General features: G+C 39.5%; 1 protein-coding gene across 1 annotated transcript; it reads left to right on the forward strand.

The window, feature by feature from the left end:
• Positions 1-35,874: 35,874 nt before the first annotated feature.
• Positions 35,875-43,318, forward strand: LOC132823356 (stanniocalcin-2-like). The gene is made up of 4 exons (XM_060837086.1): positions 35,875-36,425; positions 37,602-37,744; positions 37,994-38,205; positions 42,394-43,318. The coding sequence occupies exons 1-4, from the start codon at positions 36,266-36,268 to the stop codon at positions 42,797-42,799; spliced, it is 921 nt and encodes a 306-aa protein (XP_060693069.1). The 5' UTR covers positions 35,875-36,265; the 3' UTR covers positions 42,800-43,318.
• Positions 43,319-72,089: the final 28,771 nt, after the last annotated feature.

Below are 72,089 nucleotides of genomic sequence, written 5' to 3' on the forward strand. Positions count from 1 at the left end.
CATTGTTGTCCTTGTGGAGTAGAAGGATTCCAAAACTTTGATCCAGTGACAATAGAGTAATGGTTTGGTTTCCAAAACTGGATGGCCTGTGACTTGCATTGATATTTGCAGGCCATGGTGTTCACATGCACCTGATGACCCTATTGTTCGAGGTAGTAGAGACTACAGGCTTGAAATTTACTGTTTGAGACTTACAAAGCATTATACATTGATGGAGGGATTGAGTGCTTAAGTTGATGGATTGAGTGCTAGTCAAACAGGGTGCATTATCCTAGTTCATATTGAACTTCTTGCATATTGATGGGGCTGCACTCATCCAAGCTAGGGGAGAGTACTCCATTGCAATCTTGACTTGTGATTTTTAGAAAAAGCATAAACTTTGGGGATTCAGGAAGTGAGTTATTCAGCCAGAATTCTCAGGCTCTGACCTATTCTTAAGTTTATGTGGCTAGTCTAGTTGCATTTCTGATCAATGGTAATCCCCAGAATGTTGATGTTGGGGGTTTCAATAATGATAATGTCATTGAATATCAGGAAGAGATGGTGAGATTCTCTCTTGTGGAAGATGGGTATTACCTGGAACTTGTTTGCAACAAATATTACATCCTACTAATCAGCCAAAGCCTGAATGTTGTTCAGTTCTTGCTGCATGTCATCAAGGACTGCTTCATTATCTAGGTAGTTCTAAATGGGACTGGACACTACAATCATTAGCAAACATTCAACTCCTGACCTAATGATGAAGGGCAGATCAATGATAAAACAATTGAAAATGATTGAGGCTATAACACTATGCTGAGAGACTCGTGATTATACCCTGAGGTTGAGATGGTTGGTCTCCTATAATTACAGCCACTTTTCTTTGTACCCTATTTGAATGCAGCCAGTGGAAAGTATTCTCTAATTCCTTAATGAAGGATAAACTCTGATTTTTACTCACATTCACAGGAAAATACTTAGTTTTCCCTTGGCATTTCCTCTCAGCTGGATTGAGAACTGGATGACACTAATCTCTGTGCTGGTAATTTTTCAATGTAAAACACCATTGTTCCACCCAACAGGTAAATTAGTACAAACAAAGTAAATGTATGCATTCAGACTCAGGTCGAGCTTAACAGACAGATGCAGCAGGCCATGGGTTTGTATTCTGAAACCATACGGCTTGTGCTTGCCTTTAACTTGTCTAGCATTCACTAAAATGCATGTTCCAGAACATTTCATGCTGGAATGGAGAACTTTGAGCTGATTATAGAGTACTTGCCTATGTCTCCTGTTTTAATCAGTGTTCTACTCGCTTTTACTGCATTAAAAAACAGGCTGTAAAGCTCAATATAGCCACAGTAACTGAATAGCTACATTTCCGTGCCTTTCTGTAATGAATACAACTTCAGATCTGTGTGGGATCTATGAATAAAGAACCACTTCAATTCAATTCAAGTAAGGCTTTAGCAGGAGTACCATTAATTCTGCGTTGCAAATTGTACTGTATTATAAATCACTTCCTTATATTTAAGACTATGAATCTTGTATGAAGATGTGACTTATAGATAAGATTTACAATAGTTATGTAATTAAGTTAAAAAAACTCATAATTCCACATTGGTAAGGTCTTAGCCATAGCAAATACTTCAAATGCAGCATGGAAAGTATAAATAAAACTCAATGAAGCAAAACAAAATTGGCAGATCAAAGTCTGTTTGTTTTTCTCCTCAGATGAAAAGGACCATTGAGATCTAAAATACGATATTTGTCAAAATTGTAATTTAGATAACCAAAAGAAGTCAATTTTCTAAATGCAGAAAACTAACTTATTGATCCCGGAATGTGACCCCTCACATCCACAATGGAGGGTGGCTGGGAGTGATATAAAAAGACTTCAGTAAGGAGAACACATCTTCAATAAGACACATATTTGCACACCAGCATTTGACAGTGGCACAAATGGTGATATGAGAGTTTCACAATGGAGAGGTGGAACTTTCTATCAAAATATCCCCATAGCTCCCAGGATACCCCATTTATTTTTTATAGAGACAGGGAAATTTGACTAAGAAAAGGAGGCCAGAGCTGCCAGCCCTGCATAGGAAATGGGTTTTCCAGCATTCGTTGTAAGCCAAAAAAAGGAGGAACATTTCACCCTCCCCTTAATGATACATTAGCCTTCATTCTTCTGATCATGTTATCACTCTTTCCATTGATCTCCCTGGCCACTGCAGTGCCAATCTCCCTTTAAAGTTCTCATGGCCTCACACACTTGCCTGAGTGGCTAATCCCCTCCCCCATCATGGTAACTTCCTTGCCTTTTCAGCTATAATAACTAAATCAATGGTCAATCTTAATCCCTCCTGTTACCTGGGTTTATATCCAAGGATGTGTGTGGTGTCATCTAATTGACATTTCCTGTCAACTATCAGCTAAGTAGTTGATTTACCAGTTACCAGGGCAAAGGAATTATAACAAAGTTTAATTAGTTATAATAGGCATTCGTATTTCCAGCCCTAGCAAATTCTTTGATCTTCCAAAATCTTCCTCCCCATCTCAACATATATATATGGTGTGAATGAAGAAGTGAGATACATTGGGTTTCACTTTTCAAATTGTTTCTTATAAAATAGTATTATATATTATTTTTATACTTGTTACCTATAGGCTGATATTTTAATAATGAATAAATAAAATGTTAGATAATAACTCAAAGGTTCCAGTATATGTTTTTGAAGAAAATGTGAATCATGTTTTTGGGATCACATATAACATAAAGATCATTTAATGTTACAAATGCTATGGCATGCTCCAGCCTGAGGGATGAATCCCACACAAGAGGCAACATTTCAAAACCTATAACGATACCTGGGGAAAGCACACTAAAATCACATATTGAAGTAAAAGACTTATACGGGCACTAGCAAGTTACAACCTGTTAGAAGCTTAATAGAACCACATATTATCCAAATGTTCACTATTCTGCTAAGAGAGCATTATAAAGGTGTCATTTTGAAACATATTTCTAATGTGTTCAATTAAAAATATATATTTTTAAGAATGCAATGATTTCAACCAGCATCAGAAGAAAGCTGAGATCACCAAACAGTTTAAATGCTAAATAATTGCATTTACTACTTATACATTTGGGTTGTGAGCAAATGTTTGACAGTTATGTAATCACAACAAAGACAAGTCACATGTTTCTCCCAATGTAATGTTGAAATATACTGTGTTATGCATCTACTTCTTTTGTAAAATTGTTCTTTGTACATTGTGTCAAAAGACCTGGAGTGTTGCTGTTTTCAGGATGTTTTCTTCAATTTTATTGATAACCTGTTTCTAAATTGATTATATTTTTACTTGCTTATTCTGTTATAAATGATTACAAATACAATGCAAATACTGAATATAACAGAACGCATTCAAGAGAAAATGATTCATTTCCTAAATGGAAGCAATAGAAACAACTTACATTTACATAACCCTTTTAACTTACCAATTTGTTTCATGACATGGCACAGTCAAGGGCCAATGTATGAAACAGGAATATCAAACATCTAGCTTACACCTTAAACTGTTTCCAGCTAATTGATGAGTATATGTGGAGATGACAATGTTATAATTATCAAACTAAGGGTTAAAACTCCTAAGTTAAATTTGTTATCAGAAAGGATGCCAATCTGAAAAAGAAGAATTTTTACAACACTGATCCAAGTGATAATGGAGCACTGAATATAGATACTAAGTATTGACCCATATTTTATGGTCACTGGTGTGGTAATGGTATGATCTGCTAAGTTCAAAGAAACCTACACACAAAAACCTAGTCATCACTGTGGCAAGAATTTCACATTTCTAGATGTTCATTTAGTTCCAGTGTCAGGTGGAGGGGATCTTTGATGTCCACCAATAGTTAATTAATCAAACAGACTAAACATCTGAAAATTCTCATAGATAGCAAACCAGAAAGTAAAAGATCTTGATCATCCTTCCGTTTTTAATCACTTTACAGATAGCAAAGGTTGGAACCAGCATTCTCCCTAAATTTCTTGCCAGCTGCACAGGGTTGGTGCACGGCAGCAACTGGTGAATGGCACAATCATCGTGCTGATGCTGGTCACTATGCGCAGAACATGGGATCAGGTATGCATAATCACAGCCACACAACTTTGAAGGAACATTGCTTGGGACATATATTTGAGTAAGATGCAAGTTGAAATTTCATGAGCAAATATGAAAAAGCTTATTGTTTTGAAAATCTGTGAGTTTTTTAACCATAACGGAGGAACTTGACACTCCACAAATATAGATTTAGTTTTCAAGGCTGGAGAAGGTGTTTAGAAGTAATCTCCTTCATGTATGCTTTTAAACACGTCTGCAAAACCAAAAAGAATGTATTAGGATTGGTGAGCAAAACATATAGTCAAAGATGGCTGTTTTAAGAAAAGTATTATGAATAGAAAGATAGATAGAGAATCAAAGGAGAAAATTTCAACAAATGTGAGGCTGACTCAGTTCGGAATGATGAAAGAGATTGTGGAAGAACAAAATATTACCGTATGGTTTTGTAGCTCCTCTATGACTGACGCCATCTACTGAGTTAATTCTGCTAATACTGTTAGCAGGAGGAAATCAGTTGCAGCAACCAGTCTTCAAATATGTGCCAGGTGAGATAACCATACAACATATTTCCTGTAGAGTCTGTTTAATCACTTTTGAGAGATGAGTTAAAGTTTTTGACAATCATATTTCTTTTGTTTGCCCCAATCAGAAACTAAACCAGACAAATTTGGGCCCGGGGTAGGAAAATTGTTGTTGAAGATAGTGTAGGTATTTGAGTAAACCATAGGAAAGCATGGACGCTTTTCGTTCCAGAGATATAGTATGATATAAGACAATGAGAGCATGTCACTAACCTCTCCTGCAATGGATCTGTCTGATCCTTTACATTGTTTTTGAGGCAAATGCTGTTTTTTTTCCTCCCAAATATTGCATATGTTGTCCACTTTAATCTATTTCAGTAAAGTGTATATATTGATGAACAGTGGCAATCCACTTATATTTGCAAATTGTTACCTTTTTTCTGAGATATGCCAAGTTGTCTCTGGAACGAGAGCAAAATAAAGAAAAATGTTACATTTACCTGGCATTTTTAAATTAGTTGGTTGTCACAAAACACCTTCCAGCCAAGAAGAAATATTTGAAATGCAGCTATGAATGTAATAGTATTGCAGTAGTATGTCACAGTAAACCTGGCAGGCCAGCTGCACAAAAGCAAATCCCACAAAAAGCAATGTGACAATGACCAGATAATCTGTTTTCATTGAGTTGATTGAGGGATAAGTATTGACTAGGACATTGGGGATTACTCCCTGCTCTTGTTTGCGTTGGTGCTATGGGATCTTTTCCAGTTACCTGAGCAAACTGAGAGGGCCTTGGTTTAATGTCTCAGCCAAAAGGCAGCAACTCGAACAACTCTGCATTCCCTCAGTACTGCACTGAATTGTGAGCTTTGATTTTTGTTTTCAATCCAGGAAGTGGGAATTGAACCCACAATCTTGTAACTCAAAGAAGAGTGTTTCTAACTGAACCACAACTGACATTCCATATGTTTCAAATTTTACATTTTTCAGCACTTTAAGACCATAAGACCATAAGACATAGGAGTGGAAGTAAGGCCATTCGGCCCATCGAGTCCACTCCGCCATTCAATCATGGCTGATGGGCATTTCAACTCCACTTACCAGCATTCTCCCCGTAGCCCTTAATTCCTCGTGACATCAAGTCACGCTTTAACATGTTATACTACCTCAACTGATTCACACAAATTATTGCATCTCCAATTACACTCACTATACCACGGCAAAGTAACCCACTTGATCAGCAATTGACTCACCACTCACCCATTCACTGCCTCCAAAACGGTGTCTCATAGTTGTACTGTGTACCATCTACAAGATAAACTGCAAGAATAGACAAAGGCTTCAGCAACAACTGACAAACCCATATCTCTACCACCAAAAATCAGGACATTTTGATCTATATCATAAACAAGCAGAATAAACAACAAATAATCCCAATTTCATCATCATTGTTGGTTCAAGGTTCTGGAACTTCTTACTTAATAGCAATACCTTCACTACACAAACTGCAGCCATTCAAGAAGGCACTTGCTTCTCAAGTCAAATAAAGATGACCAATAAATGATGTCTTTCCAACAATACCTACATCCCACAAATGAATAAGTTTTAAAAAGCAAAATATAGTGAAGTTGTTATTTAGACCATTCTAAATCAACAATATTGTGCAAGCAGTAAGCAATGGATGTCTAGTTAATCTACCAATAATATATAATTCCCAATGGCTCATATTCCTGGTGGCATTTGTAGCTGCATATTTTAAATTTGATTTGGTTTTGTCTCAGCAAGGAGACAATGTCACATCAATAATCACAACAAGCCTATAGATCAGAACTGGTTTCATATTTGCATGCTCTTGTGTGCTGTATCTATTACTACAATAACCTGACACACTTTCAGACATATATACAGGCATATATATCCAAACACATTTCCAAGACCTGTAAATTGCAGGTCAGAAGAAGTAATTTTTGAAATCCCACAGAATGTGAAATTTATTAGATTTACTAAAGGTGTCAGTTGCAACAGTTAATTATTCAAAGATTGAATATTGTAATTTTAACTCTATTGGGTATGTAGAATAACAAAAGCTTCACTATGAGAGTTACTTTTACTCCTAATAGCATAATCATTATTTCTTTGTTGATGTCATTGAATATTGTAAATACATTCAAATTCTATATGTGCATAGATGTTTCAGTATGTACAATCAATTGTAAATATATTACAAGAGCAAATCTTGTACATCAGGGACTCTAATTTGTGAAATATATTCAAAACCAGATGCTGGGAATTCAGACTTACAAATTTCCAGATAAGACAGCGCTATTGTTAATAAAGAAACACTAACAGTATAATTTATGTAAAATGAAAATTCTGTACAAAGTAGGCTGTTGTGCTTTATAAGAACCTAAATGACAAAAGCTGGTACAAATGCAAAGACCAGGAAATTTGAGAATACCAGTATAATAGTGATGTGCAGATCTGTTTTTGACCTGAGATAGTGTCAAAAGAAAAGCCCAAAAATTAAAACGACATTATTTAATCTTCCCCTTATACAATAGAACAAAGATTCTGACATTCAACAGATTAAGTTGCATTTAGGTCTCTCTTGTTCCTTCTCACACAGCCTACGTGCAGAGAGGAGGAAGGGCGGGAGAGAATAGCTAACCAGTGTGACAGGTGAATCATGTAATAGCTTTCTAAGAGGTCAAAATTCATAAAATAGTGCAGCTGCAGGTTGTCTGATCACTGCTATTTCAAGCCGAAGCTGACAAGTGAGATGACTGAAAAGCCTGCACCAACATACATTAATATTCTAGACAGAATGACATGTCAATGGGTCACGACCACAACATGATCATGAATACGTTAAACCCTCAAATATTTTCACACCCTTCTGATACAGCTGCACTGAACCATTTTTTTCAACTTAAAATTAGCTGTCCATAGAAAATGACTGCCTATAATGTGAATACTGCCTAATATATTAATAGTCCCAAAGGAAAAGAAATGTGCTGATTCATTTTTGGAACATTAAAGCACAAAAATATAATCACAGGATCCATAGGCCAGCTTGCAATTTTATGCATTCTTCCCAGAGAATTATCTCTTTTCATCGCAACTTCCTTTCTAACAGGAGTCAAGTTTATTATTGGTGAGAGATATTTTGAGCTGATTTTTCTTATTCTATGTAATTAACTTAGGTGTAAAATTACAGTGGGTATACAATGTACTGAAAGATGGTGTCTTACTGAATATGACACATATAAATCTACTGACATTTTCAAATGCAAAGTAAGCATCATTTGGGAGATTTGTCTGAGCTAGTGAAATGAAACTTTTATCATTTCTTCTTCATTTTTAAAGCTTCTTCTATTACTATGTTCTCCAACTTTGCAAGTTCTTTGCCCGAGTGTGGTGCAGAATAAAGCCACTTCATCAATACTTCCTGCTGTCTCAGAAAACGAACCAACATAATCAAAGACCCCTTACACCCCAGCTATACTCTCTTCAATGCTCTTCCATTGGGCAGAAGATTAAAAAAAATTGAATACACATATGAATAGATTCAAGAATAGCTTCTTCCACACTGCTTTCAGACTTTTGAATGGACTTCTCAAATGTTAATTCCAATCTCTCTCTCTGTACCTTCTCTGTGGCTCTAACACTGTGGAATCTACACTCTGTTCTGCTGATGCACTTTGTATTGTCTATCGAAAAAAACAACACTTTTCACTGTATCTTATTACGTGTGATAACAATAAATCAATAGAATACCGTTACAACAGTTCATGGAGGCCTGTTTCCTCACCTTAACCTACACATGTGGAGCAGTTACCCTCAAGTTAAACATAACCAATTTTCTCTTTGTAAGGGAGATACGTGCTTAGGGTCTTTATAGACTATGGCTCCTTTGCCAATTTCAAGCATCAATCTTAAGCTTTGCATTCAATAAAACCTTCCGACTTATTTTTAATAAAAGAAATTCCAACAGTGATAATGTAACGGAATACCTATTGGACTTTAAGAGCATGTGTTATTAAAGTGTTCCAGCATTTCTTAAATGTTTTATGGTTCTTAACTGCGTATATGATGTAATAACTGAATTCTATAGAAAAATCAGTATAATAGAGCGTCAGGCTGAAAAGTACAGCTGTATAAATATTTTGTGTAAATCCAAACCTGCATTATTTCTGAGATCATGTTAATGAATTAATTTAACATTTTTTTTACACACTGTCCTAAGAGTTATCTGTAAACATCAACTAAATTTTAGTACAAACATATCATAAATAGTGAACTTTATAGGTTTCCATCTAAGATATCTACCTAATGTTAATTTTAGGTGCAGAATTAATAGTACAAGAGATTAACTTTAGTTAACAATCATGTGTTTTGCAGGCTACAGAGAGCATCTCCTCATTTGTTTATTGAACAAATTATGAGAGACCAGGCAAAAGTTGCTGTGAGTCCAAAACAACTTCCTTGAATTCAAGTAGCAATTAGCTTTTCTGCATGATCATAAGGTAATTTGTAAATATTTTAAAATCTAGCTGTTCAAAAATAGACTACAGTAATCAGTATTAATTCTTCATTTTGTTAAGAATATATTTGAACCCAGCCATTTTAAAGCACAATTTGCATGTTCTGAGACCAAATCTGAAAGTATCTGGTTATTATAAGGGGAAATTTTTTTTATCTCCTGATGTGAGCAATGATGAGTCAGTTAGTAAAATATAGAGAGAACGGAAAAGTGCTGAGAACAAAAATTCCAATTTTAAGCCTGAAGTTTTAATGGCAAGATAAGAATTTCACTACTAAGTAGCAAGAGGCTAGACGCATGCATTTACATCATTATTTTCTGTCTTTGCATCATTTATATGCAGTTAGCTGCAGGACGTCCCAGATTTAAGAATACTTGACCTACGAATGCTACTACTTACAAACATAATCTCATAGAATGGTGTAATTTTAAAGACCTGACATCCAAACATTTCTTGAAATTACAAACAGCTCCTTTATATTGTTCTGTATTGTGTTCCAACTTGCATGCAAATCAGCTTACAAACAGACTCAAGAATTGAACCTGTTTGCAATTCGGAACAACTTGTATTCTTCTGTGTGGTGCAGAGAAACAAGATGGTTACAATTCCTGACATGAACGTCAGGGCAGGTAGCTAGGTTCTCCTGTTTGCTGCTTGCTTTTTGTGGCCTCCACCTTGGCCATAGGCAGTAATCATTTGTATCCTTTGTCCATGGTGGGTGGCATCAAACACATGTTAACCTCACCATTTCATAGTTCACTGAGAATACTATACACCATTTCAATGTCTGAACATTTGTACCTCACCACCTTTTCAAGTGCAACTCGGGACAAGCAATAAATGATAGCCAGCCAGCAATGCCCACTTCTCATGAGTGAATTAACAAAAAAGAAAATCTCTGCCTTACACTGCCTTTTTGAGCATTGTTAACTCAAACGGAATTTACAGACATACAGTACTTCTGCCTTTTAGGACAATCGCAAAACTAGAAACCCTGTCATGTTTTCATCTATGATCAGCCATGGGAATGGATGTATTGATGTGTGGCACCATGCTACATCAGTGTCACACCTACAGTATGTGCCAGCAGCTTATGTGGATATCACTTTGCTTGTGTTTCAAAGCCTAAGATGAGTAGTCTTCAGTCAAGCTGAATGGGACTAACAGTGGGTACAGCATGACAAGTTAGGGGCATCACTAATATCACACAAGGGATTTGGACTTGTTTGACCATAAGACCATAAGGCCATAAGAGATTGCAATGTCACTATCTGTATCAATGGTAGTGAGGTGGAGGTGGTTGCGAACTTCAAGTTCCGAGGAGTAAATATCACCAAATACCTACCTTGGTCCATCCATGTCAATGCTACAGTCAAGAAAGCACACCAATGCCTCTACTTCCTCAGAAGGCTAAGGAAATTTGGTATATCTACGATGATTCTCACTAATTTTTATAAAGGCATTATGAAAAGCATCCTATCCAGATTCATCACAAAACAAATGCCCTGCCCAAGACTGCAAGAAGTAAATGAGAGCTGTGAACACAGCCCAATCCATCATGAAAACAAGCCTTCCTTCCATTGACTCCATCTACACTTCCCACTGCATCAGGAAAGCAACCAACATCATCAAAGACCCCTCCAGTCCTAATCATACGCTCTTCCTTTGGGCAGAAGATACAAGTATTTGAAACATGTACCAACAGATTTAAGAACAGTTTCTTCCCTGCTGTTATCAGACATATGAGCTGATCTTTCATATATTAGAGTTGACCTTTGTCTGCATCTTCTCTGTAGCTGCAACACTGTATTCTGCATTATATTCTATTACTCTGATATATTCATGTAAGTTATGATTTGTCTGGTTAGTGCATAATATAATACTTTCACTGTATCTCAGTACATGTAACAATAATAAATCAAATCAAATTAAATCAAATCAAATTAAGAGTAGGTGTTATCAACCCTCTAGCCAGCTCCGTCATTTAGTAGGAGTATGGGTGATCTGACACTCCTCACATCCACTTTCCTGCCCTTTCCCTTTAACAATTGATTTCCCCACAGAACAAAAATCTACTTATTGATTGGTTTGATGATTTGCCTGACCAGAGTCAATAGATCCATACCATTACAATCCAGGGAGTGGGCCAAGGTTGGTAGTGTAGGGCCAGACAACCATTTTGAGGAATAGTTCAGAGGAGGTGGTGATGTAGTGGTAATGTCACAGGACCAATGATCCAGGCTACTTTTTATAGAATCCCACCATGGCAGACAGTGAAATTTGGACTCAATAAAAATTGCAATTAAAAAAACTGGTCTAATGGTGACATTGTAATCATTGTCTATTATTGTAACGACCCATAAAGTTCACTGATCCCATTTAGGGAAGGAATTCCACAGTCCTTACCTGGTTACCTGGTTTGACCTACACATGACTTAAAATGCATAACAGTGTGGTTGACACCTCTGTGTCCCAACTTTCTGAGGACACTGTTCAAATGTCATTTGTGTGTGCTGTGACTGCTGAATGATCACTTCATTGGCCAGCTACTTTCTTTCTAATATTGACCACATGTCTCCAGTGGTCCAGGTACAGAAGCTACTGTCATCCCTGTGTCCATTGCATTAAGAACTGCTACATGCATGGATAAGGAACACATGCATTTGGAAGCACAGAACTAACATCAAACTCCAGCAGATGTGGTGCAGTCTCCTAATGTAGCGCATTCATTCAAACGTGCCCTCATGATGCAGTAAAATTGCAGGAGAGTCACAGTTCCATGGAACGTTGTGCACATGAGACAGGGACAATAGTGCGATACTGCCATTAGAGGCAGCAATCAAAACACCATGTAATGATGCCAAGATTTCATTAATGCAACAGGTCCTTCCAGCAGGATCATTGAGGGTCATAGATCCACATCAAGTTCCCATATAGATCCTGGCCTGGGGACCTTTGCTGAACAAAGAGACCTTGGAGTGCAGGTTCATAGTTGCTTGAAAATGGAGATGCAGGTAGATAAGATAGTGAAGAAAGTGTTTGGTATGCTTGACTTTATTGGCCAGAACATTGAGTATAGGAGTTGGGAAATCATGTTGCAACTGTACTGGACATTGTTTAGGCATATTGTGTGTAACTCTGGTTTCCCTGCTCAAGTTGTGAAATTTGAAAGGGTTCAGAACACACTTACAAGGATGTTGCCAGGGTTAGAGGATTTGAACTATAGGGAGAGGCTGAATCGAATGAGGCTGTTTTCCCTGGAGTATCGGAGGCTGAGGGGTGACCTTATAAAGGTTTTATAAAATCATGAGGGGTATGATAGGGTAAATAGACAAGGTCTTTTCCCTGGGGTGGGGAAGTCAAAAACTAGAGGGCATAGATTTAGGGTGAGAAGGGAAAAATTTAAAAGGGATCTAAGGGGCAACTTTTTCTCACAGAGGATGATGCATTACAGAATGAACTGCCAGAGGAAGTGTGGGAGACTGATACAATTACAACATTTAAAAGGCATCTGGTTGAGTATATAAATAGGAAGAGTTTAGAAGGATATGGGCCAAGTGCTGGTGAATAGGACTAGATTAGTTTAGGATATATGGTTGGCATGGACAAGTTAAACCAAAGGTTCTGTTTCCGTGCTGTACCTGTCTATGACTCTATGACAATTTCTTGGACTTCGTTGCAGTATGATTGAGACACATCATGCCAGTTAATCCTTGGATGCTTTGCTTCAAGAACTGGAGGATACAGTAAGACTAAGTGATGAATGATGAGCATCCTTGAGACTAACAGTCTTGTACTGGATAAGAACATGAGATGTTCTCCAGAAGGAACAGTACGTTCAATATGCTACAGCACAGCAATGTCTGCAAACATCACCCAGGCAGTGCTTCTTTGGGAACCTCATTCAATGGAACTGATGAGGTTTAACTGATGTGAAGTCATCTTTCACTGACTATAAATGGTTTGATGTTGCCGAGGACAGCATTCTATTCTAAATCCAAAATGCAAATGCAGCTTCCTGATTTGGTCTTTTCATGCTTTTCCTGTTTAATAAAAATTAAGGTTACAAACTGAGGGAAGCCTTCATAACATCTCTTGCTCCTTTCATCCAATTATAGCAAAGTTCATTCTAATACAGTCACTATGGAAGGGATAACTAATGCTTAGACAGGGTTAGCACATTACATGGCAGTAAGGATGGCTAGCCTCTCTATCTTAATTCTGGTAACTACAGCTACAATGACCATTGCTCATAAGTTGATAATTTAAACTTAACGTATATTTTAAAATGTGATGATGTATTAACAATCAGTATGTATCCGTATCTAGGCATATTTAGCCCTCATAAGATTTTAGAACATAGAGAAATACAGCACAAGAATAGACCCTACAGCCTACCATGTGTGAGCTGACCATGATGTCATTCTAAAATAATCCCACCTGCCTGCAAATAGGTTGTATTCTCTAATTTCTGCCTGTTCACATGCATATTAAATTGTCTCTTAAATGTTGCTATCCCATCTGCTTCTATCACCTCTCTGAAAATGTGTTCCCGGCACCATTCACCCTCTAGATAAAAAAACATTTTCCTCACACATCTCCTTTAAACTTTTCCCATTTCATCTTAAACCTATGTCCTATAGTATTTGGGAAAGAAAAAGCCTCTAACTAGTCACCTCTCCATAGTTCTCATAATTTTGTATACTTATATTGGGTTGCCCCTCAGCCTTTGACACTCTAGCAAAACACAATCCAAGCTTGACCAACCTCTCCTTATAGCGAATACACTTCAATCTAGGCAACATCCTGGCAAACCTTTTTTTCACTCTCTCCAAAGTCTTCACATCCTTCCCAAAATATGGCAACCAGAAATGCACACAATACTCCAAATGTGGACTAACAAAATTCTTTGTGCTTTTCCTGCCCATTATGTCTCAGTACATTTCTGGAGTGCACAGTTGGGGGTGGAGGAAGCTTGCCCTGTGTTGACCTTAGAGTTCTTTGGCCTTTGACCCCAGGGGGGCATTAATGACCAGAGGGCAAAATAACTGACTGTATCCTGGCCAGATGCAGTTTCACTTTTCTTGACTTGAATTCCCACAATGTGCATTTTAGAGGCAGAGTGGAGTTGAAGGGCCCAAACATCTCTGGAAGTCATCAGCAGGTCTGGCATCCTTCGTGGAGAGAAAGCCAAGTTCATGTTTCGAGTCCAGTGATCCTTTTTCATGATAGAATTTTTTTCCATTTCTCAGCCATTAGAATTGTGCAGCTAGAGTCTGTGAAGGGCAATTCCTGGCTAACAGCCTTTGACCTGGTGATCAGCTGGGAAGAAGTATGGCACTAGTGGTACAAATCATGGAAGGTCCTAATAGTGGAATTTCCGTCATTGCTGAATGCAAGATAAAACAGCAGAGAGGCATGGTGCATATGTAATGAGGTGAACAGTGGGGAATTGCATGAGATAACTCACTAGTGCTCCTGGACAGAAGCCGCCCAAGAAATTCCCCAAAAATTGACACTCATCCGATTCTTGGTAAAATTCGTTTTCTACATTATAATCATGACAACACTCCAAAAAAGCACAGAATTGGCAGTAAAGCACTTTGGGATGTCCAGTGGCCATGAAAAGCATTACGTAAATGCAAATCCTTCTTTCTTTTCTCATTGCCTTCAGTATAATCAGGAAGAATGGCAGTCGGGTGCAGAATTTTTAAAACACTGTTCCCACAGAACATTGATTGAATTGTCATTAATTCAAATACAATAACTTTACTTCAGCAAAATCTGTTACCAGTAAACTGCAAGACTAAGAGAAGAAACAGTTATTTTTAATCTTAGTCATTCAACTTCTCTGTGATTTTATTGATCTCCATAGTAACAGCAGCTTCCACTTTAAGAGTTCTGCCTCTGATGGTAAAACTGTGGTTAATTCATGCATAAAAGTAATGTAAATGGATCATGTTCCAAAACTGCTCAATTGTACCAGTCGCAAAACCTACACTTGCAGCAATGTACATTGGATAAAGCATTAGATTTTCTTGTGAGGAAGAATAGCATTCTAATTCCCTGCCTGAAAACTGACAACACTCATCACAAAAACAGTTGGGAAGTCAAAATGTCAACCTGATTTGGATACTTCATTCATTTTTCACTCAGCAGACAACAAAAAAAGCAAAGATGATTATTTAAAGTAAATGCCAAATTATCAATCCCGTTTCTTCTCAGAATTATTAGGATGAACAAGGAGGCGATTTGACACATCATGTCTGTGTGTCTTCATTTTACAGAACTGTGCTCCATTATCCAATAAAATTCCACATGTTGTTTCTGCCTATTGACCCCAGTAACTATCTAGTTCTGAATGCTTTTCAACTACTGTGGAGCCATTTAATGGACTTCTTTGATATTTCTTCTGGAAATTAATCACAATGGATGTGGTATATGGCTGTAGGATGTTTCCTCTTGTAGGAGAGGCTTAAAGTAGGGGACATGGGGACCTATTTAAGAATAAGATGTTTCCCTTTTAAACACAGATGAGGAGAAATCTTGTTTTCTCAGAGGCTGAATAGAGTGTGGAAGTGACATAACTGTTGATGGACACAAAAATCAGGAGTTCAAAGTCTATGCAGGAAACTGGAGCTGAAACCACATTTAGATCAGGCACAACCTTATTGAATAGTAGAGCTGACTCGAAGGTTTGAATAGCCTACTCCTGTCCTTATTCTTATGTTCCGAGGTAATAACAGCCTGACTGCTGCATTAAATTAAACCAAAATACCATTTTGAATAACCAGAAAAAAAAATATTTTAACTTTGATATTAATCAACCACAATCACAATTAACCAAATGAATGTTGGGCCAGTTAAAGATTTTTTTTTAAATCAGAGAATGTGTTGTGCCCATCCATCCAACAGCATTAGATATTCTCTCTCTCTCTCTCTCTCTCTCTTTATAAGATTCCATCCTCCTCCAACCGCACTGAGCCTCAAACTCTCCCAGTTCTGGGAGCCATCTGCAATTGTCACCAATTGCAGTTTAGTTTCATGCCTCTGCTCAGCCATCAATTTGGGCAACAGCTAGGCAGGAAGTGAAAGAAGAAATGAAAATTAAGTCGTCTTAAATATTCTGGTCAGAACTAAGCATCAACAGTTTTCCCTCACTCCATGAGGAGAGATGAGAGTCCTTAGCAAAGAGATACTTTCCTGGTTGTATCTGATGACAATATCAACATGCAATTGTTCTCGTCTTTACAGGCAAACATCTTCAGGACAAATATTAATGAACCCAACATCCCATTCGCGTTTTTTGGCACTATATATCTGAAATAGATTTGAAAAGTGTTTTTTCACATTTCCTCCTGATTAATTATTGTAAACACAATGATACTTGGCATATTATATCTGATTAAATCCAATTCTACTGAACATCTGCTAGGGTCAAAGGCAGGGACAAAGCAAATCTTTATCAAATTTTCCTGGGTACATTTTAATCTGGATTTCCTGGTAGTTTTCCTCAAAACCACAGTTTAATGCAAAAGTTGACAATACATGACAATGGGAAAATTTTAATCTAAAGAAGTGAATGGGTTTGGGAGAGAATAGCTGGTTAAAGGAGCTGAAATTGACAATGCATTGGCTGTGAGAGGTCATCTTCAACCTTTAACTTTGGTGTGTTTGGCAGAATGCAAGAAACCCTGTGGGGGAAACAGGTTGTCAATTTAAATATGACTGAAGGCATTGGCAGCTGTATTAATTTGGTTTTCTGACTTCAATTATGGAAGCATAAGCTTTTCGCAACTTACTAACAAGAGCAAAGAGAGAGACTGGGGGAATTGTGGGTGCTGCAAAAGTGGCATGGAAAAGTTCCTGCAAACACATAGGCCTCACAAATTGCTTCCTTGACTGAATGTAAGGCCTTCCTCACAGGGTGGCATTCTTAATTTTATTGCTTATCCTTTCATTTCTTTAGAGATAATTCCCAGTACCTTCTGTGTTCACTACTTTAGGGTTTGTGCAGCAGAACTGGACTATCCATTCAGTCAAGCATCAGTAAAGTGTGTGATGTTTATGATGCTTTATTATGACCCTCAAATGAGGATCAAGGATAGCAGTAACAGCAACATCACCCATAGTAGGATCAGTCTCAGTTTTCTTCTTATCCACACACTGCCCCACAGCACAGAAAGTTTAAGCACAGAGCTTCAGCTCAAGAGGCAATACACCAGCACAGGATATATAGACAGCAGGCCAAAAATCTCTGGACATGTGGAAGCACCAGTGCCTCAGAACACTCTGGGTATTGCATTTTGTGTTCATTGACACTTTCTAAAAGATGACCCATTGCTAAACAGACCTTTGGGCATATATTGCCAAAGATTATCAAAGTTACCACTGTCCTTAGTTATTTCACTTTTGTTTCTCTAGGAATTTGCAGGAGATATTGCCAAAATCTTGCAATTAACTTCCCAGTAGCAATACTATGTTTGTTACATTCAGGACCAATGTTCACTTTGGAAAGAACAAGGCCAGACAAAATGAGGATGTACTTGGCTTTGTGTTTCTAACCTGCTTTGATCCAGATAGTTATCAATTATTTACAAAGGGCAACTAAAGAAACCCATGTTTCCTTGCAGTCTTTGTCAGTACAAAGGTTTCCACTCCATCAATAACCAACTTGTATTCAACTACAAAATGATCATGCGGGTTTTTACAAAATTCCCAAGATGCTGCAATGATGCTTTTGTGCTACACCATTCAAGCCTTCCTGAATTCTTCATGCCTTAAAGTAGTGTTAGTGGCTGTTCCTTGGAGATTAAAGCTATCAAATAAAGATATGACAGATGAGACATGTTGGGAACCCAGACAACAACATCCAGCACGTACAATCAGAACTGCCTCACCCCAATATTTCATTCTTTGAGTCCATTTATACAGGATGTCTAAACCAATAAGTGAAAAATACAAAGAATACCTCAGTTGAGATTGTTTGTTGCCTATCACAGAATTTTAAATTCCAGCTTTAAAAATCCATTCCCCCATGCTGGCTGAAACTTTATTCACACATCTAAGTACTCTTTTAGTGAACCCAATTAACCAAATCAAAAATAAAATGAGACAGCCTCTCAGCTTAATTAAAAATTTTAAAGAAACATACACATTTAAGTAACCCAATCAACTAAATTAAAACAAAAAGAGATCCCTCCCTTAATGGCACTGACATTTCATCTTATGTTTAATTGGACACATCTAGATTGATCTTTCCGAATCAACATATTGACAGATATTATGACACAAAACTGGAGTGAGTGAACTCAGGCCTTCTGGCTCAGAGGTAGGAACACTACCGTTGCACCAGCCGAGCACACCCAATGAATACCCTGTCAATGCAGTACAATTGAAGTCAAGTGGTGACATTACTGAATTAACTGAGACATTTCTTATTCCGAATGCAGCTAAACTGGGCCTCCAATTTGAAGAGCTTTACTCTACTTCCTAAAGAAGAAACTAACTTACTCCTCCTGCTTCATGTTTGGTGTCAGTCATGCCATTAATTGTGCTTTAACTTTCAATCTGACATGGCAAGATTCCAACTTTGTAATCTTGAGAGGGAGTTGTAGCCTCTGCTTGCATCACAAGATAATCCCACCATCCTTCATGATGCTTTTTGAGTTGCTATCCCTGTGGTCTCTTTGAACTTTCAGTCAACCCCTTTATCTAATTATTGATGTTGTCACTTTAACCTAGAGCTCATGGGTTGGATAGAATATTGAGATAGAATCAACATTACTTTCCAAAATTGCACTACATTTCCTGACAGTCCACATTTTTACTTAATTTTGCCAATCCATATTGATATTTTGCCCCTCATCTTGCATATTCAGACAGATTTTGTACTTATTTGTGGTCTTTCCTGCCCTTCCTATCATCGTGGCTTTCATTCACTCACTATCCTTTCTGGCCTAGAGTCATAGAGATATACAGCACGGAATCAGACCCTTTGGTCCAATCCATTCATGCTGACCAGATATCCTAAACCAGTCTAGTCCCTTTTGCCAACACTTGGCCTATATCCCTCCAAACCCTTCCTAATCAGATACCAATCCAAATGCTTTTAAATGTTGTAATTGTGCCAGCCTTCCCACTTCCTCTGGCAGCTCATTCCATACATCACCCTCTGCGTGAAAAGGTTATCCCTTAAGTTCCTTTTAAATCTTTCCCCTCTCACCCTAAATCAATGTCCTCTACTTCTGGACTCCCCCAACCCAAGGAAAAGAGCTTGTCTATTTACCCTCATGATTTTATAAACTTCTATAAGGTCAGCCCTCAGCCTCCGATGCTCCAGGGAAAACAGCCCAAGCCTATTTAGCCTCTCCCTATTGCTCAACTCCTCCAACCCTGGCAACATCCTTGTAAATCTTTTCTGAACCCTTTCAAGTTTCACAACTTGCTTCCGATAGGAGGGGGGCCAGAATTGCACACAATATTCCATAAGTAATCTAACCAATGTCCTGTACAGCCATACCATGACCTCCCAACTCCTATACTCAATGCTCTGACCAATAAAGGAAAGCATACCAAACACTATCTTCACTATCCTATCTACCTGCAATTCCACTTTCAAGGAACTATGAACCTGCACTCCAAAGTCTCTTTGTTCAGCATCACTCCCCAGGAACTCACCATTAAGTGTATAAGTACTGCTCTTATTTGCCTTTCCAAAATGTAGCACCTCACATTTATCTAAATTAAACTCCATCTGCCATTCCTGGCCCATGGGCCTATCTGATCAAGATCCCATTGTACTTTGAGGTAGCTTTCTTCATTATGCACTACACTGTCACTTTTGGTGTCATCTGCTCCCGCAAACTTACTAACTGCATGTCCTATTTCACATCCAAATCATTCATGTAAATGATGAAAAGCTGTGGACCCAGCACCAATCCTTGTGGCACACCACTGGTCACAGGCCTCCAATCTGAAAAGCAACCCTCCACCACCACCTTCTGTCTTCTACCTTCGAGCCAGTGCTGTGTCCAAATGGCTCATCCTCCCTGTATTCCATGAGATCTAGTCTTGCTGACCAGTCTACCATGAGGAACCTTGTTGAATGCCTTACTGAAGTCCATATAGGCCACGTCCACTGCACTGCCCTCATCAATCCTCTTTGTTACTTCATCAAAAAACTTAACCAAAGTTCATGAGACATGATTCCCACACACAAACCCATGTTGACTATCTCTAATCAGTCCTTGCTGTTCCAAATATATGTAAATCCTGTCCCTCAGGATTACCTCCAACATCTTGCCCAACACTGATGTCAGGCTCACTGGTCTATAGTTCCCTGGCTTTTTCTTACCCATCTTTCTTAAATAGTGGCACCACATCAGCCAACCTCCAGTCTTCCGACACCTCACCTGTGACTATATATGCCAGCCTAGTGCCAACTTTTAGTAGTTGGTCTTTGTGATCAACTTCTTTTTCCTGATCTTCACTATCACATTGCATACTCAGTTAACCCATGATTTATCACAATCCATTATCTATAAAGATTCAGTATAAGTGTTTGCAAAGTTTTCTAGTTCCAACAATCTATTATCAATGCCAGCAAGTCACATGGAATGTTACGATTTTGCTGACTATATTGCAAGATTATCATTTTGCCATAAACATCTATTATTTTTCCTGGGCCTCTGGACTCCTTTTTTTCCTTCCATAGCCCCGTGTTTATATTTTGTTGACAGACTGATACAATATTTTAATGCTCTCCTGATCTTTTTGGAAACTTGTGCTTTAATAAATATTTTTCTCCTTAAATGCATGTCATTCAAATGCTGTGCAAATATTGAACTAATTGTAATCCCTTCCAAAGCTAGGGGTTGATCCCACAATACTGAAGGCATTTTTGGATTCTTGCTATAAACTAGTTGATAACGGTTGTAACCCCAACAATCCAAAGAATGTTTTTTGTATGTACCGCCCATACTAAAGCAGTTGTCAATTTACAATTTCATTGGTCAGCTAAAATGTTTAGAGTATTTTGTAAATCACGAGGTTTTTTTTGTCAAATTTCAATACTATATGAACTTTCTGCTGCTGTATGCATTTATACAATATTCAGATTCATATACTCTTTGAACTCCTCATTAGCAAAGTCTCCTCCACCGTCCATTCGGAATTTAGCTGGTTTTATCAACCATTACTTTTTCTTCCCTTTTCATTGTTTACCGTTGACAGACTAAATCCAGACACAATGTCTGCAAAATTTCGAAGAAAAATATTTTGTTCATCCCATGTATTCTCATCACTCACGATGGCTTCAATTAATTGTCTCACAAATGGAAAAACTACTGTAGGTGATTATGGTGTTCTCCTGTCCTTTTACAAATATCACAATTTTATTGAGGTCCTATACTGGTTTCTAGCATCTTTTAAAAGGATCTTCAACTTATGACATGACGTACATACTGCCTGTATCATTGTACCCTTAAAATAATTTGTTTCCTTTCCCCTAAATCTCAATCCCCAGAGCCATTAAACTAAAATTTTAAAAAACTGCAGATGCTAGGGATCTCAAATAAGAACAGAAATTATTACTGAAGCTCAGCAGATTAGCAGCATCTGTTGGGAGAAAACAGAATTAATGTTTTAAATCATCTGAATTGTAACCTCTAACATTCTGCTTGGAGATGATACACTTTATCAAAGAAAAACAACTGTGTAAATTGCAAAGATTTAAACAATCAATTTGTGATGCATTATTTCAGCATTTGTTAATAGATTGCTTACATAACAGTTCAACTATTTCACTTATGAAAGATTTGCCCCAGTATCTTACATGAAATTATTATTCTCCTTCATGATTTCAATGTGTTGTCAGTGGTACTCTATGATTTCCTATATGTTGGCCCACGTAACAAATCTCACAATCAAAAGGGCCATATAGTGTCAACATATGAAAGTAACATCTATTTAAGTTAATATCACATCATAGGCGGCACAGTGGCACAATAGTTAGCACCGCTGCATCACAGCATCAGGGACCTAAGTTTGACTCCACTCTCAGGTGATATGCCTGTGTGGAGTTTGCACATTCTCCCTGTGTCAGCATGTGTTTCCTCTGGGTGCTCTGGTTTCTTCCCACAGTCTAAAGATGTGAAGGTTAGATGGATTAGGCATGGGAAATGCCAGGTTACAGGGATAGTATAGGGGTGGGCAGGATACTCTTCTGAGGGTTGCTGTGGACTCAATGGGCTGAACGGCCTGCTTACACACTGTAGGGATTCTATTTCAGACTTACGTATGCAGTCTTGGTTATGCACTTACTGATATTGCTATTACATTGTTGTCAAATTGACTGGCTGATAACAGGCTGACTAACAGATGATCTATCTGACTTTGTCTAATTGGCTGACAGAATGCGCAGGGCATGAGACAGAGACTGTTGTGCTACAGCATCACATGTTGTGATGTCATTTAGCTGCCTAAAATACATATGGTCTTTCTGAGATCTATGAGATCTTTTCCATTTGATGAATAGGAAACCTGCTCTGATAAATATGTACAATGATGCAGGTTGGTACGTAATACTTATACAGTGAAGTAATGTATAGTGGATGCACAATATGACTGGATCTAGTCCTTATATAATTATCATAATTTTGGATGAGCAACTTCATTCTGAGGTATACTCTTTGTAATTGTGGATAGATGTACATCATTCAATATAAGTATCTGGTTGATATTTGGCACGATATTTTCAGTAGTAGAGTATGACAGTAGTTGATCATGTACAACTCAGAGGTATCGTCTACTTCACCAAAAGAGTTGACTATAGTTTATGAGAACATCATTTGACCCAGCTGGACACATTGTTGTAGACTTTTTCCACCAACCCATGTATTTCTACTGCTTTGCCCAGTTCAGGTTGGGATAACTGTTTGCATACTCATTGATCATGCTTTTAAACCATTTTCTCCATACTTTCAAAACATGAGAGCTGTTGATAAGGGTAATCCTTGTGAAATAACATATAGATTTAATGTGGCTACCCAAAAATCTTAACAGGCAGCTTTGAATTAGATGATCATGGATTTCACAACATATCTAGACCACTAGTAAGAGAATCATGAAGAGAGGAGGTGGAGTATTGAATATCCCATTTCCTGCACATGTCATGAAAAGATACAACATTTTATTATGAACCATTATTGAACATAATTTGTTGTAGTGCTCTGGGGGGTGAGGTTTTGGGTCCCCAGAGGAGAGCATTGGGTCCTGAAGCAAGGTGTCTGCTGGTTGTAGGTGGTCTGAGGGTGGTATCATGGGTGAGGGGCTGGGGAGATAAATTTGGGGTCAGTTTAATTGGGATTAGTTTAATATTTACTTGGGAATTATATATATTTAATTTTGTTTATTTTCATTGAAACCAGCCAAAGTCTTCAATTTTTTTGGAGACTTTCACAGAGTTCCTAGCATAGGAATTGCCCAAAGGAAAATTCAAATTCCTGTGGACTTCCTTTTGAGTACACTGAAATGGGGACTCCAAAGGGACCCACGCACAACTATTATCTATGCTGGCATAACAACTGTTTGGCCAGCAGAAAATCTGGCTCATACTTTTTCACAACTACCATTGTTGGACTCTTCCTGCATGCTTTTGGGATTTCTGAATGTTAGCCCACATAAAATATGCCAGAGTTGGGTTCATATTCAATCAGATATCTGGAAATTTATTAACAAACAGCAATGACCACTAAATATGACACCTTTGATTTACATATAGTCTTGACTATGTGGTCATTAATATCACTATTACATGGTGTACATGTTGATTGGCAAACAAACAGATGAGCAGCAAGCAGTCTGTTCAACTAACTGCAGACTAGCTGGCTGACTGAACAGACAGAGAGAGAAATGGAGATGGAGACCTGTTACTCTAGAGCATGATGTTGTAATTTCATCTACTTATCTTAATAAACATACAGTGCCTTCCTTTCATCTGTGCAATAACAAAAAAACACTGAACTTAAAATAAATGGAGCTCTTGTATTCTTTAATGTTGGTTTAGTTTTCCTATTCCATTATTTTCTCAAGGGCAACCATGAGTGGTCAATAAATGCTGGCCCAGCCAGCAAAGTCCATATCCCCCGAATGAATTAAAAGAAAACAATTATCACATTGCAATTTATGGTAGATTTTTGCAGAGACTCCAGTGTAACAAGTTACTATGGGCTGAATATTAAGCTTTTTGGCGGAGTCTACATTGCCTCAAGTTTTTTTGAAAGTCCAGTGAGTAGTAGGTTTGAGTAATGTAAAGGTTTAATGGCTGCCACAAAACTAAGGTAAAAGCAAGTTCACATGATGATATCAAGCCAGCAATTACATTGTGTTTAATTACATTTTCTAAACAGAACAGGTTATCAATAGTGCCAAAAGCAACATTTGCTCACCAATAGCATGGTGACTGAAACCAATTTTGGTTCCATCAGAGCCACACAGATCCTAAACTCAATGCCGTATTGGTCCAAACATTGACAAAAGAGTGAACTTCAGAGGTCTGAGTGTGTTCTGGACCTGGCCAGGCTCCCTCAAAATATTTTAAGAAGGTAGCCCAAACCCTAACTTTTTTTTAAAGGCAGATGTAAAGCTTCAACAAGATTGCACATTCTGGTGCAGCTTTCCAGCCTCCACTGTGCGTTCCATTACTACTCCAACAGAATTCATTGGCCTATCCTGCATTTTTACATTCGTCTTCCCAGTGCTTTTCCTAACCCACCGACACTGTGACTTCATGTGGCCTACTTTATTGCAGTGAAAACACCGTAGCTTTTTAACTTTCTTTCCCCTTCATGGGTTTCCTTTTTACCCGTGGTAAGTTATCCTTATGATCTTCACCAAGATCTATCTGCCTTTACCTTACGACGTGAGGAGTTCTTTTTTTCCCAATTTCTATCCCTCATGGATTGAAATTGATGTTGGAAACCAAACTTTGAGAGCCAACTCATAATCATCAGCCATTTCAGCTGCTAATCTTACTGTATTCACTCTCTGCTCTTCCACATGAGATCTCACCACTTCAGGAAGTGAAGTTTTGAACTCCTCTAAAATAATTGTCTCTCTGAGAGCGTCATATGTTTGTTCTATTTTTAATGCCATTATCCACCTATTAAATTACTTTGATTGATCCTTTCAAATTCAATGTATGTTTGACCAGGGATCCTCCTTAGATGCCTGAAATGTTGTCTGTAGGCTCCTGGCACAAGTTCATATGCACTTAAGATGGCTTTCTTCACTTCCTCATATTCCCCCAGATACCTCCTCTGATGCAAATACCTCACTAGCTCCACCTAGTTTGTTTGGATCAACCAAACCCAAATGGTCACTGGCCGCTTCATTTGTTTAGCCCATTTCTCAAGTGAGATGAAAAAGACTTCTACATCTTTCTCGTCAAATTTAGGCAATGCTTGGATACCTTTAAACAGATCCACACCAGGACTTTGGATACAATGGGTATACTCATCCCCACAAGCTTATTTTCTGTCTTCACCTCCATCCTTTTAAGCCAACTTTCCTGTCTAGGTGCCAATTCTGATGTTCTAACTCTCTCTCTTTCTCCCTTTCTTCTTTCTCCTTTTCTTTTTGTTCTGTTGAAGTAATTCTGTCCTTTTCTTTTTGTTCTGCTTGTAATTGTAATTCAAACTTTTTCATTTATTTTTCTCTTCCTTTTTCTTTTGCCTCTAACTCAAGCTGTTTCATTTTCAATTGCATTTTAGCCATTTCCAAAGATTCTGATGTCGTCCTCAGCAAATTTAAATGCTGAGCTATTGCTATAATTATCTCTCTTCTCCTCACAGAAGAAAGTAACTCCAACTCCAGCAACTTTGCCTTGTTCACCTTTTGTAAAGCCCCCAGAATCACTTTTTCCATCCCCAGAAAGCTCTTAGTGACTGAAAGAGCCACTACACCAAGCACTGCTTAAACCAACTGAATTCAACATGCAGAACAAAAGACACAATCACCTATCACACACCAACTTTGAGTCTAACAATCCTAATTTCAAATTGAAACTATAAAATAAATCCCAGATAAGCCTCCAATCTGTTATGGACCAGGCCAGACCCCCTCAAAATATTTTAAGAAGGTAGCTCAGACCCTAACTTTTATTTTTTTAAAGGCAGATGTGAAGTGGATGGTCCAGATGTGATGCAGCTAGTCAAACTACTCGGCTTCAAGCAAAACAGAATTTATTTACACATTAAAGTTAAAACATGAACAAAAAAAAAGAATTTAAAATAACGTAACTATTTGAAAATCCAACCAACTCAAAATTGCAACTTAACGAATCTGTTCCAATTCCTGCAACATCACATAAGTATACCCCTTGGCAAATTCTAAATTCAAACAAGATTCTTACAGGCAGAGAGATTTCAGACAGAAAGTCCAGGCATGATCTCTGTTGAAGCATGGAACCTCTTTTCACTGTGGTTGTTTCTCTGCTACCAGTAGCTTCTGACTCCTTGCTAAAACTAAACCAAATTAGAAAAAAACCTGAACTGGGAGAACTGGCTAATCTCCTTTCATTGCACAACTTGATTAAAAAAGCTAAATTAAAGGCCTCCTCTGATTGTTTACTTAGGCAGTGTCTGTTAGCCATTTCGGCACCACTGGCTTTACAGCCCCTCATGAAAAATCCAAGAACAACATAACCTTGTTAAAGCGGCAGCACCGTTGTAAGTGACTGCTTTTGGCATCAAGACAGCATTTGGCCAAACTTGGCATCAAGAAGCTCTAGCAAAACTGGAATCATTGGGAATAAGGGGAATACTCTTCACTGATTAGTATCATTCCCAGCACAAAGGAAGATGGTTGTAGTTGTTGGATGTCAATCATCTCAAAGGACACCATTGTTTTGGGTTATTTAAGGTAGTGTCCTAGGTCCAGTGATTTCAGCAGCTTCATCAGTAACCTTTGCTTTATTATAAGGTCAGAAATGAGGATGTTCACTATCGATTGCACAATGTTCAGCACCATTCAAAAATCCTCAGATACTGAAGCAATCCTCAGATACCATGGCAGATTCTGGCCAGCATTCAGATTTGGACTGCAAAATGGTAAGTGGCATTCATATCACACAATTACCAGGCTCTAACATGAGAGCATCTAGTCATCTCATCTTGACATCAAATGGCATTATCATCACTAATTTTCCCACAAGTCATTAAAATTAACCAGAAATTGGATCGGGGCATATATACTGTGACTTCAAGATCAGTCCATAGTCTAGGAATTCTGCTGCAAGAAACTGACTTCCTGGCTCCCCAATACCTGAATATTCAATAAGTTATATTTTGAAACTTGTTACAATATTAAGAAAGAGTCCATAACAACCAACTTCATACAGATAATAAAAAGCATTTGCAATCCTTTATGATTACAAGGAACTGAACTCTGCACCTTACTTATAAAATAGTTTTAACCTTCACATTCTCATTTGACAGTAATCCTGACAACATCTTCCTTTTGATTTTGCAATTTTACTGGTTTAGGACATAAATTAGTCAAGCAAAATACCTGATCCTAAATCTAACATTCATTGCGTAAAACTACTACAGATCAATTTCCTCTCAATCTTTTTTTTCAGATTTTGACCAGCAGAAACCAATGGCATTCCCTTTCATCTTCTTGTGTAGTATTAGAGTTTAATATGTAACACAGCTGGGGAAAAAGAATGGTTGGGTGGGTGAAGTGATGAGTTATTTTTGCTTGAGGGTAGAAGACAGAATGCATCTAATAATGACAGCACAGAAAGCTGTTGTACATTGTATTGAACATAATACTACTAATGTTTCATGAAAGCAGTAAATAGGCCATCGTACAATTAATCAGAGAACAGGGTCTTCTTTTCATTTTTAAAATTTTTTTCTCTTTCTATGAATATATATGAAAATAAAAACCCAGGAATACTAGCCTCAAAACAGTCAGAGTTGTGAAATAATAAATGCAACTGAATCTAAATCCAATCAAAATGTTGATAAACTAAAAATCCTACTCATATGAAACTTAATACAATCCTGTTCATTGTGTGCAGAACAACTGAAAATGAACTGCATTAAAGCAGAGTTGTTGGATAACTAATATTATAAGCATGTGTTTTGTGGCGCCAGAAGAAATTCATCAACAATCTTGATTAACAAAATCCATATGCACTTTGTTCATTTTTGTTTAATTATTTTAGTCCAAGAGTTCTGCCCTTGGTTTTCCATTGAATATGCGATTGTGAAATTGGTCTACATAAATAGACAAGAATGTAATTAATTATATTCCAAGTCAATTTCCATTTGGTCATAATTTGAAATAGGCACATATCATATAAAACACATCATTTAGTAACATTGTTATAAATATGGTAATCACAAGAATATTTGTTGCATTACAACTATTATTGATTGTTAAAAAAACAGTCACTATATAGCAATCTGAAATGCAAACATACTTCGCTGAGAAATACAGAATGTCATATTATTCTTAATATAATTTCAAGGAACAATTAACATGGTCACATGTCATGCAAACAAATTCATTCTTTTTTGTGACATCAGACAAAGCATACAGACAGTACAATATGTTTTCTAAGCCTGGAACCAACAATCTGTGGTGAGATTATTCACATGTCCAATTGTGCCAACTAGACTAAGCATCTAATAAACACTGGGCTTCTCTGAAATTTGGAATCACATTCTGAACCCACAAGTATATACTAGCTGCTTTACATATTATTCATAGTTCATAGTTTGTAAGACGACATAACTAATTCCACAGTGGTGGATATATAATCATAGAATAGAATCCTTTCAATGTGGAAACAGGCCAATCAGTCCACACCAACCCTCCAAACAGCATTTCCCACCCCACCCCCCAACGCCTTTCTCATCCTTGAATTTCCTATGGCTAACCCACCCTTCCCTGGATACTCTGGGCAATTTAGCATGGCCAATTGACCTAACCTGCACATCTTTGGGCTGTGGGAGGAAACCCACATAGGCACAAGGAGAATGTGCAAACTCCACACAGCAGTTGCCTGAGACTGGAATTGAACTAAGGTCTCTGGCACTGTAAGGCAGCAGTGCTAACCAGGGAGCCACCATGCCACCTAATTGTTAATCATTAAATTCATTAGGCGTGTGAGAAAAAGATGAGCATCAAAGGTACTTCACAGAAAGAAAGTTGAAAACAGGATAGTAACTTAGTCAAAAAGAAGAAGGTATACTTTATCAGCATAAAGTAGGTCAAAAAAAACTAACTGGAGGGTGGCCAGTGAGGAAAGTAAATTAAGATCAGAGGAAGGAAAACATCAAACTTGAAGAAACTAAAGGCAACTTGAAAGCTTTGTTAAACATTGCAAGGCCATGTTGAACTGGAAATACAGCAAACACTTTTTACATGAGTGCAAGACTGAAATCTGGGGACATACATGCGCAAACCATTAAAAGTGGCAGTTCATGCTGTTTGCAATCTGGTTAAAAGGAATGCAAAATAAAAAAACATTTTTGTTACCCAGTGAGTGGGTGAGATCTGGAATACACTATCTGAGAGTGTGGAGGAGGCAGAAATAAATTAGACTGTCAATAGACAATTGTGGAAGCACCTAGATTGAGTTGAATTGTTTGTTACAAAAAATCAGCATGAACCTGATTGTTTGAATGACTTCTCTCTGTGCTGAAGCTATTCTATAATTCTAGATTTCTATGATGTAAAGGCAACGTATCCCTCTGAAATTCCTTTCAGTTGTAAACAATGTGCATCTTCTATGTTTGTTTTATTTCTTTATTGGTTTGTTGATTTTTTTTAAAATTTAATGCTGACTATCTTTGCTTCATTCTGTAACACCAATGAGGGTAGTACGATGGTGCTGTAACAATGCCTGTGCTTGGTTCTGTGAAAATGTACCATGCCTATGATAGAATACTGCTCCAGAGACCATGGCAATGTGTAGCACATCAAGAGGTCAAAATCCCAACCAACTACTGGCTGTTTTAGGTTTCCATATGAATGCAGATTTTATGTGTACTTACATGAGCTTAGGACAGTGATTTGCCAGCTGCTCTGTATATGGAGTCGTCTGTAACTATTAAAACCCTCTGAGGAGCTATTCAGATATTAGCATATTCCTGGGACTCTTGGTCTCACGGTTCAATAGCGATATCCGTTATGAAGAAATAACCTTGGTATGAACATTTTACAAACATTTAGAGCAATAGCAAAGAGGAAATTCTAATGACCGAAATGATGATCCCCCTGAGAGCCCGTTGAATTTTATATTTCAGGAGGATTCACCATAGAGGGCTTTGTAAAATCAGTCGGGCTCGTACATTAAACTTCACATGGTTAAATATAGCGTGTCTTTGGAGCGATTAAACAATATTACGAATACTATTTCCACCTACCAAACCGCTAACTGATCTCCTTGTGGTAACGGAAAAGCAGTGACAGTGAACGTGTTGTCCTGACTAAAATGGACCATTATTATTAAGCCAATTGTATTCATGCTGTTTCTAGGGACTTACCCTGCGGAAATTGGTTTCTGTATTTCCAACAGCATTGGAGGACTTCAAAAGTCCTCCTTTGACAGCTAAGTGTTTTGGGATGCTCAGCCAGGTGTTATGTGAATAGGGCCGCACGGTAGTTAGCACTGCTGCTTCACAGCGCCAGGGACCCGGGTTCAATTCCGGCCTCCGACGACTATCTGTGTGGAGTTTGCACTTTCTCCCCGCCTCTGAATGTGTTTCCTCCCAAAATTCCAAGATATGCAGGTTAGGCGAATTGGCCGTGCTAAATCGACCATATTGTTCAGGGATCTGAGGGTAAGGTGCTTCAGTCAGGGGTAAATGTAGAGGAACGGATCTGGATGGGTTACCGTTCGGAGGGTCAGTGTGGACTTGTTGGGCCTAATAATCTGTTTCCACACTGTAGGAATTCTATGATAAAGGAGTCACATTTCTATTTGAGAAAGGGCGATTTTGGCTCTTTAAACTGTTTCGTGTTTTCTTTATTGATGGGATGAGCTTTTGGGAAATGTAAAATAAAGGATCAACTAGTTGGATTTGATTACATTCTAAATTTGTCATCGGGGTCAAATTTGGATTTGTACAGAAAAACACTGCAAACACTCGAGAAACGCGGTTCTTTGACCCACCATCGGGGGACATTTTAACCAAGCGTCGACATTCTGAAACGTTAGTTGGTCAGGTTCTCCGCGCAGATACTAGATGCTGCATGGAATTTCTGGCCTTGATTCATATTTCCAGCATCTGCAGTGTTTCGTGCGGGTTTTTTTTAACACATGGAATCCTTTCTATTCGTCAATGTAATATTTACATTCCACAAATTCCCCATACACACAAAAAAAATCCAAATCCAAAACCTTGCATATTTCCCATGATTTCACGAACACTTTACAGCTGAATTCCTCCTGGAAAATGTAACAAGTTGTCGCAAAACTTCTTATCCTTAAAAACATGTACTCACGTACATTTGGTGTACCTTCCATCCAGGCCACCTGAACACAGCAGGAAATCAGTAGTGCATAAGCATTGATAACAAAATCGCTGTGTGAAACTTGGACCATTGTCAGTATTTTGACAACACATTTTAGCAAGAGCATTTTATTTTAAAGTTACTTTCTAGCGGGGTTATGTTCACAGAAGTGGCCCCTAGCGAAGCAGTGTATAATTACTGTCTCAACAAAAACTGCGCCTCAAGATTAATAAAAGACAGCAGACCAGCTAAGTACAGAGTCTAAGTGTAACTTGTGTAAATCATTGCCGGGGACCATTAGCCTTGCGCTCATGTCCAAAAGAACCCTCTGAAAGACTTTATTTGTTTAAAAGCCCTTAAATCAAGGTGACTGGAACAGAAATAATCTAGAAAGTATGTATTCGACATGTCAGGCGATAAATTTATTAAGTGCTATATTCCAGAGTAGAATTTCCATTCGTATCATTATAATGTCATGCCAAGGAATGCAAAAAATTGAACATTTGCCATTTAGTTTTGGGCTTTATGTCGAAAATGGGCACATGCGTCCCAATAACTTGTGCGTTTACGTGTGCGACATGATAACAAAAATCACTGGTTTTATTCTGTGTGGTTTGGATAGGGCCATTCATCTTTCCTCCCATCGCTGGCAGTGACTGGCAGAAACGTTAACTGAATGTTGACAGATTTGAATTCTTTGGTATAAACGTCTCCAAAGGCCAAAGGTTACATTGGTGAAATGAATTATTGATAAATATCAACATGAAATATTTAAGTCTTTGGGTCTGTGATAATGAAAGACACTGGTGTGTGTCTTGATGTGAACCTTTTTCTTAATTCTTTGAATGTAAGGAACCTCGCGCTAAAAATAAAACGGAGAGGCTTAAAAATGAGATTATGAAAGGCATAAAAAAATTGCACTTGTATAGCGCCACAAAAAGACATCTCAATCCTGTTCCCAACCAGTGGAATACTTCTTGACGTGCGGGATAGGTGACCGGTTGCTCGCTAAAGTTCCTGAAGAAGGGCTTATGCTCGAAACGTCCAATCTCCTGTTCCTTGGATGCTGCCTGACCTGCTGCGCTTTTCCAGCAACACCTTTTTAGCTCGCTAAAGTTCCCCCAAACAGCAACGTATTATTAAATATTTGCCTGGTCACCTGCTCTTCTTCTAATTACTGCAATGAGATTTTTTTTTAACCTCTACCTGAGAGAGCAACTGGTAGCTGGATATAATATCTCACTGGGGAAAAAAAGCATTTCAAGGAGTGAAATGTACCGTGCCAGCCTTGATTTTTGCGCTTATGTCTGTGCTGGAGCTTAGAACGGCAGGATAATGGAAATGTGACTCCCTTCAGCAAAAAAAAAGTAAATACCATGTCAATTTTGTTATTTTTAAATTTTGAATTAATAGATTTTGACAGTCGAAGAATTAAAGAGATAAAAGATAAATGTGGATGTTTGGTGTTCGGAAGGTGCTGTTCTGGCATGATTTTGAAAGGCAGGCATATTCGAGGAACTAAATAGCCTTTTTTTCTTGATTCTATGCATCTGTGAGAGTGAGCAGCTAAATCGGATTGTGACGCCATGGATTGAGAGTAAAGAGTTCACAGACCAGTTTGATTGTGAACAGTTCACAGATTGTGATCCTGTGGATTGAGAATGAACAGTTTACAGGCAGGTTTGAATGTAATCTTGTGGATTGAGATAGACAGTTCACAGGCAGTTCTGATTGGTTAAGACGCTGCTGTTTGGTTTTTCGTCACAAACGCTCCATTGTGATGTTGCTTGGTTGCCAGGGTAGCATCCGAGCTGAGCCGAGCTGAGCCGAGCTGCGCGATTGGTCGTTGCTGAGGGTGTGTCAGTTGCTCCGGAGTGGGGTGGCGCTCGGATTGACTGCAGTGGAAGTGAAACTCCAGTTTAATGATGCACATGGAAACTAGTCCTGTTCGGAGAGAGCTTCCACCAGCCTTGAAATACACTCCGAGCCGTTGAAAATAAGCCACCGCAGTTCCAACAATCCCTTATGTATATCAAGCTATTGGATATAGCAGGACTGTACTCCCTGTTCCAAATCTACACCGCTGCATTTCTATCATATTTTTAAAAAAAACGTTTTCTGGACGGGAGTCTTTTCATTGATTTTGGATAAAAGCAATATAACATGGTATATAACGTAACATCAGAATCAAAATCCCAACAGCTCATTCAAAACCGTAAAGATCACTTAGAAATCCGAAGCATTTTGAGAAATACCCAGCAAGCAGAAATTTCAATTTTGACTTCGGGTTTTCATGAGCTTGATCTGTGACATTTAAATGTCGGTTGAAACGTAACAGATGTCAAGGCAAATGATGTGGGTCAGCATTAGGTATTTTCTGAATTAATCTTCGCTACTATCAATGCTCTGTGTCCGAACTTTCAGAATTCACTGATCAGCTTACTTTGATGACAAGGCTTTATTTGATGAACAACTCAATTAGAGGCAATGCATCTGGTGGATGGAATATCTTTCTGCAACAACTTACATAAAATATGCAAGTTTAATTACATGATAAAACATTCAGGTCCAAAAATTTGTTGAAACGTAAACAGTTGTCTACACCTGTTAGTTGATTTATAATGTAGGGAGTTGGAAAATTCAGATGACAATGGTTTATTCACAACAGGATCATTAACAGACATTCTGCAGACTGCATGGACATGTACCACAAGCTTCAATAACATCTGCTGGACACATGTTGACCACTACCTGAAAAGAAAAATCGCTTAGTAATATAACGGTCAGCTACTGTTTATCAAAAGCATATTGTTCATGTCCAAAGCTAACTACGTACTTATTTAGGTCTAGAATCAAAAACATTCATGCTGGGTATGGTATCAGAAATATTTAATCAATTCCACACAAATCCGGAACTATTCGTTGCAAATTGGTTCACACCAAGCGTTAAGCAGTGATAAAATATACATTATTTTATATGTTAAAGGGGGCTTGCATCCAGACTGAAATGTATACAAATGTTTCCTTCATCCCAGCCACATGGTCAGCATTGCAGATCTCTGAAGAATCCTTTCTGTCTGTTCTCTGAATGGAACAGCTGTTGATGGATGAATGATGTAACTCCTGCCAGGAATTACTAGTGCCTCTCGCGTCTCTATGGTTTCGGCCTGGCGGCATTTACTACAAAGTACAGAACAAACGGGGTGGGACAGGATGCTGCCTTTTAGCACAGGCTTCATTGCACAAGAGCTTGTCGCGTATTTCGGTGTGCATCTCCCTTTTAATTGATCTTGGCCAGCTTCGCTTATTATATTTAAAGTATACGAGTTTAAATTGCATACAAAAATGCCAGGCATATGTCCACATTATATATTATATAGTGTATAAGTCTTCACTTTCACCACGCATTCAACTCAATACAACCGCCAAAAAGTGTATGAACAGTTAATGAGACGAACAAATTCAGAGAGAACACATACAATGCCAGGATTCTGCATTCATGCGGTGGGATTTGCCAGTCAGTCGCGAATACAGCGAACTTCTGCGCATATTGCTGCGATGCAGCATTGTTTTAATTGCACAAAGGTTGCGTCTTGGCGCGTCCCTCTCTCCGGCATTATGTGAAGTGCAATGTGGGAGACTGTCCGGACTTTCGGCTGTCTCACGCTGAGTTAAAACCACAAAGCTGAGAGGGCCTGAGAAGATTTCATGTTGGTTTAAAATTATGTCTGTGCGTGTGTGTGAATGGGGGGAGGGGTTGGTCAGTGTGGGCATAAAATACATGGCCTTCAAAGGTGGAGGGCGCAAAGCCAATTTGCACTCAGAAAGAAATTCAACACTCGCTTGACAAGGAAACAGGAGAAACTGCAGAGGGGTTGAGAAAAGGCTGGGCAGTGGGATGAACTGAATCATTAAAAGGGCTGGCACGGGCAGAATGGGCCGAAACACCTCCCCCTGCGATGTATGCCAAACTGTGATAAAACGATTCCTGAAAACAAAACAGCTTTAAGTAACGTTTTCTGTTTGAAATCAAGAGGACAGCGGTGGGGGGGGGACGTTAGGCAGAGACCATCTCAGGATTCACAGCAGAGAGGCTTCTTCCTGCTACAAGCAAGCGAGAACCCGAGTGAAACATCCGAACACGTGCCCCTGTTGTAATGTTTCAAACGTGTGTGGAAAGTTGAGAGCAGCAGCAGCAGCAGCAGCAGCCCGTCGGCTCTGCACAGCAAGGTCCCAGGCTGGAATCCGGGAGTCTCGGCCATGCGCCTCCCATCCTGATTTGTCAAACTTCGGCATGGTTTCTGGGCGCCTGATTGGACCGAGCCAATGACAACACCTGCTTCTTGCCTTCATTGAAGTGACAGAAGCGCCAGGGGCTCCGGTCCGGGTATATTTAGAGAGAGTCAGCCCCCGTCTCAGGATTCCTGGTCAGGCCCCCGTGCGCTCACTCAGCAGCTCTCCTCCTCCTCCTGTCGGTGTGTGTCTGAGTGTGTGTGTGTGTGAGTGAGTGAGAGAGTGTGTGAGAGTGTGTGCGCCTCCTGGCACCCAGACAGCGCGGCGATGGACACTGTCATGTTAGCCCATCTTCTCACAGCCCTGCTCACTCTCGCACCGCCTGAGCTCGCCCTGGGGACGGACGAGGCTGACTTGCCGGAAAACCACCACGAACGGGACAAATTGGCCAACCAGCAGAAAGCTCGCCTCTCGTTACAGAACACAGGTATGTAAGAGCTCTCGGCGGCCAGCGTGCAGTTTGATTCCGCCTCTGCTGTGAGTTAACAACGAGGCTTACCCACTGCAAAAAAAAGGGGGCAAAAACTGTGCAATGAGAGAGGCAATCGTGAGATTAAAGCTAGAGCCCATCTCAAATTTGCCTGCACTTTTTGATGTTTATGCGGTTAGCTCTGTCCACGAGCGGAACTGATAGGCTGGAGGCATTTCGATCAATACGCTTTGAATTGAGAAGAAATGAAGAAAATATTGTTGGGAAGGCATTTCAGTAACCGTCTTATTACGAAAAATAAACCCTACCAGTTTAGAATAGCGCGGGATCAATTATTTAACCCCCCCCCCCCACCCCCTCCGTTTCTAAAGTACAGTATTTGAAGACTGTTGTGCTTGATCAGTTCCGAGAGATCATTGTCCCATGGTCGGATCGTATTGTATCACATTGGGAAGACTTCGTGTCGACAGCCACGCACACCTCGTTAGCATATTAACCCCTGGAGTACCTTTCAGGGAAGCGATTGAGGTGGGCGGTGACTTGCAATGTCTCCCCTTGGGGATGAAGGAAGAAATAACATCAATACCAAGGCCCCGGGAAAGTAAAGCAGAAAGACGCACGCGTTTTGACTGAACCCCGGCTTTCGAAGATCAAGTGTGAGGAAACTGAGCGGGATTCCGAAAAGCCAATTGGGGGCGACCGTGTGTCAGCGAGAGGGGCAGAGTGGTAGGGGCAGCTGCTGGGGCTGCTACATTTCCAGCTCATCTCTCCTAAGTAAAGGAACAAAAAGCGGCAGGGTTGTAACAATTCCCATGGCTGCAGGATGCGGAAACAGACAGGGTTTCACAAACAGCAGTATTTGTGTTTTTTTAGAAACCGTAGATTTGCAGGATAAATCATGATCAAAGCACATTCCCGAAACTTTCTATCCGCTAACAATGAGGAGGCAGATATCCAGGTCACCCACGCGGCACCTGAACCTACAAAATTCATATTATTATTGGTTGGGGCTGGGGTTTAAATAGAAGGCTGCACTTGTATTGGTTTAGAACGTTTTATTCCGATTTCGGATGACCCCCAAAGCGTGTTCAGAGTCATAAAGTAGCCTGGAAGTGTAGCCTCGCTTGAGTTGCTCGGTTTACGTGGTTGGTCTCCTTTTGCGTCTGTTTTCAGCTGAGATACAACACTGCCTGGTGAACACCGGCGACGTTGGCTGTGGAGTTTTTGAATGTTTTGAAAATAATTCCTGCGAAATCCATGGACCACATGACATATGCTTGGCCTTCTTGCACAACGCTGGCAAGTTCGATGCCCAGGTAATAAATCAGAGAAAGCAACCCAGAGCAGTTTAACATAACCTGCCACTCCCCTCCCACAAAGCACTTAAAATTGATACCACTGTAGTTTCACCACCATAGCAGTGGTAGTCTTAAAAAGTGTCCCAGTTTGTAAAAAAAATGCTTTTTAAAGATACCAATCACCCAACATAAGCTTATATATATTTAAATTGAATGCAACTTTCTTTCACAGTCTTTTTACAATTCACATTCTTGTAATCTGCCCAGGGTAAATCTTTTATTAAAGATACTCTGAAGTGTATGGCTCATGGATTGAGAATAAAATTCAGCTGCATTAGTCGGAAGTGCTCCACTATCCAGGAGATGGTGTCTCAGCTGCAGCAAGAGTGCTACCTCAAACATGACCTCTGTTCCACCGCCAAGGAGAACATTAATGTGGTTGTGGAGATGATTCACATTCGGCATCTGCTTTCAAAAGGGTAAGTAATAAAAGGGGTTGCCTATGATTTGCTTACTTTGTAACAAACAGTATAAATTGCATCATGGTATACAACCCTGTGTAAATGTTTATGGTCAAAATAGTACTATTCTGTGTATTCTGCTCAAGGACTGCACTGATAAGACAAACATGGTGCTTTAAAAGGTCACAGGAAATAAATTTAACTCATGGTTAGTGTATGAGTGTAGTTTTTAACATTAATCCCACATTAATAAATTTAGATTAATTTTTATACTTGCATATATTTTATGAGTTTTATTTTAGAAAAGAGTAAAACTTACACATTCCAGTATTGGGATAAAATTAGTTGTATTTAAATGACTAGTTACCATAAGAAGATAATAGCAGGGAGATTGTGTTGATGAAAGCTACTAATGCATGAATAATCTTTAAAAGTGATATAAAAGGTGTTTCTGCCATATATTGTTGTCACTGAAAATTGTTTTATTTTATTTTTCCCATTGAATTATTGAAACAGGAAGCTCAAAAATGCCCTAAAATTAATATCTGCTTTATTCTATTTTATATTTGAGTTTGTAAGGAATAAAACTCAAAGTATCTTAAACTTTTGGGGTAGAGAAATTCTAATTATGTCCTTGAAAGATTTGATGTCATATTATTTATACTTCAACCTTTGCAGATTAAAACATCTGCAGTATTTAGCACATTGGATATTATGTTTAACTTCATTCCATAAGAAAGAACTGCAAACTTTTGGTCTTAACTGTCAATAGACATTTAAATAAAAGTAACTATTTTTCAGTTCTGTTCATGAAGGTAGATATTTAAGATTATGATGTCAATTCTTTTGAGTGAAGTAATATGTGAAATGTTATAATCTTTGAAAATAGCTTTGTGAAATTTAGTTAACTTTTTCAAAATTAAATTGGCATGTGCAATACTGTGAGATACATATCACAAATGGATATAAAGCCCAGTTAATGCTGAATCATGTGGACACCATTTTGTATCCCAACATTATAGTAATGCAAATTCATGAGGGTTACAACTCTCTCTAAATTCCAATGATCTTAAATTGAAAAAATATACTTTTGTGAGCATTTTTAAATGATCAGAGGGAACTCAGTTGTTATTTTTAATTTGAGAAGTTTGGGAAACTATCAATGTTTTCAGCCACTTATTTGGAATATTTAGAAAATGAATAAAAGAGATCAGACAAAACAAGAAGAATAAATTAGATAAAACTTGAACGATAGGCTAACTCTCCATGTTTCTCCATGTTTTATATGTTTCAACATTATACTACGTGCTGAACCAGTTGGCCTTGCAGAACTTCCCTTTTGAAAATTTGGAAATTGGTTCAGAGTTTAGGTGATGATCTAAAATGAGTGACATTGAAATAACACCCAAATTCACCATTTGACAAGCTTCATTGGAAAAAGAATAAGGCCTGGTGTGTAATGAGTGCCTGAGTTGCTATTGCCTATTGTAGACAATTGCCCAAAATTGAAAATACAGATCGAAGACAGGAAGGTTGAAGAGCTGTGAAGCTCAAATTTGAGACCTAAGGAAAGAATGAAATGTGCTTGGAAACTGAGCAGTAAATTTGCACTTCAACGTGGGGGAGTTGGGAAGGAGAGAAACTATAGTACATTGTCTGCAATAGAGAAAACAGAAAGAATGCTGACTGAACAGAGAGAGAGAGAAGTAAAGTGCACTTAGTGAAGAGTTTGGAGGTCAAAAGGAGAAAGAAAATGACTTTCAAAGTGAAAGAAATGTAATATTTCTAAAATGAGACTAAAGAAGAAACAGAGAGAAAGATATATTAAAGAAGAAATAAGTAACAAATCATTGGAAAAAATGATTGTTTTTTCAAAAGCCAATTATCGCAGATATTGGAGGTATGAAAGAAGAACAAGCAAATGCTCGAAATACTCACCAGGTCTGGCAGTATCAATGGAAAGAGAAAAACCATTGTTCCTGATTGCTGCCAGACCACGGAGTATTTCCAGCATTTTGTTCTTTTCTAATAATTACTGATTAGATTTCAGAGATATACTTTATGGAGCAAATTGACTGTGAATGGGGAGAGAAGTCCAAAAAATGATTTTAAAAAATATTGTTTTAGATTTCTCTGCTGAGGGCTTAGAGAAGATGAAGATATTTGAACTGTGACCTATTCATTGAAGTGTTAGAAAATTAAAGGTTATGTGTATTATAGATATGATCTGTTGATGTTTTAAAATAGAGTAGAATTATGAAACAAAGAATGGATAGCATTGACTGATTGTAGGAGTCGTTGAATGAGAAAGGATTATGCTAACTTTTGCATTCAAACATCCATCAAAATTAACACTTGAGTTAAATGCCTATGATGGATCTCATGGGATAAAAATTAATGTAGTGATTCCATTGGACAAATGCATTTGAATAAAATTCATCCAATGTTCCTTTCAACCTAGGTGTTAATCACGTTAATTACATTTTCCTATTAATTCATGACATAAGGATTTTACTTACCATCTTTTGAAGATATAGTGAGGGCTGCCTTCTTGGATACTACTGATGGTTTGCTTGCTCATTTCAGAGGGCACTTGAGAATCAACCACATTGCTAGGATCTTGATTAGGCCAGACCAGGCAAGGACATTCTTAAACTAACATGAGTGAATCAGGTACATTTTTCCAAGAACGCAGTCATTTTTTAAAACAATTCAAGCTTTTAATTAATTAGCTAGCCACTGAGATGGGATTGAACAGATCATTAGACTCTTTCCAATCTCTGGACTCATAACATCATGAATATGCTGCTTTAGCCCTCAAATATTGTTTATACCTAAATACCACATTACACTGGGCTATCACCATTATGAAAATGTTGAATACACACTTTTATTAATTATTCATGGGATTTGGATCCTGGCTAAGTCGCCATTTATTGCCCATTCCTAATTGCCAGAGGGCAGTTAAATCAACCAAATTACTATGGGTGGAGTCACATGTAGGCTAGACCAGGATGGCGGTTTCCTTCCATAAATAACTAGATGGGTTTTTCCAACAATTGACAGTAGCTTCATGGTCATCATTAAACTCTTAATTCCATGGTGACTTATCTGCTGGTTAGATGGTGCCCCTGAAGTTTTCTTTTAATACAAATTCCATTCCATGTCAGGATTCAAACCAAGATCTCCAGAGTATTATCTGGATTTCTGGATTAATAGTCCACTGATAGTTTCATGGGACCATTGCCTCCTTGGACTTGTAAATCCAAGAGAAAGACTTTCTAATGTAGATTATAATACGTATATATTTAGATATACAAATATGCTGAGTTGTGCTTGTTTACAGTCAATGGATCGAAATTAGTGGATTTACCAACTGAAGTACAACTGAAAGAATGATTGTGTTGAATTTTATTGAAGCAAGAATATTCTCAAACACTGCAGTTAAAATAACACTAAAGTCACGGTCTTCCAATATTATATTTAAATTTAGGGTTGAGAGTGTTAAATGGTGAATAACTTGCCATCCCCACCATTTGAGATACTATCCCGGTTGCCTGACAATCAGCTCATTACACCCTATCACAGCCTTAAAACACCAATGTCCTCCTGGGTCGCCAGAAATTGCCAGCAGCTCAGAGGCTGGCAGCTTATGAGTCCTAATGTCTGCCCATTGAGGTAAACTGTACAGGGGAACTAGCAGTGAGACAGGAAGTGATTTTTATCTTCTTGTCATCGGGTTGGGCTTGCAAGGTGAACGGTGGTCAAGACAAATGTTGCCCTCACCAATTCATACTCTCTGCCCCAATTTGAGGCAATTGGACCATTCTAACACTCAGCCATAGGCAAGCGACCATGATTTCCTCATTGGTTAACTATGTATATGCCTTACCCATAGAAAAGGCAGATGGATGGTGAAGTGGTTATTAATTGATTACCTAAGGGCCTTAATTGCTGGTGAGTAGCATACATCTCCAATGGACATTTTTACTTAGAGTTTAATTGGTGCAGTGGACAGAAATGGTTTTTCACTGGGACAAACTTGCACCATTATTTTCTCATCTTCCCATCTCACGTGCCACTTTCAAGGAGAAAACTTCAGTCCTAATTATAATAAATAAGTTGAATCTTCTAAAAGGTCTCCAATTCCTAAACCGTGAACATCTAATATATTTTCATTTATCATTGTGTTTACTTTTCAAAAAGGTCATACTTGGAGTTTATAAAAGCTCTGTTCCATTGTCATGAGGTCGTTATGGAAGCTGTAAAGAAAAGTGTGCGATCACGATTTGGACAGAACCTTGCGTTTCTAAGGCAGATTTTGCAAGAGGATTCCTGCTCTTCTCACAAGCAGGCTGATCAAGTCACCCCGACAACAGCAGCTCCTGACAAAAAGCAAGAGGAGAATCGTAAGGGGCACAAGAGTAGTACAGAAGTAAATTATGTTGAGGTTGACAGGGAGAATGCTAGGAACCCTAAAGGAGAAAAGGACAGAAGTGGAAGAGTTCACCCGAATGCACGTGCCCGAGGTATTGGTCAGGCTTCAAGGCGAATAACTGAGGAACGTACTCATATGAGCGATGCCATTGAGTTATCTGATATCAGAAGGTGAAAGGTCATTAGTCTTGAGGACTTTCCATGCAGCCATTTCCTTATATGGACATTCCAATACACATAGCCTAAAATGGGATTTGTGTTACATGCAAAATATTCTGGGAATTATAGTTCACCTCTGCAGTCAGCTTCAGTTAAACTTAAACTTAAAAAAAACCTACAACTCCTAGAATGCAGTCCAACATATATCCCATAATCACTGTACTTGAAACTAAACATTTATATCAATTATCTCACTCAACAAGTCACCTCAACAAGCATGAAAGTTTCCTTTTTAATTTAAAAACAAAATGAGAACATCTTTATTTCGGGACAAAAATCTTTATTATTAGATATATCTTGGGTAATTTTGTACAGGGCAAAGCTTTTGTGAAGGTCTACATGTTCGTCTACTGATTACATTTATTCTATATTGTAAATATTTAACATTACTATTTATTATAGTTTCTGTATCACCAATATACCTGTTGGATAAGGTAAATTAAACTATTTCATTTTCCATGTTGTACATATTCATATCACTAGTGAGTTTTCTTATGCAGCATACTGTAATTTTATATCATTCTATAATTTTATTGGTAGTTGTTAATTCTTTATTTATTAAACACCTTAATCTATTAAACATCTTATTCAAGCCTAACAAAAATTACATTTTTATTGGTAGTTTTAACTAGAATATCATTAAATCATTTTGTTAACTGCTAACATGTTGTTATCTGGTAATTATTTAGTGAAGTTTTCTTTTCTGTTTTAGGCCTCTCTTGGCAAAGTCATATCAATGAATAGTAAATTAGAAAAAAAAATAAAATATATATTGTGTAGCATTCAATGAATTATTTCTTCTCTTTAAACATTCTTTATGTGTATAAATACACACATCGACTTTTTTTCAAATTATACATTGCAACATTATCTTTTGTTTTTGACAAAGACCCTCCAATCACAATTTCCATTGTTAATTTTTGTCTATAATTTTATTTAGTTAGTATACCCTGTTAAGGTATGCTTTCTATTTTTCAAAATCTGACATTTAATTTCAGTTTTGTTCCTTCTGTCCTATCACAAATTGTTGGATAAAGATAAACTATCTGAGCTCACCATTCAACTGTGGTTATGTGCAACAATTGGTCCATAATGTACAGGGTATGTTTATTTATGAAGATTAAGAACAAATAAACTATTCAATAACACCAGGATAAAATAGTCTTTAAAATTTGTGTCTTTACTTGCAATGGTAAGGGCCATAGTAAGACACTTGTAGTGGCCTGATATAACAGTGGAAAATGTTATTTCATACCCAAATGATCAAGACAATAGTTTTTGCTGATCTGATCACAAATACAAAACTTTACTCGCATTGTACATGCAGATATAAACTTAATAATTTTAACCTGCTTAATTACAAAGCTAAAATCCACATAATCAGTTGTTAATATCCATGGGTATAAGTCTCTGAAGTAAATAATTAAACCTGTTTCTAAGCATTTGCAGTACTGTGCAAATATTTCCAGAAAGTTCTGCATTGTAATTCCATTAAGATTGCCCATGTTTAGTTATTGTAAAAGCTGCCCTTTGTTTGTTTCATTTTTTAACAGTAGCCTTTTGATGTACGCTGCAAATTGTAGGCCAATCAAGCACATTCATTTAAAAGCTTACTAAATAATTAAGAGCTAATAATCCATTAGAAGTGACTAATTTTCCTTTAAAAAATGTGAGAGATGCCTGTGCCCTTAACAAATAAAGTCCTTAAAATGGGAGCAAATTGATCGTCTCTCACTGGATTAGAGCACACAATGTTACTGTACGGTTCCAGTTCAGTGCCTTTTAATGCATTCTTAAATGTCGTACAATATAATCCTTATTAGCTCCATCATTTGATGTTGCAGGGATTAATTTATTATATCTCAGGCTGTCATTCATGGCTATGTTTTGTTTCATTTGGAAGGTTTTCTGCATGCCGTGGTGCTTTTCAGCTGATGGTAACTATTTAGTGAAGCATTTAGCTCATCACTTGCTCCTTCAGACTTCATCCAGTCATTCAGTAATTCAGGCCACACAGGGTTAGGTTCTCTTCCTTGTCGGGATGAGAAGCTGTATTTTGGGTGTGGAACTTCCACCTTCGCTCTTTCTGCTTTATTGTGAGCTATTTTCTTACGGCATGAGAGAGAAGAAGGGTATCCTGACAGTGGAATCCCAACGTCATTGGCAAGGAACAGAATCGAGCTAGCAGCATATGAGAGGGTAGGTAATTAGTGAGATGACGTTCAAACAAAAGCACAAGAAACACACCACACTTCAGAAAAGAGGTCCTCACTGAAATCTGGCAAAAACGACACTTTGCCAAAATATAGTATAAAGTGAGGACTGCAGATTCTGGAGATCAGAGTCAAGAGTGTGGTGGTGGAAAAGCACAGCAGGTCAGGCAGCATCCAAGGGGCAGGGGAATCAATGTTTCGGGCAAAAACCCTTTATTAGCAATGATTCCTGATGAAAGACTTATGCTCAAAACATCGATTCTCCTGCTCCTCGGATGCTTCCTGACCTGCTGTGCTTTTCCAGCGCCACATTCTCAGCTTTGCCAATATATTACCTGATTCAGCCTAATATACCTGTTTTTACAAAATTAGAATAATCCTGTTTTAAAGGCCAAGTAGTATATTTTATAGAAAATTGAACTTACAAAGAAATAACTTTTAATTCTTAGACCATTAACATGTCCAAGGAAATACCTTCTGCTCAATACTAACAATCAAACTGACAATCAAACATCAGAAGGTTTAACACTGACACCAAATGAAGGAAATTAATAAATGTAAGTAATTATATACATAGTTGTGGTTCTGTTCGCTGAGCTGGGAATTTGTGTTGCAGATGTTTCGTCCCCTGTCTAGGTGACATCCTCAGTGCTTGGGAGCCTCCTGTGAAGTGCTTCTGTGATCTTTCCTCTGGCATTTAAAGTAGTTTGAATCTGCCGCTTCCAGTTGTCAGTTCCAGCTGTCCGCTGCAGTGGCCGGTATATTGGGTCCAGGTCGATGTACTTATTGATTGAATCTGTGGATGAGTGCCATGCCTCTAGGAATTCTCTGGCTGTTCTCTGTTTGGCTTGTCCTATAATAATAGTGTTGTCCCAATCAAACTCATGTTGCTTGTCATCTGCGTATGTGGCTACTAAGGATAGCTGGTCGTGTCGTTTCGTGGCTAGTTGGTGTTCATGGATGCGGATCGTCTTCCTGTTTGTCCTATGTAGTGTTTTGTGCAATCCTTGCATGGGATTTTGTACACTATGTTGGTCTTGCTCATGCTGGGTATTGGGTCCTTTGTCCTGGTGAGTTGTTGTCTGAGAGTGGCTGTTGGTTTGTGTGCTGTTATGAGTCCTAGTGGTCGTAGTAGTCTGGCTGTCAGTTCAGAAATATTCTTGGTGTATAGTAAAGTGGCTAGTCCTTTGGGTTGTGGCATGTCCTCATTCCGTTGTCTTTCCCTTAGGCATCTGTTGATGAAATTCCGTTTTTGGCAACTACATTGTAGAGGTGTTCTTCTTCTTCTTTTTGCGGTTCTGGTGTGCTGCAGTGTGTTGTGGCCCTTTTCAACAGTGACTTGGTGCAACTTCTTTTGTGTGTGTCGGGGTGGTTGCTTTCATAGTTCAGGACTTGGTCTGTGTGTGTGGCTTTCCTGTATACCTTTGTGGTGAATTCTCCGTTAGATGTTCTCTGTACCATTACGTCTAGGAATGGGAGTGGTTGTCCTTTTCTTCCTTTCTAGTGAATCTGATTCCTGTGAGTGTGGCGTTGATGATCCGGTGTGTGCTCTCTATTTCTATGTTTTTAATGATTACAAAGGTGTCATCCACATATCTGACCCAGAGTTTGGGTTGAATTTGCGGTAAGACTGTTTGTTTTAATCTTTGCATTATAGCTTCTGGTATGAGTCCAGAGATGGGTGAGCCCATGGGTGTGCCGTTGATTTGTTCATATATTTGATTGTTGAATGTGAAGTATGTTATGAGGCACAGGTCCAGTAGTTTGAGTATGCCATCTTTGTTGATAGGTTCACCATCTTGTTGTCTGTTCTGTATGTCTAGTAGGTTGGCTATTATTTCTCTGGCTAGGGATAGAGGTGAACAGTGCCATTACATCAAATGAGACCATGGTTTCTTCCTTGTCTATGTGTATATTTCTGATGATGTCCAAGAATTCCTGTGTTGACTGTATAGAGTGTCTGGATCTGCTGATCAGGTGTTTCAGTTTCTGCTGTAGCTCTTTAGCCAGTTTGTGTGATGGTGTTCCTGGTAGTGATATGATGGGTCTGAGTGGGATGTCTGGTTTGTGCACTTTAGGTAGTCCATAGAATCTGGGGGTGTTGTTGCTTTCAGGTTTCATTCTCTGTAGGTCAAACCTGGTTATCTGTCCAGTTTTTTGCAGGTTCCTCAGTGTGTTGTTTATCCTATTGGTGAGCTGTGGGGTGGGGTCAAACTCCCTCTTTTGGTAGGTGTTGGTATCTGCAAGTAGTTGTTGCGCTATCTGGATGTACTCTGCTTTGTCCAGGATGACCGTCATTCTGCCATTGTCTGCTGGTAGTATGATTATGTTCTTATCGTTTCTTAGTGCTTTTAGTGCTTCCCTCTCCTTGGTGTTGAGGTTATGTGTTTGTCTTTTTCTTGTTATCAGGGGTACGATACTTTGTCTCACTGTTTGTTGTGTCTCTTCTGTCAGTCCATTGTTTCTGTGTGTGCATTCTAGTGCTGCTAGGAAGTCTGCTGTCTTAGCATCCCTGCGGTTGTAGTTGAATCCCTTGGCTAGTATTGTTCTTTCTGTGTCTGTGAGCTGTCTGTGGGAGTGGTTTCTTACCCAGGTATGTGTTGTGGTGTTCTCTCTGTTGTGTGTTAGTTTGGACATTTTTTCTTTTAGTGCCATTTTTTTGCAGTGTGTGGTCCTGTTCTGTCCTATGGTGATGGCCTGTTCTATGGTCTGGGTCCATTCCTGATTGGTGGTTTTTGAAATTAACGATTTTTGGCATGCAATTTCTTGTCTGTATTTGTGTAGTCTGTTGTGTGCATCTGTAATCATTACCTGGACCATCCTGAATCCATTCTGTCTGGCAGTGTCTCTGGCTTGTGTGTTGTTGTCTGGTGGTCTGTTTCTGACATATGCTGGAGGAATTTGATTCTTTCAGCATTCGTGCAGGAACCGGAGTTGTTCGTATGTGGCGCTTAGGCGGTTGGCACAGGATTCCCATTTCCTGGCTTGTCTTAGCGTCTCTCGCCCGTAGGTGTTCAAAGTTTGTGCAAAGATTTGTAGCTCAGGTGTTCGTTGCTGTGGTTCTGTTCGCTGAGCTGGGAATTTGTGTTGCAGACGCTTCGTCCACTGTCTAGGTGACATCTTCCATGCTTGGGAGCCTCCTGTGAAGCACTTCTGTGATCTTTCCTCCAGCATTTATAGTGGTTTGAATCTGCCGCTTCCTGTTGTCCACTGATTCAGTCAATAAGCACATCGACCTGGACCCAATATATGAGCCACTGCAGCGGACAGCTGGAACTGACAACCAGAAGCAGCAGATTCAAACCACTATAAATGCCAGAGGAAAGATCACAGAAGCGCTTCACAGGAGGCTCCCAAGCACTGAGGATGTCACCTAGACAGGGGACGAAAAATCTGCAACACAAATTCCCAGCTCAGCGAACAAAACCACAACAACGAGCACCCGAGCTACAAATCTTCACACAAACTTTGAATTATATACATAAAATAATGCCTTTAAAATAATTTCACTGCTTACCCTATACTTTTTCATAAATTACTGTTCTCTATTTTGTTTAAGCAAACACACAATGAATGAAAACCTGTTTAAAAAAAGACACGTTAAAGTGCATGATTAATTTTAGTAGCTCTTGAAAACAGGCCATTTTACACCAAGATTTATTCTTCAGCTTTTGTCCCAACCAAGAGGAAAATGAGAAAGAGAAAACAGAGTTTTGCAGCATTTTCAATCAAAATGAAGGGTAAAGCTTATCAGTTTAGCTCATTGCTCTTTAAGGAGCCTTTCTGTGTGCAAATTGGCTGGTCCGATTCCTTATTTTCTCACCGTGACTACATTTCAAAGAATTGAATTGGTTTTGAAGAGCGATAGGACATCCTGGGGCTCATGAAAAGCAGTAATTTTAAAGTATGTCAGTTATGTCAGTGAAAAGTTATTCATTTGAGGATAGTGAGTTTGCCTTTTTTATTGAAATGCAATTTCATGTGAGAGGGGAAAAAGCTTTCATGTGGGAATTTAAGGCTTTAGTCTGAGTTTTATTTATAAATAATTACGTTGACTTTTCTTTTGTTAAATGCTAATGATTCAATTTACTGAGCTCAAACGCTTATTTTGATGATAAAAATTTAGTTTTGGTTAAAGAAAAATGTTACATCAGGGAGAACTAGCAGATTTAATGTTTGCTAGTTATTCTTATTCCACTAATTAATGCAAGCTGTAATCAAAGTAGCTTATTGTATTACATTTATACCTCTAAAGGGGAACTGAAGAAAATAAACTTATGTTTGTTAAAGCCAAATAAAATAGATCCAACCTCTGAAAATAGTGATCGTCCCATTCCAAGTATCTAAATCCAGTTAATGTGAAACCATAACAAGGTCACACAAACTCAGGAAGGGAGAGAAGATTATTTAAGCTTTTGATGTAGTTACATGCCAATGGTATCTAGTGGGATTGCACCACTTTTACACACATATTGATTTACAAATTCCAGCATTGTTATAAAAGGAGCTGCTACGTGCGTAACTACAATACACTATTAAACGGTTACCAGCTTTAAACTATTCATGAGATCCAGTGGCTACATTAGTAACTGAAGTATCTTCATTTATTTCCAGTTGCCCCCTCTTGCCAACCTTAGTTCAAACCGTAAAAAAACTTCTCATTTAAACTTCAACTATCATTCGATACAATAATGTTCAATTTTATTTGAGCATTAAATTGTAAGACAGTAGACGATTTATTTTGTAATTGATTGTAAATTTTACTCAAACTTGAGGCACAAGACTATGGGATAAAGTCATAGTTTGAGATTTGTGGTGCCTAAGAAGATAGTCCAATAGTGAGAGAGGACTACATTGTTGGAGCTAACAACATTATATTTGGATAAAAAATTAAACCCAAGATCCTCTCCGGACCCTCAGAAAGGCATGAAAGGCCCCAAGATACATTTTTAAAAAGGCAATTTATGGCGGCAATCGTAGCATGATGTAGAGGTGCTGTTGTTGGTCTGGGATGGACAAAGTCAGAAGTCACACGACACCAGGTTATAGTCCAACAGATTTATTTGAAATCACAAGTTTTTGGAGCATGCTCCTTCTTCAGGTAAAGTGTAAAAGACTTCACCTGTCAAAGGAGCAGCGCTTCAAAAGCTTGTGATTTCAAATAAAACTGTTGGACTATAACCTGGTGTCGTGTGACTTCACACTTTATTTTTAAAAAGGTGGAGAGTTTATCCAATGATCCAATCAATACTTAATTCTGGCAGGTGTGTTCTTAATTTTGTTTATTGATAAGTGACTTGACCTTGACTGTATAAATTTCACGGGATTATTGAATTAAATGAACCATGTGTATAAGTAATCGCCAAAGCAGAAAATTCGCCAAAATAGTTATGAATAAGCAAGTTGCTTATAAGACAATGGTATTCAGAAGTGCATTACAGATTTATAATGGATAACAGATATATTACAGATTTATAATTGCAAAAGTATAATTTATACAGATTTATCTCTGTATCATGGCTATGTAGCTGCCAGACAAAATTCTGATTGAAACAAAATGTCACAAGAATTGTTTTTATAGATGAAGAGACAAAACTGTGACTGTGCAGTTACCCTCAGAATGTAAGATAAATCAGGAGCTGAGCTACAATTCAGTTTTTAGGTTCACAGACCTCAGGTCTTAAACCTCACTAGTTAATTCTGATATATTCAAGGTCAAATTTCCTCCCAATGAATACCATGTGAAAGGCATATAACACAGACTTTTCTCATAACCTGTGATGTAAATTTACATGCTATTTTCAATTCCTATTGCACATTCTTAAATCTTACCAATGAAAAAGGACTTATATTAATTCATTGCTTTTCATGACTTCAGAATGCCCTAAAGTCAATAAAGTGCTTCTGAAAAGTAGCTATTGATAATATAGGAAATGAGGTACCCAATTTGCATACAACAAGGTCCCACAAACAGCAGTGTAATATTGACAAGATTATCTGTGTCGGAGATTGAAGGACAAACAGCTGATTTTGATAGTACAATGAGATATTTTCCAACTGTAGCTGGAGAGGCCAGATTGGATCTTTGTTTAATAACTGACCAGAGAGATGGCACTCTTGATAGTAAAGCATTCACTCAGTGTTGCATTTAAGTGGCAGGGACTAGCTAGGATGGAAGGAAATACTACATAGGCTTCAACAAAGATATATTCCTCCATGGTACAAACACTGAAATCAGCTGTGGTTAACAAAGTAAGTTAAAGATTGCATTTAATCATAAGAAGTGGTTTATAACAATGTCTAAAAAAGTGGTAAGTGGGGAATTTAGAGAAATTCGGAATCCAGCTAAGAAGGAGCTAAAGCTGTTTAAAGAAGGAAAAGCGTATATTACTATAAACTAGCAATAGACATGGAGCCATCTGTAAAGCTTTTTTTAGGTTTGTGTAAAGGAAAACATTAGCTAGGACAAATGTGGGTTCATTACATTTGGAAAAAGTGAGGACTGCAATTGCTGGAGAGTCAGAGTCAAAAAGTGTGGCACTGGAAAAACCCAGGAGATCAGGCAATATCCGGGTAATAGGAGAGTCGATGTTTCGGGCATAAACCCTTCAACAGGACTGCGGAGGGGGAAGGGGACTGAGAGATAAATTGGGGGTGGGACTGGGGGAAGGTAGGAGGAGAAGGCTTAAGGGTCTAAATGGCCTACTCCTGCTCTGATGTTCCTACCTTTAAGCTATAACTGACATAATGCATTCACAAAACCATCAAATGGTCCAATTTGTATCTAGTTTGAGTTTATTAAAGGGTACTTGTGATCTGTTTGAGAAGGCTACTCTCAGAATAAATTTAGAAGATGAGTTGAAATTCTTCCTCCTTAAGAGTCAGAAAGTAGCCATTGCATGTTTTCACTAAGAAAACATTTGATCTTCAGGAAGAACAGTGAACAATATGTTCTCAAAGAATGAATCACTGTCTGCTTTGTAGAAAATATGGAAAAAACAAAACATATGACATTTATGCATCACTTCTGCGAGAAATCATCTGCCAAAAAAAATTAACTTTTTTCCTGACTTGTTAACACAGACAGTATCACTTTAAGACTGTTATTTTTTAAAAAAAATGTAAAGTTGTGACCAATATTTCACATTGTAGGGAAAAGTGGTTACTTCATATCTTGGGCAGAATGACCCCTTAACTATTCTTCCAAAGACAAAAGTGTGAGCAACAGTGAAAGAAGCCTCAAAATAATTTAATAGTTGCAACCATAATCCAAATATTTATATTACACTTTTGCTAACCATGAAGTTCTGATGGTAATATTATAAAATGCTATAACGCATTATTTTCCTCTGCTGTGCAAAGTTATGGAACACTCAGCTCTGAACATAAACATGACCATGAAAGCTATTGCTAGCCATGAGTACTCAACTAGACCATTAATGTTCTCCAGGGTAAGAAGTCTATTATCCATATCTGGTCTCATTTACACATAATTTGCATCCTTGTTATATGATCCACTTACAATGACCTATTAGGTGGCCCAACAAGCAACTGTTTCTCACAAAAAAGGCTGTCTATACCTTCTGAATGCAACTTGGGATAAGCCAAAGATACAACCTTGGTTGTTCATTTGCATCCCAGGTGAGTATGACATTTAACTTGGATCAAATGTAGGAATGCTTGTTCACCTCATGGATCACAACTCACACAAATTCCTACCTGCCCTTCCAAGTGACGCAAGGCTGAATGTTCCTAAAACTTGGCTAAGAGTCATCTTCAGGGAGTTTCATGCAGGGTTTCTTTCCAAAAACCCTGGTGATGTCTCCTCATTTTCTAATCAGCCTGTTTAAAGATGTTATGATACAATTCTGGAGCTTTTGCTATTTGGGTGAGCATGGAAGACAGCACAGCTAGAGCTCAGAGAGTGAGTTGCAGGACTCCACCTATTATTCCAGATACCCCACCTCTCCCAACCTTCATGTTCCTTTCTGCACTGCCAACTTTATCAGTTTTGAGCCTCCTCATAAATGTTTTTATTTAAATCTTCATCTCCCGCTTTATCCCCTGAATTTCAGGCATAATATATAATGCCAATATAGTCTCACCGATCAAAACTAAAGTGGTGATGATTGTCTAGGACCTCCCTCACCCTAAAGTACCCCCATGCATCCCCATGTTCTTTCTTTTGCTGCCTTGTATTTTGAGTTGCCCCATCACCACCACAAATGTCCCTTTTGCATCACAGCATGCTGTGTCAAATCCCATACTTGACGTCCTCAACTTCCTCACCACAGGAGTGTCCTCTGAAAACTCCCTTTGCATTTCAATGAACAGACCATCAGGATTGGTTGTGGCCCATCCTCCTGGGGGACATCACGTTTTCAGAGGCAATTGGAGTGGGCGGAGCGACAGCGAGGACCAGAGGCCCAATGGGAAGGTAAACTTAAAATATAAAAACTTATCTCGTGTGTAGGCAGAGTGCACCCTGAGCAGGAGCGGACACGGGACTGCTGGGTAAGTGAGGCTTTATATTTGGGCAGTTGCTTTACCCAAAACACTAGTCGTGTCTCTCATCCATCACCCTCCTCTAACCAAAGAGGCAACACACCAACCATAAGTCTCCCTCATTCCCACAAGAACTCCTATCTGTCCCCCTAACTATGGAGTCCCCAATGATTAATGCTCTGCTCCTCTTCCCCCTTCCCGTCTGAGCAACAGAGACAGAGTCAGTGTCAGAGACCTGTACCCTATTGCTTACCCCTGGTAAGTCATCCCCCTTAACAGTATCCAAAACGGTATACTTGTTGTTGAGGGGAATGGCCACAGGAGATCCCTGCACTGCACCGGATTGGTAAGGAGACTAGTTTTTTTTTAGTGTTCAGTAGTCTCGTTGGGAATTTAGAATAGTGGGAATGGAGGTTAGGGCAGTTGAATGTTCCTCCTGCAGAATGTAGGAGGTAAGGGTCACCACCAGTGTTCCCTGCTGACTTCACCTGCAGGAAGTGCACCCAACTCCAGCTCCTCAAAAACCGTGTTAGAGAACTAGAGATGGAGTTGGATGAACTTCGTATCATTCAGGAGGCCGAGGAGGTTATTGAGAGGAGTTATAGGAAAGTAGTCACACCCAAGGTAGATGGGTTACCATCAGGGGATGAAAAGGGAACTGGAAGCAGTGCAGGGATCTCCTGTGGCCATTCCCCTCAACAACAAGTATACCGTTTTGGATACAGTTGAGGGGGATGACTTACCAGGGGTAAGCAATAGGGTACAGGTTTCTGACACTGACTCTGTCCCTGTTGCTCAGAAGGGAAGGGGGAAGAGGAGCAGAGCATTAATCATTGGGGACTCCATAGTTAGGGGGACAGATAGGAGTTCTTGTGGGAATGAGGGAGACTTATGGTTGGTGTGTTGCCTCCCAAGTTCCAGGGTTTATGATGTCTCTGATCATGTTTTCGGAATCCTTGACAGGGAGGGGAAGCAGTCCCAAGTCGTGGTCCACATAGGCACCAATGACATAGGTAGGAAGAGAGATGGGGATTTAAGGCAGAAATTCAGAGCAGTAAGGCAGAAGCTTAGAGCTAAACAACTCTGTTTGTTCATCTCTGGTTTGTTGCCCATGCCATGTGCTAGTCAGAAAAGGAACAGGGAGAGAGAGGAGTTCAACATGTGGATACAGGGATGGTGCAGGAGGGCGGGTTTTGGATTCCTGGATAATTGGGGCTCTTTCTGTGGTAGGTGGGACCTCTACAAACAGAATGGACTTCATCTGAACCAGAGGGTACCAATATCCTGTGGGGGGGGGGGGGGGGGGGTGGAGCGTGAGATAGGGGGAGTTTTGCTAATGCTCTTCAGGTGGGTTTCAACTAATTCAGCAGAGTTGTGAACCTGTGAACCTAGATTGTAGTTCCAGTATACAGGAGGTTGAGAGTAGTGAGGTCAGAAATAAGGTTTCAACTTCGCAAGAGGGCACCAGCAAACAAGAAGGTGGTTTGAAGTGTTTCTACTTCAGTGCCAGGAACATTTGGAATAAGGTGGATGAACTTGCAGCTTAGGTTGGTACCTGGGATTTCGTTGTGGCTATTTCAGAGACATGGGTAGAGCAGGAACGGGAATGGTTATTGCAGGTTCCAGGATTTAGATGCTTCAATAAGAACGGAGAAGATGGTAAAAGAGGGTGTGGTTTGGCATTATTAGTCAAGACAGTAATACAGTTGCAGAAAGGATGTTTGAGCACTCGTCTGCTGAGGTAGAATTGGCTGAGGTTACAAACAGGAAAGGAGAGGTCACTGTGTTGGGAGTTTTCTTATAGGCCTCTGAATAGTTCCAGAGATGTAGAGGAAAGGATAGCAAAGATAATTCTCGATAGGAGCAAGAGTGACAGTCCCAAGTTATAGGAGTTTAACTTTCCAAATATTGACAAGGAATACTATAGTGCAAGTTACTTAGATGGGTCAGTTTTTGTCCAATGTGTGCAGGAGGGTTTCCTCACGCAGTATGTAGACAGGCCAACAAGGGGTGAGGCCACATTAGATTTGGTACTAGGTAATGAAACCAGCCAGGTTTTAGATTTGGAGCACTTTGATGATAGTGACCACAATTTAGTTATGTTTACTTTAGCAATGGAATGGGATAGGTATGTACCACAGGCCAAGAGTTGTTGCTGGGGGAAAAGCAATTACGATTGATTAGGCGAGATTTCAGATGCATAGGATGGGGAAGGAAACTGCAGGGGATGAGCACAAATGAAATGTGGAGCTTATTCAAAGAACAGCTACTGCATGTCCTTGATCAATATGTACTTGTCAGGCAGGGAGGAAGTTGTCGAGTGTGGGAGCCATGGTTTAAAGGAAGCTGAATTTCTTGTCAAGAGGAGGAAGAAGGCTTATGTTAGGAATGAGATGTTAGGGTGCTTGAGAGTTAGAAAATTAACCAGTAAAGACCTAAAGAGAGAGCTAAGAAGAGCTAGGATGGGAAATGAGAAGTCATTGGAGGATAGGGTCAAAGAAAATCCTAAGGCTTTCTATAGGTATATCAGGAATAAAAGAATGACGAGAGTAAGATTAGGGCCAATCGTGGATAGTCATGGGAAGTTGTGCATGGAGTCAGAGGAGATAGGGGAACCGCTAAATGAATATTTTTTGTCAGTATTCACACTAGAAAAAGACAATGTTGACGAAGAGAATACCGAGATACAGGCTACTAGACTAGATAGGATTGAGCTTCACTAGGAGGAGGAGTTAGCAATTCTGGAAAGTGTGAAAATAGATAAGTCCCTTGGGCCAAATGGGATTTATCTCGAATTCTCTGGGAAACCAGGGAGGAGATTGCCAAGCCTTTGGCTTTGATCTTTATGTCGTCATTGTCTACAGGAATAGTGCCAAAAGACTGGAGGATAGCAAATGTTGCTCCCTTGTTCAAGAAGGAGATTATAGACAACCCTGGTAATTATAGATGAGTGAGCCTTACTTCCATTGTGGGTAAAGTGTTGAAAAAAGTTATAAGAAATAGGATTTATAATCATCGAGAGAGGAATAAGTTGATTAGAGATAGTCAACAAGGTTTTGTGAAGGGTAGGTTATGCATCACAAACCTTATTGAGTTCTTTGAGATGGTGACCAAACAGATGGATGAGGGTAAAGCGGTTGATGTGGTGCATGTGGATTTTAGTAAGGCATTTGATAAAGTTCCCCATGGTAACTATTGCACAAAATATGGAGGCATGGGATTGAGGGTGATTTAGCAATTTGGATCAGAAATTGGTTAACTGAAAGAAGACAGAGATTGGTGGTTTATGGGAAAAGTTCATCATGGAGTTTACTTACTAGTGATGTACTGCAAGGATCTGTTTCGGGTCCACTGCTGTTTGTCATTTTTACAAATGACCTGGATGAGAGCGTGGAAGGATGACTTAGTAAGTTTGCGGATGACACTATGGTCAGTAGATTTGTGGATAGTGCCGAAGGATGTTGCAGGTTACAAAGGGACATAGAGAAGCTGCAGAGCTGGGCTGAGAGGTGGCAAATGGAGTTTAATGCAGAAAAGTGTGAGGTAATTCACTTTGGAAGGAGCAACAAGTATAAAGAATACTGGGCTAATGGTAAGATTCTTGGTAGTGTAGATGAGCAGAGAGATCCCTGAAAGTTACCACAAGGGTTGTTAAGAAGTCACACAGTGTGTTGGCTTTTATTGGTAGAGGAATTGAGTTTCGGGCCATGAGGCCATGCTACAGCTGTACAAAATCTGGTGCGGCCACATTTGGAGCTTGCGTACAGTTCTGGTCACCACATTATAGGAAAAATGTGTAAGCTTTGGAAAGGGTTCAGAGGAGATTTACTAGGATGTTGCTTGGTATGGAGGGAAGGTCTTGTGAGGAAAGGCTGAGGGACTTGAGGCTGTCTTTGCTAGAGAGAAGAAGATAGAGAGGTGACTTAATAAACGCATATAAGATAATCAGAGGGTTAGATAGGGTGGACAGTGAGAGCCTTTTTCCTTGGATGGTGGTAGGTAGCACAAGGGGACATAGCTTTAAATTGAGGGGTGATAGAGATAAGACAGATGTCAGAGGTAGTTTCTTTACTCAGACAGTAGTAGGGGCATGGAATGCACTGCCTGCAACAGTAGTAGACCCGTCAACTTTAAGGGCATTTAAATAGTCATTGGATAGACATATGGCTGAAAATGGAATAGTGTAAGTTAGATGGGCTTCGGATTGGTTTCACAGGTCGGTGCAACATCGAGGGCCAAAGGACCTGTACTGCACTGTAATGTTCTATGTTCTATGTTCTATGATTTGGTAGACAGCCTTGAATGATGACTGATCAGGTTCCTGACTGATCTTTCTGCAACTCCCCAAATGATTTACTGCTCATCCCTTGGATTGGATTCAACTTGCAGAAATTACCATGGCCACTCCTCAGATGGAAACAAAACAAATAATCATACTTTGATCACTCCAATTAGGCAATTGACCCTGTAAAATTCCCTGGACTGAGATCAGATAATGCCCTGACTGACTCTTGACTACACCACTTAGACTTTCAGACATGGCCATTTGATTAGATTAGATTAGATTATTTACAGTGTGGAAACAGGCCCTTCGGCCCAACAAGTCCACACCGACCCACCGAAGCGCAACCCACCAATACCCCTACATTTACCCCTTACCTAACACTATGGACAACTTAGCATAGCCAATTCACCTGACCCGCACATCTTTGGACTGTGGGAGGAAACCGGAGCACCCGGAGGAAACCCACGCAGACACGGGGAGAATGTGCAAACTCCACACAGTCAGTCGCCTGAGTCAGAAATTGAACCCAGGTCTCAGGCGCTGTGAGGCAGCAGTGCTAACCACTGTGCCACCATGCGGATTGGAGTAAATGCAGTATGTTTGCTGTTTAAACTGCTGGCACATTTTTAGGTAACGCATTGATGGGCCGTGCTGCTTGATTTTCCATCTGCACTAAAAGCAATGCAAGATAGAGAAACTGTCAGCCTGTAAGTTCTGATTGAAGTGACAATGTGCAACAAGCAAGACAGTGTTGCTGTGAGCATTAAATAACTGCAAATTGAGTGATCCCAAGAAAACAAGCTAAGATTCCTGAGATGTAGCCTGTTCCAGTGCATGAGATGAGTCCTTTTCCTTGCACAAAGTGGCCTGGCTGCAACATTGTGCCAGTGAGCTCCAAAGTGCAGTTTTGAAATACTGACCTGTATTATAAATGAATCTGTCATATACAAAAATGATGCTGGGAGGCTGCTGTTTTGCCAATACTTGCCACTGACCATGGATGTACCCTGAGAAGTTAAAAAATGCTGACCAAGATGTGGGTCCATGGAAGATGTCAGTGAGATGCAGCTGCCAGATATGTTGTTCATGTCAGGAAATGTTGCCAATAGAATTCAACTTTGAATGTCTCAATGTCTCAATACAATTTTAAAATTCTTGATATTCACATCGTACAGTCCTTTTTAGGTGTAGAGCCAGAGAAAGGACTATACAGTTCCAGCCACTCAATATAATATGACTGAAGTATCTTAGACCTCGATCTTCACCCATTGTCCCAAGCTTTAATATTCCCTTCAAAAAATAGTCCTGGACCATGGATTGTCAGTCTGCTAAGGTCAACTCCTAGCACTGAAAGGCCAGCAAGATTCAGGCAAATCAAAAAGAGTTTGTCAGAGTTGATGACTCCCTCAGCCACAGTCAGTTGACTCTGACTTCCAGTATCTGCAGTCCTTGGTGTCTGTTCCTATGAACAGTTCTTAGAACATGGACTCCTGCATCACTGAACCTTGTCAAAAACCCCTGTATTTCTCTTTAGACTTTCATTACAAAGGCACTTTCTATAAGTAAGTGAACAATGGTCATTTTTCCTACTGCAGCCATCTTGTGGGGAATATGCAGAAGGTGGAACTCAGGGTACCTAGGGAAAATCTAATAGGAAGGATGGGTCTTTCCTAACCAAATAAAATATTGACGCTCATTCAAAAGTTTTAACAATTAATCTTTGCCCAAATGACTTTCACAAGCTGTTGGGGAACCACCTGTCAGAATCTACTGTCTTGTTATGCCTCAATCTCTCAGACCTTACATGCTGATGACTATTTGATGGATTTGTGATCAAAGGTGTTTTTCTGCATGAACATTTCCTGGTGCTTCAGCAATATGACCAAATCTACATTTTACAACACTAGGGACAATGAGAATCTCAGAACATGGTGACGCTTGGCATTTCTAAGGGCCCATGCACAACTTGGTATAACCGTGCCCAAAGTTGATAAGCAGGATAAGAACTGGCTACATTTCATTCCACACTCATCCCTTCCATCTCATCCTTTTTACAATGTTATAAGTCTAATATCTCACTGTCTGATAATGTAGCTTTATACTCTTCAGTGGTAAACTTCCAGAAGTTGAAGCAGTGGCTTGGAGTTTGGGGCCTACCCAGAGGATCTAGAAGGCCAGAAGGGGCAACTTAATTGGCCAGGAGGAAAAATTCCTTTTTCCTGATTACAGGTCAAAGTTTTTGTATTAAATTCTCAGAACCTTTCATGCAGGCTATCATGTTTGGAAATAGTAAGAACTGCAGATGCTGGAAGTCAGAGTCAACAGTGTGGAGCTGGAAAGACACAGTAGGTCAGGCACCATCGGAAAAGCAGGAAAGTCAATGTAGTGGAGGAAAAGGTGAAGGGTGGAAAAGGGACTGTTCCACATTTCTTACAAAAAAGCAGGCATAGCTCAGAGCTATGAGAGTGCCCGTAGCCACCCCTTTGGTTGGTAGGAAGTAGAACATAGAACATAGAACATAGAACAGTACAGCACAGAACAGGCCCTTCAGCCCACGATGTTGTGCTGACCATTGATCCTCATGTATGCACCCTCAAATTTCTGTGACTATATGCATGTCCAGTCATCTCTTAAATGTCTCCAATGACCCTGCCTCCACAACTGCTGCTGGCAACGCATTCGATGCTCTCACAACTGTCTTTGTAAAGAACCCGCCTCTGACATCCCCTCTATACTTTCCTCCAACCAGCTTAAAACTATGACCCCTCTTGTTAGTCATTTCTGCCCTGGGAAATAGTCTTTGGCTATCGACTCCATCTATGCCTCTCATTATCTTGTATACCTCAATTAGGTCCCCTCTCCTCCTCCTTTTCTCCAATGAAAAATGTCCTAGCTCAGTCAACCTCTCCTTGTAAGATAAGCCCTCCAGTCCAGGCAGCATCCTGATAAACCTCCTCCGAACCCTCTCCAAAGCATCCACATCTTTCTTATAATAGGGAGACCAGAACTGGTCGCAGTATTGCAAGTGCGGTCTAACCAAAGTTTTATAGAGCTGCAGCAAGATCTCACGACTCTTAAACACAATACCCCTGCTAATAAAAGCCAAAACACCATATGCTTTCTTAACAACCCCGTCCACTTGGGTGGCCATTTTAAGGGATCTATGTACCTGCACACCAAGATCCTTCTATTCCTCCACACTGCCAAGAATCCTCTCCTTAATCCTGTACTCAGTTTTCAAATTCGACCTTCCAAAATGCATCACCTCACATTTATCCAGGTTGAACTCCATCTGCCATCTCTCAGCCCATCTCTGCATCCTGTCAATGTCCCGCTGCAGCCTACAACAGCCCTGTACACTGTCAACGACACCTCCAACCTTTGTGTCATCTGCAAACTTGCTGACCCATCCTTCAATCCCTCATCCAAGTCATTAATAAAAATTACAAACAATAGAGGCCCAAGGACAGAGCCCTGTGGAACACCACTCACCACAGACTTCCAGGCAGAATATTTTCCTTCTACTACCACTCGCTGTCTTCTGTTGGCTAGCCAATTCTGTATCCAGACAGCCACATTCCCCTGAATCCCATTCCTCCTGACCTTCTGAATGAGGTCCTCCTGACCTTCTGAAAGTAGGAGCAGTCAAACGAGAAATTGTTGAGGGTGAGGGCCATTTCCACTTAGTGAGTGGAGGGCAACTAGTTAGACCTGCAGGAGAGTAAGAAACAGACAGCTTTTAGGGGATACATGTCAGAGGGACTGAATGTCCATCATGAAGATGAAGTATTGGGGGCCAGGGAATTGAAGTCTTGGAGAATGTGGTAAGCATGAGTTGTATCCTGAACGTAGGTGAAAAGTTTCTGGTCCAAAGGGGAGTGGACGGAGTCAAGATAAGAAGAGATGAGTTCAGTGGGGCAGGAGCAGGCAGAGACAACGAGTCGACCGGGGCAGTCAGGCTTATGGATTTTGAGTAGGAGATAGAAAGGGGTAATGGTGGTTTGGGGAGCTATCAAGTTGGAAGCTGAGGATGGGAGATCTCCTGAGGTGATGAGGTTGTTGATGGTCTGTTGATGATGGTTTGGTGATGAGAGTTGGAGTCATGATTGAGGGGATGGTAGGTGAAGGTGTCAGAGTTGTCATCCGGCCTCAGCAATGTAGAGGTCAGTCTGCCAAACTACCACCGTGCCCCCACTCCCCACTGGTTTAATGGTGAGGTTAGGTTTGGAACAGAGGCCTGTGCATTCCGATGGGGGAGGTTGTATTGGGTGAGAGAAGAAGAGTGATTCAAGTGATTGATGTCGCGATGGCTGTTGGAGATGAAGAGGTCAAGCGAGGGTAGGAGGCTGGAGGGTTGGAGTCCAGGAGGATAAAGTTTCTTGGAGGCAGGAGAAGAGGTCTTCAGAGAGTGGGTTGGATCCACATTCAAAGAAGTAGGCACAGGAGTGGAGGTGATGGAAAAAGAGCTTCACATTGTGGTATGTACAAAATTCATTGAGGTGTGGGTGTACGGGATTGAATGTGAATCCTTTGCTGAGGTGACCATTTGTCCTTAGTGAAGGGAAGGTCTGGGGAGATGATGAATACCTGGCAGAGCTGGGGGCCAGGTCTGAATGTTAAACTGGAGTGGAGACTGCTTCTGGATAAAGGTTATCAGCAGCTTCATCTCCACTGTGTCCAGTCAACCATTAACCATTCACAAGAAGGGAAATCAAGTTTCATTAATGCTAATAGCTATGTTGGTGTTGGAAAGACTGAAATTGATGCACAATCAGCACCCTTGCAGAACCATTCACAGGCTCATTTTATTTAAAGTTTCAACATCATAATGAAATCATTATACTTCCTGATCTTTCAACTACGTAAGGGTAACATCACAATGGATAATGAAGATTCACATTGTCCTATTTATCACATATGTGCAAAGCAATCTTAAGATAAAAGCACGAGCATCTTGCATGTATCACCATCAGAAAAGGGGAGATTCAGTCGTGGATGATAGAGGTTGTATCTCTGTGGTGAAGATAGAGGTAATTCAGGTTTCACCAAAGACAGTAACAACCCAATAAGGGCAAAACATTGCTATTAACCACAAGATGCCAAATACAAAACAAGCATCTCATTCCTAATTTTTTTTTTGCAGATCAGTGATTCCCCGGCAGTTATTGGAAGCAATGAAGCCAGCTGTAGTCTTAAATGGATAAAACTAAGAAAATAAGAAAGGAGACGGAGGAAAATAAGGGAAGAGCAACTGCAGCAGAATCAGAAATATGAGGTTCGTGGAGCCAAAATGTGGGTGAACATGAGAAGAATAAGGATATTTATTGGTGTCAGCCATTTACACAGAAAGGATGTACAGAACCTGAAGCTATTTTCATTCTGAACACAGCACCAAGACGGGAGGCAACAAGTTAAAAAAGAGTATGGCAAACCAGGAGTAGCTTCATTCTGAAGTTAGCACCAAAGGAAGAGGCAGCAAGTTACAAAATTTAGTGAGTAAGGAGTCACATAGTGCCAAGAGAAGAAGCAGCATGGAGAACAGGGAGTAGCTTCATTCTGAAAACAGCACCAGGAGAAGAGGCAGTAAATTAAAAAGCACGCGGTGAGCAGTGAGTGTCTTCATTCTGAAGATAGTGCCGAAAGAGGAGGCAGTAAGTTAAACAGAGTGTATGTAGAGAGTAATAATTGACTTCATTCTGAATACAACCCAAAGGGAGGAAGCAGCAAGTTTAAAGAGTGTAGTGAGGAGAGAGTGACTACATTATGAATACAATACAGAGAGAATCTGAATCTGAAAGAAAATCTAAGACATCACAGGAAAGCTGCAAGTTTATTGGCTGTTGAGGAGTTCTAGTTAGGGCATGAGTTCTAGTTAGGGCATGAGCGTAAGACTGAAAAATGAATCATGTATAAAGAATTGGCAACTATTTAGATTTCAGTAAGGATCACTACTAACAGGGAGGTAACATTAATTCAAGTCAAATTAAAATGAATTAATAAAACAAATTGAAGGAAAATAAAGTTAACCTATGTTTTAATGTGAGTTCATATTTTTTCAAAGGGTAACAAATAATTTGCAAAACACAGATTGTTCCATTTCTGCTTCATTATAGATATTTACAGTTTTGAATGAAATTCTGTTTTAGTTTATCAATTCCCACTGACAGTACATTTTCAAGACCAGGATTTTGTTAAACTGAGTTCATAGTATTGTACAGCTTTTGCACAGAATTCTCTGCCATTAAAAAAATACAAACACAACATTGAAGCATGACAGCTCATTGTCTCTGTCGAAGCAATTTTAGCAGAGGAGGACGAGTGTTTCCTAAACTGAATGAAATTGTATTGTGGATTGTACTTTGCATTCACGTGTACAATTAAATTGTAATTCACAGGAATGATCTCATTTTGAACATCAGCCATTTAGAAATGTGTCCAAATATTATAAGATAAGATTTGATGTGTGTCAATATAATTCCACTCATCACATTTACTTTTGAATTCATAAGCTGCAAAATCCCCTGAGTAGGTACTATTGAGATAGGGAATGCGCAGTAATTTCAGTAACATCCAAAGTACTAGGAAGAGGTGCTGGTGCAAGAGTACACCAGAAAGGCCATAGTTGGCAGATTCTGAGATGAAGCAGACGTTCAGGCTGATATGATGTATGTTCTGCAAATGTGGGCCAAGCAGATCCAGTTTGATTGTCTGAACAGTTGAAGGGGAATGCCACAAAACTCACCAGAAAACATCTCCAAGGTTACACTGCCTATACAGTTTCATGATTATGATGGTGAAACCTAGCAAACAAGCATACAGATGCCAGCTCAGTGGGTAAAGGAAGAGAGAAGAGGAGGAGAAGAAAAGAAGAAAAAGATTGAGGAGTTCTTCATTTTAGAAGGGCTATCGATGAGCACTTACTCAGACTCTGGTTTCGAAAGAGAACCATTCTTTGTTCATAATTGCTCCACAATTCCCACATTCTTATCCATCTGCAATATCCCACAATGTGTCCTGTTGCTCAAAATCCTGTAATTAAAATCAGCCTTTCCACAATAATTCTACTTAAAACATTTCCAAAAATATGTAAAAATCTGATCTATTCGTCTCTTTGCATCTGTACATCCCTTTAGTGCACATTTTGTGGGAGCCTTTGCCTGTCTTTATTCTCGTAAACCATGCTACCCCAATAACAACAATAAGCTGGAGACAGACTGTAGGCTTTCACTTAAAGAGGTGATAGTATCCCAGGAGGATATTGAACAGTGCTGGGCCTTGAGGGCCAATATTTGGACTACAATATCTCAGTATTGGTGATGGTACGCTGGGCAGAGTGGTTGAGAGGCAAGAACAAATCATTGGAAAAGTAGCAATGTTGGAGCACTGAAACAGCCTGAAGGACAAGGTCTATGCTGCAGTGCAACATGCAGATACTGGGCTCTGTACATCTCTGCTGCAAAGTGCATTGGGTGGCAGAGGCTCTATCACCGCTAGATTCATGAGCAGTGTCATAAAACTGGATTTTTCAGGGCACAATGGATCTAACCATCAACACCCCCCCCCCCCCCCCCCTACTTTAAAAGGGCATTGCAACAATGCAACAAAGGAGCATCATGGAAATTGCAAATGCTAGAGATCTGTAATAAAGCAGACAGTGCTGGAGCAACTCAGTAGATTTGACAGCATCTGTGAAGAGAGAAACAGTGTAAACATATAGAACCTGATATGACTCTTAAGTTCATAGTTCCTTGAAAGTGGAGTCACAGGTAGATAGGATAGTGAAGAAGACATTTAGTATGCTTTCCATTATTGATCAGAGCACTGAGTGTAGGAGATGGAAGGTCATATTATGGCTGTACAGTACATTGGTCTGGCCACTATTGGAATATTGCATGCAATTCTGGTCTCCCTCCGATCAGAAGGATATTGTGAAATTTGAAAAGGTTCACAAAAGATTTACAAGAATGTTGCCAGGTTTGGAGGATTTGAGCTATCGGAAGAGGCTGAATAGGCTAGGGCTGTTTTCTCTGGAGCATCGGAGGCTGAGGTATGGCCTTATAGAGATTTATAAAATCATGAGGGGCATGGATAGGCTAAATAGACAAGGTCTTTTCCCTGGAGTGGGGAAGTCCAGAGCTTGAGGACATAGGTTTAAGGTGAGAGGGGAAAGATATAGAAGGGACTTAAGGGGAAACTTTTTCACACAGATCATGGTGCGTGTATGGAATGAGCTAACAGAGGAAGTGGTGGAGGCTGGTACAATTGTAACATTTAAAAAGCATCTAGATGGGTATATGTGTTATGACACGAGGCAAACTCTCCTGCTTAATTTAAAAACCAACAACACAGAAAAGATTTATTCCATGCAGTAATCTGTGAAAATCCGATAGGCCAAGAACTATTAAAAGTAAAAATTAACAACTTCATTTCTTAAAGTATAACAGAGAACAATTAACTAACAACTATTTACAATTCCTTCCTCTAACCTATCTTTTACTTTCCCTTCTATAATACTAGTCAATAAAACTCCCAACTAAGATTTACAAAACAATACTTCTTATCTCAACATCTGGCCCCTTTCAGTTTACTGTACCTTTTAAAAGAGCTATTTTCTGGGCAGTGTGCAGATGTCATTGGCTTGGCAGTTCTCTCTCAACTGTTCAATTTTTCCCAGCCTTATACTCCCAAAGCATTGGAATGTGTAATTGGCTTTTAAGATTGTCAATATACTAAATTCAAATTGGATTGAAGTTGGGTATTTCTTCGGGGTATAATTTAAACTAATTGGCCTAATTCAAATCTGTTTTGTCGCTTCCAGGCAACCAGCTAATCAAGTTGTTTGACTAAATGTCACATTATATATTTTTTCAGAACACTTGGTTCTGTCAGGTTGTTTTTGCTAGCTTTTAAGTCGCATAAAGGTACAGTATACCCACATCTTCATAACATATGAATAGGAAGAGTTTAGATGGATATGGGCCAGGTGCTGGCAAATGGGACTCGATTAGGTTAGGATATCTGGTCGGTATGGATGAATTGGCCCGAAGGGTCTGTTTCTGTGCTGCACATCTCTATGACTCTATGACTCTTCTTTGGAATCCCAGAATTCTAAAGATCAGTCATGATGGACTCAAAATGTCAACAATTAAAAAGGTATTGGCAGTACATCTTTTACCTCAAAATGTGCAAAATCTCCAGATGATTCAGGATGTCTAGGTAAAATTGATATGACGTGTTGTGTAGTTAAATGTGTCCAGAGAGCACACTGACAAAAATGAACTGCTTGCACTGAATGAGAACACACGTGCATTATTAGTAATTAGTCCTTACAGTTCAGTGTTCCACATAATGGTTGCAAATCATATTGGAACCATAGAGGACCTATGGTGTTCAACCTTTTCTAGTAGTTTAGATTAATATACATATTAAAAGTTTAATTATATTTATTTTACACGTACCAAAAATTGGGACAGTTTGTTGAGCTGTTTTACATAATTACCTTTGTGCAGGATAACAGACGTTGTGATAAATACATTACATATAGGTGCCTGTGAATTTCACATGAAGTGGGTGGGAAAACACATTTTTGGTTTAACAGGCAAATATTACAGTATTAAACATGTGTCTCCTGACGAAGGGTCACTGCACCTGAAACGTTGACTCTGCTGTCTGTCCATCCCTGCTGAGATTCTCTGGTAAATTCTGTTTTAGTTTCAGATTTCTAGCATTTGCAGTTCTTTGATTTAATCTCATGAAATAGGCATTTTATCTCTGTCAGCAACGTTGCAATATTGCACACAAAAGCTTCATGCTGGAGAGGCCCTTTTTACAACCTAGGTGGTTGTAAGCCCACATCCAAGAATGAGATTTGTCCTTCACAGGGCTTTTCTAGCTATCAATTGCTGGTATTGATGCTGAACCAACATTTTTTTGAAGTAGTAACTTTTTTGAGTTCTTCTCTATTTCAAATTGTTTCAGATCTGTTTCTTGAGTTTGACTGCTGTCACAATTTCACAGGCACTGGATTCCATTGCTGGCATTATCTTTGGTCATATGGTTTTATATCCACATCCAAGAGACAGGTTCAAGATACAAGTTTGAAGAAAGTACAAGGTTAAGAACTGTCTTCAGACTTAGGTTTCTTTATAACACTGTTTATTGCATGTTAAGACTAAATACTAAAGGCGACCCATGGTCCTAAAGCTTTTCCACAACCAGATCAACATTCTACACATAGGAAAAGTCAGCACATTAAGTGGACTTGGTCATCCATGAAATTTAAACTGTTTGTATGAACAATAGATGATATTTCTACATTTGAAACACAAATGTCCTTGGTGTGAAATCATATGAGCAATGAGCAGGTTTTGGGTTAAAACCCTGCTGTGTAACTAGCAATCATAGTCATATTCAGAAATAATATGAATACACTTGCAGTAAATCTTAAAGTCAAACCACTGACCCAATTGGAACTGAAATGAAAGCCTGCTTAATCCCGATATTCCTATTGTAGTCTATCAAACTCCCAGTTAATCAATAAACTCCTGTTCTCTTTCTCAGTTTAAGGAGGTTTGTTTGGATAGTGTTGTGCTGGATGTAACATTACCATGTGGCAGTGCCTCACAATGATGAGAGTTGGATTTTCTTTCTTTGCTTGGTTAATGATTGTTTGATTGATTCCATGTTTAAAATTCCACATCTCAATTCCAATTTTTTACAACCACCTGTCACAATTCCTCCTAACCTTGCAATCACTGAGTGCAATTGATAGTATTGCGAGCCTTAATCATCTGTTAACAGGGAAAGGAAGTTCCCTCCTTAGACAGCCATTGGCTAATCACAGACACCATCACTAGGAGTTGTAACCATGACAAGTACTGCACGTAGGGCTTCAGCAGGGGAGGTGCACAAGACCATGGCTTGACAATTGTTTGGGAGTATCCATATGCCCATAGGTCTGAGTTTGAATGCCAAGTTGTGGGAGGGGAACGTGGGGTGGGGACTTAATGGGAGGAAGGTGCAGGGGCTGAGTGAAGATTAGCACCTAATCAGGACACTGTGATGGGTTTGAGGACTCCCCACCCTTTTCCTCTGTTACATTGATGACTGCATCGGCGCCAATTCGTGCTACCATGAGGAGGTTAAACAGTTCATCAGCTTCACCAACACATTCCACCCCAACCTTAAATTCACCTGGACGATATCTGACACCTCTCTCCCTTTCCTGGATCTCTCCATCTCCATCAACGGTGACCAACTCAACACTGACATTTTCTACAAACCCACTGACATCCACAGCTACCTGGATCACACCTCCTTCCACCATGCCTTCTGCAAAAATGCTATCCCTTATTCCCAATTCCTCCGCCTCCTCCGCATCTGCTCCCAGGAGGACCAGTCCACCACAAAACACACCAGATGGCCTTCATCTTTAAAGATCGCAATTTCCCCTCCCAAATTGATGATGATGCCTTCCAGCACATCTCATCCACATCTCAGAACGCTTCAGAGAACATCTACGGGACAGCTGCACCAACCAATCCCACCGCACTGTGGCTGAATATTTCAACTCCGCCGTGGACATGCATGTCCTGGGCATCCTCCATCGCCACTCCCTTACCACCTAATACCTGGAGGAAGACCGCCTCATCTTCTGTCAGATCAGTAATTGGCTTGCTGAAAGAAAACAGAGAGTTGTAGTTGATGGAACATGTTCATCTTGGTGTCCAGTTACTAGTGGCGTACCGTGAGGGTCGGTGTTGGGTCCACTGCTGTTTGTCATTTTCATAAATGACCTGGATGAGGGCTTAGAAGAGTGGGTTAGTAAATTTGCGGATGACACGAAGGTCGGTGGAGTTGTGGTTAGTGACGAAGAATGTAGTAGGTTGCAGAGAGACATAGATAGGATGCAGAGCTGGGCTGAGAGGTGGCAAATGGAGTTTAATGTGGACAAGTGTGAGGTCATACACTTTGGATGGAGTAATCGGAATGCAAAGTACTGGGCTAATGGTAAGATTCTTGGGAGTGCAGATAAGCAGAGAGATCTCGGTGTCCATGTCCACAGATCTCTGAAAGTTGCCACCCAGATTGACAGGGTTGTTAAGAAGGCATACAGTGTTTTGGCCTTTATTAATAGAGGGATTGAGTTCTGGAACCAGGAGGTTATATTTGCAGCTGTACAAAGCTCTGGTACGGCCACACTTGGAGTATTGTGTACAGTTCTGGTCACCGCAGTATAAGAAGGATGTGGAAGCTTTGGAAAGGGTGCAGAGGAGATTTACTAGGATGTTGCCTGGTATGGAAGGAATGTCTTACGAGGAAAGGCTGAGGGCCTTGAGGCTGTTCTTATTAGAGAGAAGAAGGTTGAGAGGTGACTTAATAGAGACATACAAGATAATCAGAGGGTTAGATAGGGTGGACAGGGAGAGCCTTCTTCCAAATATGGGAACGACAAACACAAGGGGGCACAACTTTAAAGTGAGGGGAGATAGGTATAAGACAGATATCAGAGGTAGTTTCTTTACTCAGAGAGTAGTAAGGGTATAGAATGCTTTGCCTGCAACAATAGTAGATCCGTCAAGTTTGAGTGCATTTAAGTCGTCATTGGAAGGCATATGGGCGTACATGGAATAGTGTAGGTGGGATGGGCTTCAGATTAATATGATAGGGCGGCGCAACATTGAGGGCCTGGAATGTTCTATGAATTTAATAGAAAGGTGGGCCTGTATGAGGCACAAACCTCAAGAACCTTCCCCTTCTTAAGAATTAAGGAAATATTAGCTTCTCTCAAAGATGGTGGTAGGCATTCATGCAAATAGGAGTGATTGTACCTCTCCAATATGGGCCCTGACAGAATCCGTTTAAACTCCTTATAAAACTCACCTAGGAGACCATTAGGGCCAGGCGCTTTCCCACTCTGAAGTTGCCTATCTGCCTCTTGTATTTCCTGAACTGGCAAGGGGGCAATAAGGAGAGAGACCTGTTCCAAGGTTACCCCTGGGAGGTCCAGGTTCTTAAAAAGGGTCTCTATTTTATCCCTCCTGTCCTCGCAACCTTCAGGCCAATACAATTCAGAGTAAAAGCTCCGAAAAGCTTCATTAGTCTTTTTAACATCGTATGTAAGGACCCCGGCGCTGGCACTGATTGCAGTAATGGATTGGGGAGCACGCTTTTTCCTAGTTAGATACGCTAAGTATTTCCCTGGCCTATACCCATATTTGAACAGCCATTGTCTAGCAAAAGCAAGTTCTTTCTTTGCATTTTGTGTCAGTGTTGAATTCAAGGCAGCCCGGATGGCCGTGATCTGCTGTAGCTTAGTCACCGAAGGCCGCGCAAAATGTGCCGCCTCGGCAGCTTTCAACCTCGTCTCAAGTAGACGCTGCTGTTCCTCCTTCTGTCATTTCCAGCTAGCCAAATAGGAAATAGCTAATCCCCTAGCAAAGGCCTTAGCAGTCTCCCATAGCACAGATGGACTACTAGCCGTGCCTGAGTTGATAGTCAAGAATTCCTGAAACTCCTTCAAAAAGTATTCCACAAATTTGGAATCCTTAAGGAGAAATGGGTCCAAATGCCAGTGCTGCAAACCTAGCCTTAACTCTTGTTCTTAACCTCCAAGTATACTGCTGCGTGATCAGAGATAACTATATTCCCAATTTAACAACCCATAATCGAATCCAGAAGGGCCAAGGGAGCCAGAAATAGGTCAATCTCGTGTGACATTTATGTGGGGTTGAAAAAAAGGTAAAGTCCCTGCCGGTAGGGTGAAGACATCTCCAAATATTCACTAGCCCCAACTCTTTGCATAAGTCAACCACCTGCTTGGCCTGCAAAGAAATAGTTGGGGGCCCACAAGGCATCCTGTCCACTGTCAGATCCAAAAGACAATTAAAATCCCCTCTATAATAATGTGCTGTGTTCCAAAAGCACTCAACTTAGAGAAAGCACTAATCAAAAATTTGAGGGGATGTGCCAGAGGACAGTAGACAATTAAAATGCAGTGTCAATCCTATGTATCAGGGCTTTAAGTATCACAAACCATCCCTGCTCACCTTTCACCTGCTCTAATGATGTGAACGGAAGATTTTTCTAGATAAGTACCGCCACTCCCCTACTTTTAGTAGTATAGGATGAAAAGAATACCCAGTCATAACCCCCCTGTTGTAATTTCAGGTGTTCCCCATCATCAAGATGGGTTTCCTGCAACAAAGTGATATCAACCCTTTCCCTCTTAAGGCTAGAAAGCA

The sequence above is a fragment of the Hemiscyllium ocellatum genome, chromosome 16 (genome assembly GCF_020745735.1).
Source record: "Hemiscyllium ocellatum isolate sHemOce1 chromosome 16, sHemOce1.pat.X.cur, whole genome shotgun sequence".
Lineage (NCBI taxonomy): Eukaryota > Metazoa > Chordata > Chondrichthyes > Orectolobiformes > Hemiscylliidae > Hemiscyllium > Hemiscyllium ocellatum.

Bases quoted from the DNA above. Each gene is read 5' to 3' on its own strand.
- LOC132823356 (XM_060837086.1), top strand. From the start codon at position 36,266: ATGGACACTGTCATGTTAGCCCATCTTCTCACAGCCCTGCTCACTCTC. The intron at 36,426-37,601 runs GTATGTAAGAGC...GTCTGTTTTCAG, and splicing joins CCTCTCGTTACAGAACACAG to CTGAGATACAACACTGCCTG. The intron at 38,206-42,393 runs GTAAGTAATAAA...CTTTTCAAAAAG, and splicing joins CGGCATCTGCTTTCAAAAGG to GTCATACTTGGAGTTTATAA.